Below are 72,089 nucleotides of genomic sequence, written 5' to 3' on the forward strand. Positions count from 1 at the left end.
ACAACTATTCTGGTCACATAGAACAACTATCACAGCACGACAGTTTGGCATAATCTTCTACACGAAGTCAGGATTTGACGATGGTTTCTGGTATTGCCGTTTTCATAAGAACTTTCCGTAAATCCAGGGAAACAGAGCAGTCCACGTAAAGTTGTGTTTGTTTTTGTTGATCCGCAGGCCACAGTTCTCTCTCAAGCGTCGAAGTAGGCACTCCTCGCCTGATAAATGGTTCCTAAAAAATAACTAAATTTGATCGTCCGGTTTGATCGTAACCCAAATTCCCCCGTAGAAGCAATAACTACAAACTCCAGTCGTCGTTTATTTATTTATTTTTTTGTCATAAAAATATATTAACTAAATAAAGTGTCACTACACAGGAAAACATATAGGTACTTGAAACTAATTACCTAATAGCTATGTGTTTGGTTCAACAGGTGTCGTATCGTCTGTATCCGAGAGGGCTTTCACCTGATTAACGGTTATATACAATTCCAGGTGTAATTTTCATATGTAATCGACCTCGTAACAATCACCTGCATCTGATTTTTTTCTCTTTATATATCACAGACAGTCGGCAGAGAGATTATACGTGATACGCCCAAATAGTTTTCTACCCCCCTCCGATTTTTTGCCTTCTAAATAAACTCTTTCTTTTAAAATAGTTTTGTTGCTTTTTTACGTATTCGCTGTTGTCGGTCGTTCAAAATGCAATTTTCCAGTCTATATAAATGTTATCATCTACTTTTGTCACTGATACAAATATATATATACACACTGACAGCGAAGTAAGATCACAACACAGTTGATCTATAAAAATATATTGTTTTTGTGTCACACTGACAAATCAGATTTTATTTATAAATTCTCACCATTATTTTAACGTTTCTAAAAGGTGGTGCAAGGATAAGCGGTTTTCGGGCGAGAAAGAAATAATGAACAGCATGCCACTTTCTCTGACTGACTGCTTTTTTTGTGGCGATTTTATTTATAAAATCATTGTTTTTCCATTAGAATGTTTAATATTTTCTTATATCTATTTCTGGTAAAAATTATACATTCCATTAGAAAATGGCGAAAAATCCCGAATTCTTTGCATTGAATCCATTTGCGCGTGTGTAATCTATCACATGATCTTTTTCGAGGTTGCCTGCCAATATCTTGCATTTATTTTGTGCTTCGTTTTCGACTATTAATTATTTTATTAGGGTTGTTAATAAGCATTCCTCTAAAATGTGATGCTGAGGCGTTCCATCGCTAAATGAATATTAATAACGGATGAATCTTAATATTAGACGCCATATTTTATATTTTTATTACATTTGCAAAAGCTAACTTTCTTCATAACAGTGACCTTAGTTTTCTAACTATAAATCATTCCAGGAATTGAAATAAAGCACGTTCCTGAATTTTGCTTGTAAAAAAAAAGTAAAGATTAGTTCACGTGAAGAGAGTATTTGTGTCCCCAGGTAGATTATGATATATGATGGGTTTATAACGAAAGAAAAAAAAACGGATAAAGTTAGTTCCATATTCTCGAGCAAATATTTGTGTTCTTCTTTCAAAACGCTGTGGAATTTACAGAGAAAACACATTTTTGATTGATTTCCTGGATCAGGAATGCCACATTTTTTTTAATCAGGAACATAGGGAAAAAGCAAAGGCAAAAATGGAAGCATCGTGCTGATATTTCTCTAGTTTTGATCTCGCTGTTATAAGACATGCTTGGAAAATATATCATACAGAATATTAGTTTGTATGAAAATAATATTGTTTTTTAAAACTTTAACTGAAAAGATTATGAGTCAGCACAGTAAATGCATTAACCTTGTTGAATTAAGCGACATTTAGGTAGATTCCCATAAATGAATTGAAATAAATAAAACAATATTAATTATGTGTAAAAAAAAACTGTATTTTTACCTGATATTATATATATTTATCTGTTACAAAAGAAGCGAACACGCTGTTAGATTTTTCTTTCTCAAATGAAATCAAGAATTGCATGCACACACACACATACACACACACACACACACACATATATATATATATATATATATAATATAAAGCTGAATGTCTGTGTGTGTGTGCGTTTGTGTCTGGTCACGAATAGGCTCCTATAAGGTTTACTATTTAAAAAACTGATTACATATAATGATAGAAGATGTATCGAGATACAGAAAGGAATATGTTTGATTCTGCAGAACGGCGATTCTTAAAATTGTGGGGTCTGCACTCGCGCCTGGTCCACAAAGTAGGGAAATAAAAAATGTAAAAATTAAAAAAAAACGTTTACAAGTGTTTTTGATATAGATGTACATAATAATACTTTGATAAGTATGTTTTAACTTAAATAGGGTTGGTATAATAAAATTGTAGGATCTGCGTTCGTGCCTGGCCTCCATAGAATGGAAATAGGCACAAACTTTAATAAAGACTTTTCATATCTATCTGCGTAAGTATACTTTGATAATTATGTTTCAGTTTGAAGCAATATGGTATAATGAAATTATGGGGTGTTCGTTCGCGCCTGACCTTCATAGAATGAAAATATGTCACAAAGTTTAACAAGTTTTTTTTTAATATAGATCCACAGAATATTGTGATAAGTGTTTCATTGTGAACCGGTATGGTATAATAAATTATGAGGCGTATCTTTTCTATTTTTACTTTCATCATATTTTGCTTTGGTTTTGATACCGCTAAATTCGAAACTATCTGTTTACAACCCTTCGTTTTCATAACCTATCATAATTTCATAAATCAGAGTCCATTTTCTGTAGGCTGTTTTTGAACCCAGTAAACGACGGGTACTTTTGCTAGTATATATATATATATATATATATATATATATATATATATGTGTGTGTGTGTGTGTGTGTGTGTGTGTGTGTGTGTGTGTGTGTGTGTGTGTACAGGGTGACCCCAGAAAACGGGCCTCGACCCTAATTACGCTCTGTTTCTTTGTGTTTTGTCCAAATAAAATGAAACTTTGGTCATAACTAGTTTATTATATTCAAAACATCACATCAACACACTAGGGTATTTGGCCTTTTTCCCCCCGTTCTACAGAATATGTTCTAGACGGCCTTTATTTAGCTTTTGTTTTTTTTGGGGGGGATGGGTCACCTTGTATATATGGTTTCCGCAAAGCAGAGCTGACAGGAAACCTTAGGTTTTACATCGGAATGTTTCTTTCCCATGGATGCATGTTTTGTCAAACAGGGAGGGTCATCTCTCCCTTTATATATTTCTGCGTGAAAATGCTTTAAAACCCTAAGCGAAGTCAAGGAAGTTGTGTGTGTGTGTGTGTGTGTGTGTGTGTGTGTGTGTGTGTATGTGTGTGTGTGTGTGTAGATAGATAGATATATATATTAGTTGACTGTTTACGAAAAGTCCTACCATTGAATGATACAAACATTAATCTCTGGGGTGGAATAACCTAAAATTGATTACTTACTAAGCGAGACTAAGCACCATACATACATACATATATATATATATATATATATATATATATATATATATATATATATATATATATATATATATATATATATATACAGTGATGATCATATTTATTGGCACGGTAAAATAAAAGTTAAATTTTGTCTAATAAATTCTAAAAAAGGGATTAAATTAAAGAAAATAACAAAGTATATTATGTATTTTTAACTGGCCTTTCCGATGCAGCAATCGGATTTTAGAAAAAATAAATAACAAAGGAACAACAAACATAATTGCAAAAAAACCCTTGTTCAAAATTATTGGCACGATTTATTTAATAATCAATTGTATAGCCTTTGGCCTTGATTACCTTCCTCAGTCGCTTTTCATAGTTTACAACCAAGTTGTTGCACTCTTCAGTAGTAATTTTAGCCCACTCTTCCTGACAATAATCCTCCAATTGAATAAGATTCTTAGGTTTCCTTTGCATTACCCTCAATTTTAATGTTCTCCATAAATTTTCAATTGGATTAAGGTCTGGGCTTTGTGATGGCCACTCCAAAACATTAATATGATTGTCCTCAAGCCATTTCTTAGTCAGTTTAGCCGAATGCTTTGGGTCATTATCTTGCATGAACCACCAACGACGACCAAGTGAGAGCTCTTTAGCAGAGTCTTTCAGGTTTTCATCCAATATTTTAACATAATCTTCCTTTTTTATGCTACCTGTGACCTTAACAAGTCGCCCTGGTCCAGAGGCAGCAAAGGATCCCCAAAACATCAAACTGCCTCCACCGTGCTTCACTGTGGGTATGGTGTTCTTAGGCAGGAAAGCTTCGCCAGATTTTCTGTAAATATAAGACAATTTATTATGGCCAAATAACTCTATTTTCGTTTCGTCAGTCCATAGAACACGTTTCCAGAATGCAACATCTTTATCAATATGGCGTTTTTCAAAGGCTAACCTTGCTTTCAGGTGCATAGGCTTCAATACGGGAGTCTTTCTCGGACGACATGCTTTTAAACCAGCTCTCTTCAAAACTCTACCAACTGTATGTCGAGATACATTCACTCCAGAGGTGCTCTGTTCATCAACAATCTCCCCAACAGAGATCCTTGGGTTTTGTTTTACTTGTCGAACAATTTTCCGTTCATCTCTTGGGGAAAGAATCCTTTTTCTCCCTCTACCCTCTAAACTCATAACGTGGCCTTGCGATTTGAACTTATTTATTATGGCTCTAACAGTGGATTTGGGAAGGTTTAGCTTCTTTGAAATCTTATCATAGCCCTCCCTATTGGTATGGCATGCTACAACAAGCTTCCTGACGTCGTCGCTGTGTTCCTTAGTTTTAACCATGGCGATTGAAAATTATAATTTAGTCACTTATAATAGTTTAAATAAATCGCTATCTAAAAATTATCTGAAAAAAATTATTCACTGAATTAGCGTTAAACAAGCATAATATGGCTATAAAAAAGTTCAGAAAGCACGTAAACCGGAAATTGATTGATATTATACTGATACTAAAAGAAAAACAAAGCCGTGCCAATAATTTTGAACAAGGGTTTTTTGCAATTATGTTTGTTGTTTCTTTGTTATTTATTTTTTTCTAAAATCCGATTGCTGCACCGGAAAGGCCAGTTAAAAATACATAATATACTTTGTTATTTTCTTTAATTTAATCCCTTTTTTAGAATTTATTAGACAAAATTTAACTTTTATTTTACCGTGCCAATAAATATGATCATCACTGTATATATATATATATATATATATATATATATATATATATATATACATATATATATATATATATATACATATATATATATATATACATATATATATATATATATATATATATATATATATATAATTACTTTTTTAAAATAATAATTGAATACCTACAGACACTAGTATTTCATCCTTTCGGGAATGTTCAGTGCAGGGTATCACGATTAACACGAGTCGACAGACGCGAACTCGGCAACACGAGCCGTCTCTGGCTCGATTAGCGAAGACCGTATCCATTCGGCTACCATTAACCGTGTGAAATAATGTTAAATTTAAACATTTCAATTTTTAATCTTCTTTATGTCAGTCAGACAGTGATCTAATCGTTATACGATGATCTATGCATAAGAGCTTAATTGACCGACTTTGATTCAACTGAAATGCTCAACGATAAGAAACGATTATCTTAAAGGGGGTGTCATAATATAATTAAATATATATATATATATATATATATATATATATATATATATATATATATATATATACTAGCAGTTCGGCCCAGCTTTGGTCGGGGGCCTAAGTACTGTTCATACCTTGCCTTACGTGTGAATACACTACATAAGTTTTCAAATGTTTAGATCAAAAATTGGCTGAGTAATTTCCTAGACGTAAAATTTTCTATAACTTTTACCCCGATTTTAACCCCTTAAACATCTATTTTTTGGCTCAAATCAAATAAAAATTTGATCCATGTCCAAGTAACCTACATTTAAAATTTCAAGTGTTTAGACCCAAAATTTGGCGGAGGAGTCTGGTAGAGTTTGTTAAAGGTCGAATGCGTCAACATTGACCCCTTAGAAGGCTTTCCCAAATCTGAATACTTCTTATGTACAATCTTGAGTCTGTAGACTGAAAATTGACAGAGTTATTTGGTGCACAGACACACACGCAGACGTTTTTAATTTTATATATACTAGCAGTTCCACCCGGCTTTGATCGAGCCATACGTACTGCTTATAACTTTATGTGCATATGTAAATATTAAAAGGTGTGAATATGTACGGTAATGCCTTTCTATATATTAGGCTTCTTTAACTTCAATAGAGCAAAGTTGGTAGAGACCGCTGACGTCAAATTTGTTAAACTCAATTTTTACTCCTTAACATTTATTGTTTTGGGCTCAAATAAAATGAAAATGTTGGGCCCATGTCCAAGTAATCTATACCTAAATTCTTAAGCTTTTAGACCCAAAATTCGCGGAGGAGTTTGGTAGAGTTTTCAAAAGTCAGCTATTTCAACTTTGAACTCTTGAAACCGAAATTTTCGACTATTAACTAATGAAAAGGCTTGCTACATGTCTGAATACCCTTTATATAAAATGTCAAATGTTTACACCCAAAATTAAATGAGTAGGTTGATAGACACCGCAAAGATAACATCTTTTGAACTACGACCCCATGGAAGCCAAATTTTCAGATAAAAAAAACGATTAAAAAGCTTGTCATATGTCTGAATATACTTTATGTATAGTTTCAAATTTGTAGACAGAAATTAGCTGAGTAAAAAAAGTAAATTCATCTGAGACCGCAGAGTTCAATTTTTTTTTAAATTTGCCTCTAATTATGACCCCTTAACATTTATTGTTTGGGCTCAAATCAAATTAAAAAGTTGTAGCAATGGCCACGTAACCCATATCTAAAATTTCAAGTGTTTAGACCGAAAATTGGCGGAGGAGTTTTGTAGAGTTCTTAAAGGTAAAATCGTTAAACTTTGACCCGTTAACAGCCTTATTTCTGGCCGAAATCCGATCCCAAATTTCAATACTCCTTATGACAAACCTCGAATCTGTAGACTGAAAATTGACAAAGTTATTTGGTAGGGCAGCGTACACAGACAGACAGACATACAGGCAGACAGTGACATTTTCACTTATATATATATATATATATATATATATATATATATATATATATATATATATATATATACGCGCTGTAATACGAATTTCATACAATTTAACCTGACGATTTGCAATAAAAAGAATTAGAAGCTCATGAGCACTTAGTTTCCCGTTTCGGTTGACTATTATGCATTCTGTAAGAGTAATTTAACGACGAGTGTGCAGTTACACAATGCATGTGCACTCTTTAATTCATTTAATCACAATAATATTTCAAGAAAGACTCGAAACAGAGCTGGAATATTAGAGGAACACGAGCATTATTCCATGAATTGTTCCCATTGTGTATATGGAGTTCCATGGTATGGAGCGATGATCAAGATGTTAACGACCCGGACTGACAAACTGGGTTCTCACAGTTGGAATCCATTTCATTACACAGCATAATTAAAGATGTTGCCAACCTCCGCGTTGTTCCGTCTGTAAATGCTTTATGTTATAATTTAAAAAAAAAAATCCTGACAAGAAAAATATCGTGATAAACAATGGCAACAATAGAATCTTTTGATTTATGCTATATGAAGGTGAGGGAGTTTGATTAATGAAATGTTCTGTAAAGGGAAACACAACAATGGATACATGTTATAAAGGGAATATCTTTTATGTAGAACTCATCACAATATTCATCATCGTATTTTAACTCTATTTAGGCTTCAACGTTGATTTGCGGTATAATTTTCTGTTACGTTTACTTAATCTTTTCTTCAAATAGTATATATAATTACATTATATAAGCACTTCTCTTTAATGGTAAATGCTGTGACGAACTGCACGTACTTTTAACCCTTCGACATGAAAAACCCCAACAAACCCAACAAGCAGCTAAATTCCACCCCTTCACAGTAGAGAGCCATTGGTGTAGGAGAGCTTTCTACTCCAATAGTTTCTTCCCCAGAACTGCTAGACTTTGGAACTCTATTCCGTGATTCTGCTTTCTCAACTGCACTGACATGCATAAGTTCAAATGTAATGTGAACAAGCATCTGGCTACTCACCCCCTTCATAATACTCTTTCAACATGTCCCCGATAGTAGCCCCCTACTTCAAAGTGGTATTTTGCCTTATTTGGGATCAAAACTGCATTTCAAAACAGTAGAATATATTTTCTTCTTTGAAATACATGATTTGCTGTAAATTATTTGGCTTTATTTTACTTAAGGTGTTAAAGTTTCTATTCGATTTCGAATCCCGGTATGAGACTTGCTTTAAATATATTTTTGTACACATTAAGAATATATCTTACCAAGAAATGGGGTTTAATAGTCTCTCTATTAATTTTTAGACCATTTGATTTATATGCACACACACACAAATACACACACACACACACACACACACATATATATATATATATATAGATAGATAGATATATACATACATATACACACATCTACATATATATATGCATATATAGTTGAACAATATCATAGTCGCACTAGAAAAGACGACATGATTCCATTTCCCTTTGATGAAAACCCGTTTTCTTTTTTTTTTTTTTTGAAGACCATATGCTAGTTAGCCAGTTGTGTTCAAATACTGAGCTCCAATCTATGGTTCCCCCTCACCAAACTTTCACAAGCAAGACTCGTCTAGCTGAAAACATATCAATAATTACCCCCACTCTTTATCTGTGCCTAACCTTAAACGTAGATTCCATGAACAATACTTCGTTCTTAGAACTGCACGGCTGTGGAACTGTCTTCCGTTTTCCTGCTTTCCAGCTGACTACAATATGGGTGTCTTTAAGCCCAACGTAAACAAGTTCTTGATGAGCCGTTCCACTTATGTTAACAAATTTACCGAATTTGCATTACTAACTATTACTATATTGTAAAATTTTACTACTGTACACTCTTTAACCCTTATCCTCGAGTGGCTTCTGGGGCTTGATAAGTGGTGATGCCTTTGTAAAAAAGAACGACATAAGCTTTCTATCATGTCTGAAGTTACACAATTTTAGCGCGCGAAATCCAAGATGCACCGCTGTACAACGCATGCTTTCTTCCGATTCAAGTTATGACAGCAGGCCCATTGTCAGCACTATCCAAATGAGAAACTGATTAAAATAGACGGGCCCAGGGTGATGAAAACAAAGTTTCCAGTCAAGGTTATGATCTTTGGTGGGGTTTCTAGTGAAGGCTACATGATACCGAATCGAAGTTGATACTTTTAGATTGAAGGACTTTTTACGCTCTTATATTTATTTTTCTACATAGACAACACCATTCTCAATGAACTTTTCCACCGATCAATGATAAGTGTCATGGGCGTCCAGAACGTGGATTTTCATACGAAAGTAAATTCTCCTGTTTTATTAATTCAAAAGTGCAAGAGCTATGAAGACTGGAGTACTGTAATAAATACAGGCGACCATTTCTGCTCCAGAATTGTTTTTTTTTTTTTTTACATATTAACCAGCATTCACAATGCACATTTTCAGGAAACCAATGACACATCTCTGATTTTTCACACACTTCCATGACCATGGCTGCTTTATTAGAGTCTCACACCGTCAATATCTGCAACAGGGAGATGTAACTCCTAGGTTAAGCATGGTTACTTTTGGAACGTTTTTTGTATATATCCTTACTTATTCAATTATAATTCAGAAATGTTTATGCGTGCTACGTCAGATGACGAGAGATGATAAGAAGGGCAGATGTGAGAAATTTAATCATTGGAATGGAGCAAGTTAAAATCTTTTTCATAATTTTAGTAAACAGCACATGAGATTGTAATCTAACCGAGAAACTTTCGCTTTGCAGAAAATTAAGGCAAAATCTTTGACAAAGAAAATATTGTTAAACTATAGATTAAATGAAAGTATATACTCTGTGTCGGACAAAGAAGCAGTGATATCAAGAACAAATAGTGCATTTGAAAAAAATAATCTTGTATTTTATTTTATTTTTCTACATAGTCATCAACTTCTCAATGGGCAATGTTCAGAAACCGATGACGCCTGCCTGCTTCGATACGCGTCTTGATTAAAGTTTCTCGACTTTTTATTTAAAACTTTCTACATTTTACACTATAAAAATTTATGAAAGTTCTTAACAAATTTATTTTAATAAATCATACGATAAATTAAGTTGGAAAAAAAATCTGCGGAATTTAAATTTCAAATGATGTATTTTTTATTATGCTTTTGTCATAATACTTTTAATTTTATATATATATATATATATATATATATATATATAATTATTTTTTTACTATAATAATTAAATACCTACAGACACTAGTGGTTCATCCTTTCGGGATTCTTCAGTGAAGGGTGTCACGATTACTCCCAGTCGAACGATTCGAACCCCGCGACACGAGACATCTCTGGCTCGATTATCGGAGGCCGTATCCATTCGGCTACCATTAACCGTGTGAAATAGCGTTGAATTTTAAACATTTTAATTTAAATGTTCATTACGTCATATATATATATATATATATATATATATATATATTTATATATATATTTAAGAGCGTTTTAACCTAATCGCTTAAATTACAATCGTTTTAAAAACAATCATTTTATCAAGATGAAAAGAAAATTCGCACACTTTTTCTTATTTCAATTCCAACTAGGTCGAAAAACTGCTGAAACAGATCGAGATAGCAAAGAAGCGTTTAGTCCCTGATCCACTACTGAACGCACTACACAATAGTGGTTTAAGAAATTGCGTGGCGGCAATGAGAGGCTTGCGGATTGATAGCGAAGTGGTCAACTATCTGATATTGACAACAATCAGTTAAGAGCCTTAGTCAGAGCCAATCTTTGACTAAGTAGAAAGATACACTCCCGAACACAAAAGGTCCTCTCCTCATGGCTGTTTTGCTTTTTGAGTAATAATTATATGTTTTAAAGAAAGTCTTGTATACCCCTCTCCCTCTTTCTCTCTCTCCCTCTCACTCCCCCCTCTCTCTATATATATGCATATATATATATATATATATGTATATATATATATATATATATACATGTGAATAATATGAATATAATTATTAATAATAGATTATATCATTACACTGACATTATGGATAGATAATTAATGTAGGAAATGTGTAAATGCTACAATGACGATGCAATTAAACATATCATTCACTATCAGAAATTTAGAACATAACACTTCATAGTAAAATCGATTGCTTCTCAACACTAAAGGGGACAAATGCTATACATAAGTGTTAATGCGATTTGGGAGAGTGTAACTCCCATGGTTATGTTGAAACATATATAATTTTGGTGACAACACCACTACCCTATCCAGACGACTCACGGTGCATAATGTAAAATCCTCTACACTTTAATAACATCTAAAAAATCATAATTACCTTCAACTTGAAATAAATATTTGTTAATGAAACAAAAATCATGGACTTTTGGCCAAGATCAAAGTGTAGTATCTGTTCTTCAGATGCAGCACTTCCATTTCTCGTTCTCTTTAAGTGGAGGAGAAATCCTTCACGACTGAGGCAATTTTTATTTTTGTACCTTTTCTCCACATTAATAAAAAACGACCCTGGTGTCTAACTCTGTCCCGTGGGGAGGTATTGTAAATAGGAACAGAAATCATACATTCTCAAACCCATTTTTTAGTTTAAAACACTCATAAAAAAAACGAAACCTATAATTTACAACATTATCTATCAAACAATTAACAATATTTTAAAATTTCTCTCGTAATATTTCCCTGTTTCCATGTGAAATGTATTTTTATCCTGGAAGTATGCTTGCTAATAGCTTCAAAAACATTCTGGAACCGCACTGTCTGCGAATACTGAGACCGTAAATTCATTTTCTCTTCTAGTTTTTCCAGTGTACCCGTTTTTTTGTTGTTGTTTTTTTTGCGACCCAGTTGAGGATGATTCGATGGCAGATGAAGAACATATATAATTTTTTTGGAGGGAATTAGACCTGGATTCTAAAGAGCAGAGTTTATTTGAATGTATTAGGTAAATGTATTAATACTATTAAAAGAAAACAGTGCCCAATGCACTGTATGTATATAATAAGCTCAATAAGTACAGATATTTTAGAGCTATATTAATATTGAGTAAAACGATTCATAATTTTAAATTGAAAAGCAGTTTCAAAGAGAACAAAAATCAAATAGATTGTGCGATCGTTTCAGAAACGATGTTTATTTTATTTAAATTGACAATAATTATTGACAATAATTTGACAAAGTTTTCTCTTTTAGAATAGAAACAGTCTCCTCATCATCAAAATAGTTTATATATATATATATATATATATATATATATATATATATATATATATATATATATATATATACAAAAACCAAAATCATAAAAACAAACATTAGTAAAAATGTTCACAATTGCTTTTGATCGATTTACGACATGATAGGAGATGTTAATTATATTTATTTTTTCTAGTTCTGCTAAAGATATCTTCCTATGATAAAAACGTTTAACTATCTCTTTCTTGAAACTGTATACATATATATATATATATATATATATATATATATATATATATATATATATATATATAAATAGTACTTTTATTTGAAACACCCCCCAGACAAGGCATGAATGTACTTAGTGTAAGGATATAAAAAATAGTAATTTAATGTTAAAAACGTATCAATAATACGTGTTAGATAGAATAGATTCTTGTGTCTTTGTCAGAAACATCGCTCATAGAATGTGAGGACTAAAGGATAAAATAAAAGATGCAGGAGTTACGTCGCAGTCGAAAGTACAGTAAACCGAAGATTCATTTTTCATTTATAAAAACCCTACAATAAGGTTGTTTACTGTTTATTGCTTTTTAGAGTACGTATGGTGATTTTTAACCGTATATTTTTACTACTATAAAATATAATAAGAAGAAAATTTAATGAAACCATCATAAAAATATGTTACTTTTTTCAAACTTTAAAAAATTCTTCTTTGCAGTTTATTCAAATTTGGAATGAAGCGTAGTACCACATGGCAAACATTAACTCTTATTCTCAAATGGCCTCTGGGACTTAATAAATGGTGACTCCTATGTAAAAAAAAATAACATTCACCTGCTTACTAAAATATGCCAAACCGAGAGATATTTTAAGATAATGATCGTTCCTTTAACTACAATTGTTTGAAACGTTTTTAACCTGGTTCACCGGGTATATTTACCAGGCAGTTTTTAACAATTATTTTTCACGAGTCGAGTTGCTTTCATAACAACTGGAATCCATGAACAAAGCTTCTTTCTTAGAACTGCACGCCTGTGGAACTCTGTTCCGTCTGCCTGCTTCACACCTGATTACAAACTGGATGACTTCAAGTCCAACGTAAACAAATTCCTGATGAACCGCCCCTTAAGTCGACATTTTTATTAAATCCCCACACTAACGTACTGTACATGCAATAAGCCTGACCCCTGAGTGGCTTCCTGGCTTTAATAAGTGGTGATCACCTTGTAAAAAGAAATTACAGAGATCTTCCTAAGATTCCAGTTTCTTTTCACGTCATACAACAGACTTTAGTATTTCCTTTCATTTATCCTCTCAACTCTATTTAATCCAGTCATTTGATGGCACTATCTTCTAAGGTTGCTTCATTCTCCTCATTATCCCATATCACTGTGTCAGGTTTTATGACGTCGTTTTCTAGGTGCGTAGCTGTCAAAATTACGTAATCATAGTCAATGATGTATAACTTATTTTCGACTGTTTCTTTATTAAGCCTTGATTTTGGGTAGTTTTTTTAATATGTTAACATAATTTAGCAGTCTTTATTTTTCAGTGAATCTCCTTTATTGTTAATCTCAATAATATTACTCCACATATACAGACATATAGGACAATGATACTATAAATAAATAACAAGAAACATCAGTTTATTAAATACTGTTTAAAAATATTATGCGAACTAGCTTACGCATGTTTATATGTGCTCTCTTGTGTGTATACAGTCTCTCAAAAAACTACACTGTATTTTTTATTTATTTTTTTAAACTTAGTGTTATATATTAAAACAACGTTCGCGTTCATTCTTGGTATGTATGCCCCATGCAATTGCAACTACCGTGAATTAGAATGTAACCGAGCGAAAATATCAGTTCTTGCTTATATAAATTTCATGTAGATTCAGACGACGACGACGACGACGACAATAATAATAATAATAATAATAATAATAATAATTAATTAATTAATTAATTAAAAGGTATCTTGATAGTATTCTGTCAGTTCGGGTAGATTTTATCAGTTGAAAAGATTATTGAAAAGGGTCAAGCGTACTGGAAATCTGGAGAGACTTGTTGCCACGCAGACTCTATAGAACATCACAAGAAGTTCTCGAATAGAAATCTTTGATGACGGTCTGTGTTACTACTCACAGTGAGTAAATATTAAAAAAAAAATAAGTAAAAAGATACATTGACAGTTTAGTGTAGACTTGGATGAGAACGAAATTCTAGCGTCATTTTAATTTTGAAATGTCTTTGACTTGACTTCAAATAGTGGCGTCATCTTTTCGTTTTTACAGTGTACGCATATATCCCCAATATCTTGTTAAATACGCCAATGCGCGCGCGTGTGCAGGTAGCTGCATCGATAAGCGAACAGCACAGAAAGGATGGCATTAAAATCAACAGGTATTTGTTGATAAAGAAGTATTGTTCATGAATCCGATCAATATGGCAAAGAATTATAACCATGGCTACCAGGTTATCTAATTATTTCACAAATTCTATGTAGTTTTATTTCTTCTTTCTTTCTCTATTTTTTCCTTCTTTCTTTCTTTTCTCTTACATATTTTTTATACTCTCTTTTTCGTTCTCTAACTAATCCTCCCTTTATCTGTTACCGTTTCCCCCCTTTTTCTGTCTATTATCGCTTTCATCTTTTTCTTACGCTTAAATTACTTATAATATTTGTTTTACTTGCTCTTTATTATATGGAAGTGTTGTTATTTCTTTCTCTCATCTTATTATTAGTAAGAGTTATTATTTTTTTCTCTCATCTTATTATTAGTAAGAGTTATTATTTCTTTCTCTCATCTTATTATTAGTAAGAGTTATTATTTTTTTCTCTCATCTTATTATTAGTAAGAGTTATTATTTTTTTCTCTCATCTTATTATTAGTAAGAGTTATTATTTCTTTCTCTCATCTTATTATTAGTAAGAGTTATTATTTTTTTCTCTCATCTTATTATTAGTAAGAGTTATTATTTTTTTCTCTCATCTTATTATTAGTAAGAGTTATTATTTCTTTCTCTCATCTTATTATTAGTAAGAGTTATTATTTTTTTCTCTCATCTTATTATTAGTAAGAGTTATTATTTTTTTCTCTCATCTTATTATTAGTAAGAGTTATTATTTCTTTCTCTCATCTTATTATTAGTAAGAGTTATTATTTTTTTCTCTCATCTTATTATTAGTAAGAGTTATTATTTCTTTCTCTCATCTTATTATTAGTAAGAGTTATTATTTTTTTCTCTCATCTTATTATTAGTAAGAGTTATTATTTCTTTCTCTCATCTTATTATTAGTAAGAGTTATTATTTTTTTCTCTCATCTTATTATTAGTAAGAGTTATTATTTTTTTCTCTCATCTTATTATTAGTAAGAGTTATTATTTTTTTCTCTCATCTTATTATTAGTAAGAGTTATTATTTTTTTCTCTCATCTTATTATTAGTAAGAGTTATTATTTTTTTCTTTCATCTTATTATTAGTAAGAGTTATTATTTTTTTCTCTCATCTTATTATTAGTAAGAGTTATTATTTTTTTCTCTCATCTTATTATTAGTAAGAGTTATTATTTTTTTCTTTCATCTTATTATTAGTAAGAGTTATTATTTTTTTCTCTCATCTTATTATTAGTAAGAGTTATTTTTTTTTCTCTCATCTTATTATTAGTAAGAGTTATTATTTTTTTCTTTCATCTTATTATTAGTAAGAGTTATTATTTTTTTCTCTCATCTTATTATTAGTAATAGTTATTATTTTTTTCTCTCATCTTATTATTAGTAAGAGTTATTATTTTTTTCTCTCATCTTATTATTAGTAAGAGTTATTATTTTTTTCTTTCATCTTATTATTAGTAAGAGTTTTTATTTTTTTCTCTCATCTTATTATTAGTAAGAGTTATTATTTTTTTCTCTCATCTTATTATTAGTAAGAGTTATTATTTTTTTCTCTCATCTTATTATTAGTAAGAGTTATTATTTTTTTCTTTCATCTTATTATTAGTAAGAGTTATTATTTTTTTCTCTCATCTTATTATTAGTAAGAGTTATTATTTTTTTCTCTCATCTTATTATTAGTAAGAGTTATTATTTTTTTCTCTCATCTTATTATTAGTAAGAGTTATTATTTTTTTCTCTCATCTTATTATTAGTAAGAGTTATTATTTTTTTCTCTCATCTCCCATTGTTTTCTTTCCTTTTTTTTTCAAGGAAGTCGCAACTTATCAAGGCCCGGATGCCATTCGGGGATAACGGTTATTGCGTGTACAGTAATCAATGGGATAATAATAATTTCCTCTTTTATTATCTTAAACTACCCCCCTTTCTCTTCAACTAATCTCAATCCACTACTATCATTAGCTTTATTATCAGCAGTATCTCAATCCGCCACTATTATTAGCATTATTATCAGCAGTATCTCGATCCGCCACTATTATTAGCATTATTATCAGTAGTATCTCGATCCGCCACTATTATTAGCATTATTATCAGTAGTATCTCGATCCGCCACTATTATTAGCATTATTATCAGCAGTATCTCAATCCGCCACTATTATTAGCATTATTATCAGCAGTATCTCAGTCCGCCACTATTATTAGCATTATTATCAGCAGTATCTCAGTCCGCCACTAGTATTAGCATTATTATCAGCAGTAGCTCAATCCGCCACTAGTATTAGCATTATTATCAGCAGTAGCTCAATCCGCCACTATTATTAGCATTATTATCAGCAGTATCTCAATCCGCCACTAGTATTAGCATTATTATCAGCAGTAGCTCAATCCGCCACTATTATTAGCATTATTATCAGCAGTATCTCAGTCCGCCACTATTATTAGCATTATTATCAGCAGTAGTTGTTCCTTTGTGTCCTCTCGAATTTTAATTTTCTTTCCACTCCTTCCTTCTCTATGAACCCTCGTTTTTCTCACATACTTGTCTCCTTCTTCCTATTTTTATTATTATCATTACTATCATTTCTTTATGATATATACGGCATAAACACGTTGACACATCAGTTCCCCTTCAATCACCGAAGTGAAGCAACGTTGAACCCGGTCAATACTCAAATGAGTGACCATTTGGGAATTCCATTTGATGTACGTGCTTTCCGCGTATCTCAGCATTATTTCTAGTCGTCCTGAACTTCTTGCCACTGGACTCAAACAGCGCTGAATCCAGGAGAGGAGTGGTAAGGATTGCGCAACCCTTGCCTCATACTTTCACGCCCAGTTACCCTTACATGGGTTATCGAGTTTCTTTCGAGACTGAACAGAGGTTTCCATTATTTCTTTATGACCCTATTTTCGTTTTCTTTATCGAATCCGCTCTTTTCATCTACTTATCTTTATCTCCGGGAAGTGGACACTCGGATTTTCCCGGTCGTAAAATACGCTTAAATATGATATTTTACTTTATCAAGACTTAATACGTATTATTACAAAGTCGTGATTTCAAAAGTGAAAAAAAAAGTGTTTGCTTGCTGTCAGCTCGAATCGAAACTAAAAGCAAAATCATAGCATTCAAAGCTGGTGACGTTATCACTGTACAAACGTAACGCACATATAAACTGATAAAAAATAAACTAAGGTTATTGTACAAAATGTATAACGATTTTTTCAATTTTGATCTCTTTTGAATTCCTTAAAAACTAGTTTAACCAGCTTATGACCCGTAAAAGGGCGGTCCGTGAAAAATCCAATCATTTGAAAATATAGAGACAGACAGACAGACAGACATATAGCATTTCATATATTAGATAATGTTTTCTTTTTTTACCGCATCTTCTTTTCTGTTTGTCCTCTACTTATTTTTCGCCTTCATTTTGATATATTTTCCCCTTTTTTTCTGTGACGACTTCTCCTTCCACTATGTTTTTTTTGTCTTTTCTCTCCTTTGCACACATTCCTTTTCTTTTTTATTTATTCCTCTATTTATATATTTCCCTACTCCCGCTATGTATCCACGTTTATTATTATTATTATTATTATTATTATTATTATTATTATTATTATTATTATTATAATCATCATTATTATCGTCATCATCATCACCATGATAACCATCACGATCATCATCATCATTATTATTATGATTATCATCATCATCGTCATAATAATAATAATAATAATAATAATAATAATAATAATGATAATAATAATGATAATAATATTCATAATAATAATAATAATGATAAAAATATATAATAATAATGATAATAATAATAATCATATATATAATAATGATAAAAATATATAATAATAATGATAATAATAATAATAATAATAATAGTAGTAATAATAATAATAATAATAATAATAATAATAATAATAATATTCAATTTTCAACCCAAACAAGGTTCAGTGCCACTTTGAAGTAGGGGGATACTATCGGGCACATAAGTTGCAGGGGTATTATGAAGAGATATGAGTAGTAAGATGCCTGTTCACATTGCATTTGAACTTCTGCATGTCAGTATAATTTGGAAAGCAGAACCCCGGCTTTTTTCTTTCTATTGCGTCTTCTTACCTTCTCTCATTCTTATTTCGTGCATCTTCTTTCTTTTTCTCCTCATTCGTTTTCCTTCCCTTTTTTCTTCTTCCGTTTTCTTATTTCATACATTCCATGTTGTTTCCATGTTGTTTCAATGTTGTTCTTCCTCGTTCATTCTTTATTTTACTTTTACTTCTGTTTTTCTTTGGGGGGGGATTATTTCCCTCATTTCTTTTTCTTCATTTTGTTTGTCTATTCTTATTACTTAGTCGACTTTCCATGTTACTTTCTTCGTTTTTTCACTTTCTTCTTACGTTTTTATTACTCGTTTTACTTCTTATTCATCTCTTTTTCTCTTTTTATTCTCGTCTGCTTTATCTTTTTCTTCTCTAGTTTTCTTCGTCTTTCTTTTTCCACTTCTTCTTTTCCTTCCCTTTTTTCAGCCTCTTTTTATTTCTTTCCTCATCATTTCCCATGACTGATATAATCGGCATCGTTCGTTGCATATCACATTTTTATTGCTTCCATCGAAGTAAAACCTATTAAAATGACCAAAAAAAATCGATCTACTATAAAAAAAGAAACGAATCTCGTAACATCATTCCACGTTTCTTTGAAATAAGCAATGCAAAAAAAAAAATCGTACCATTCTTTATTGCGACGATGCTATGCACCAACACACAAAGAATCAAATATCTTAAACCAGTTTAATTTTTTAAGGTAAGCCGAGGATCATTACAGTTTTACGATATGTAAAATTTCACTCGTCGTCTCTAGGGAGAATTTATTAAATGAGATACTAAAAAGTAATTTATTTTTACATCTTTGACACGCAGCCAAAAAGATTTATCGCTGTATTTTTTTCGCAAATGATGAGAGAGCTTTTTTTTTTTTTTTTTGTAAATATTTTTCAGGTTTTATCATTTTCTGAGAAATTCTTTTTCTAAGATAGCTGATCTCTACTGCATTACTTTGGAATTCAGTATTTCACGTAGCAGCAACCTGCAAGAGATACATTTCTGAACCTGTATGTCAGCACATGTTTGCCACAGCGAAGGAGTACATCCAAGGTGTGTGCGACACGAAGTTACGGCTTATGTATGACCAAAAATACTTTGTAGCTGAGGCTGGTTCCATCCTAATGAGAAAAATGTATCCTTAATCCGAGTTGTGTCAACGAAGACGAATTCAGACGTGTTCACCTCCCTTATTCCAAAGCTAGTGATGCTGTACTACCATCTGCGAACAACAGCCAGGCAAACTGTAAAAACCTTATATGCATAGAAAACTTCTTAAATAATATTCTTACCTTTTCCCAGAACTGAACTCTAAACCTCAAGATATGTTGCACACCTTAAGCACAGTTATAGTCTGCTCTAAAAAGGCATTCCTAAGACAAAGTAGTATAAATCAGTGGTAGATATTTTTCTATGCTATTTACTATATGTCACGCACGAATATATATATATATATATATATATATATATATATATATATATAAACACACACACACACACACACATATATATATATATATATATATATATATATATATACTAAATTACTACGGATGAAATATTTATATACAGACACGTGTTTCATCTACAGTTTATGTCTATTTTTTTATTGTTAATTCAGTTTTATTATTATTTAATTTCGACGATATAACATTCGATAGGATTTACATTTTCTATTAAATTCTTTGAAAGATTGTTTATATTAAACTCGCCCAACATTCTAGGGACTAATATAAGTATGTCTCTCTCTCACTCTGTACCGTGGCCGTTACTTTTAAAACTGTTCGTTACATATCGAGCCTCTCAGTCCCAAACGTTGTCTGGTACCTTCGCAAAAGGAACAAAAAAAATAAAAATTAAAGAAATAAAAATCCGACTTGCCATTTTCGTTTAAAATACAAATGAAAAGAATTTATTCGTGCTTCTTCCAAAACAACGCATTTCATTATTTTTGAAAAATCTTTTTGCGCACACATGTGCTTTACAACGCAGTGCCATATAACATGTGCATTTTCAAAAATGTCTCTGTCCCCGCAACCTGACGATAGCCTTAGTTTGCGCTTAATCGCCAGCGTTTAATCTTTCCCCTCTCTCTATCTTTCTCTCTCTACCTATATATCTATCTATCTATCTATCTCTCTCAATATATATATATATATATATATATATATATATATATATATATAAATAAGAGCAAACAGTTAATAAAACATGTTCAAAACACTTTGAAAAACAGTTCAAAACATATTTAATCTGAAAAGGAACCACTTGATAAGTGGATAGTCCTTAATCCGCGGAGTTTCAAAAAATACTTTAAAAAATATTAAAAATTAAAGATGAAATCTATACTTACTTGTCTACATTTAAATAATTTTCTATTATCACGCGTAACAGCTGATTAAAATAACATGTATATAAAAATAATTAAGGAATATGTTGTGAGTCAAACATATGTATAGAAAGAGAATTGTAAATTTAATACGAGGATTGTAAAGCGGTGCAATAAATAAAGTAGTAGGTTGTTAACTTAACATATAAACACTAAACTAAATATAGCCTTAATAATGGAAATGGAATGAAATTTCAATTTGATAATTCGTATAAGTAATAGACATTGATTCAACCTAGTTCTCCGATTCTTTAACCCGCCTAGAAACTACTACTACGTCAACCATCTTGTATTTTGCATACGCCAAGGATGAAAAAAGAAAATAATATAATTACATTACACTTGGGAAAACCTACGACACCATATAATACGAGAGGCGTGCAATAAGTAATGCCCCTGTAGAGCAGCGAAACTTGGCACAGTTATTAGTCTTTCTCCACATAGGAACCACCCAGAGTTGTGCATTTCTCCCATCGTTTGATACAGCTCTGGAGACCGTTTCTGTAGAAAACCCCAGGTTAGTCCTGCAACCACGACGTGACTTCAGAAATCAAGGCTGCATCATCTGGGAAACACTTTCCTTTAAAAAAAAAACTTCATGGTTGGGAAGAGGTGACAGTCTGAGGGTGCTAGGTAAGGAGAGTAGGGAGGGTGGGGAAGGATTTCATAACCACACGCCCGTGCTTCTTATCTGGCGGCATGCGAGTTATGGACTTAAGCGTCGTCCTGCTGAGCTTGCCCCCCCCCTCTTGATTTTGATAGCTTCTCTTTATTTCCGCAAAAGTGAAGCATAATAGGTTCCTGTAATTGTGGTACCCTTTGCCAGAAAATAAATCATCACTAATCCGTCCTGGTCCCAGAAGACTGTGAGCATGACTTTGCCAGCGGTGGGCTGCATCCTTGCCTTCTTTGGAGGCAGTGAGTCCAAGTGCTTCCACTGCATTGACTGGGCTTTGGTCTCTGGATCATAGTGATGGACCCAGGTTTCATCCTGTGTAATCAGTCTTTTAAAAACTTTGACTCATCTTCTTGGCACATCTCCAAATTCATCCTTGAGCACTCGACGCGTTCTCGATTCTGGAATGGTGTGAGCAACCTGGTAATCCATCTGGCAGACACCTTATGCATATGCAAATGATCATGAATGATAGTTTCCACAGACCCTGTACATATCTTGACATCTTGGGCTATTTGGCGAATAGTAATGCGCCGATCATCAAAAATGGAAGCCTCACATTGACGGACAGATGCCTCATCACTGGCAGAAGGGGGCACAAGGTCTCGGAGCTGTTTCCACAGTCTTCCGGCCATGTTTGAATTCACGATGCCAGCGTTTTACAAGGTCATATGATGGGGCATTATCACCATACCTTTCTTTCATTTCATCAAAAGTCTACTGTGGTGTGCGTCCCTTTTAAATACAAAAATCGGATCACTGCTCGACATTCAACAGGCTCAATTTCACACCTGACTCAGTTCAAACACCTAGAATTAGTTCAGAGCTGTAATTCGGCTCATAACCCGTAGATATATAAATCATTGCACATGTAAAATTTCAGCTAGATCAGACATTTGGAAGTGGGTCAGGGGAATTACTTATTGCACGCCACTCCTAAAGACAACATACGACAAACGCGGAAATGTTTAAACCTACCCTGGAACTAACGAACCCCCCAGTTCTTTGATCATCCTTATTAAGAATAGACTTAACGTTCTCATCCTTCAAATATGAACCTACACGTAATTTGTTCTTTATATATTGTTTGTTCATAAATAACTTTCGTCACTCTCTCTTACATCCAAGGAACATTTTAATGAGCCACTGTTCTTTCAGATCCAACATACCCATTGCTGTGTCTCGATACATCTTCCATCATTATATGTAATCAGTTTTTTTTAAAAATAGTCAATCATACAGGAGCCTATTTGTGACCAGACACACCCACACACATACACACACAGACATTCAGCTTTATATTATAGATATGTTTACTGTCTTGGGGGAAAGAATTCAAACAAAGTGCTCGATTACAAAGAAAAACCTTTTTCGATATAATAGCTTAATATTTATTTATTTAAAATTGTACAGAAAGTCAGAATAACATTGGTTGCGTCGGTTACAAATCGTAAAAAATGTTAGGCTCTCCCATGTTGTATTCATAAAATGGCTGCGAGAGTCTAACGTTATGTACAGTTTATCATTAACTGGTCCCCCTTATGTTAGGCTTGTAACCGACGCTACTAATGTTTTTCTGACTTTCTGTACAATTTATATATGTATGTAGATGACTATATATATATATATATATATATATATATATATATATATATATATATATATATATAGTCATAAAGTAGATGACTATATATATATATATATATATATATATATATAGTCATCTAAATACAGTACTGTTTCGCTGCTTCACAGCTTATCAGTACGGCTAGACACATATATATATATATATACATATATATATATATATATATATATATAGTTTTATTATCACTATTACATATGTTTTTTATGACAATCGATAGAGAATCGTCAATAATAAGAAATACGAAATCTGCATTTAATTAAAATATCATTATGTGTTTCTTACGACTGGGCTAAGCCGGGCGATCTGGTAGTATATATATATATATATATATATATATATATATATATATATATATATATATATATTTAAATAAGGGGGTAGTCACTAACAACGTGTATTTTTAACATTATTTTATTATTCCGTGTCTTGGTTTTTCATTGAGAATTATGTTTGGATCATTGTAATAATGTTTTTAAATCATTGCAATCGTTTTTACGCGTTTCAGATGTTTTGTGAAGCGTCCTCGTCAGAAATTATTTTCAAATGTGTTGGAGATATAAAAATGGCAGTTTCGTAGTTAATTTGAAGTGTTTCCAAGGGTTGGAGGCGTAAAATTGTCTATTATTCATTGGCATGTTCAATTTTGTATTACTCTTTTATTGGGCTTGTCGGGGTGGGGGGCGCTGACCTCGGCTGTAGTCACTCTCGTGTGGTGTTTCTCTCTCTCTCACTGTCTCTTTCTGCTTGTGTTTTTTTTCCTTTTCCTTTAGGGTAGGTGTGTGTGTGTGTGTGTGTTTTCTTTTATTGGTTTGAGAATGTGTGTACAGTTTTATAGTATTATGAGATTATTTTCTTCCCTAGGAAGGTGACTGTGATACAAGGTCGTTACTAATGTGTATTTGTGAGGAGGGGGGACCAGCTCTTCTGAAATAAGGGTAGGGGTGCTTTCATTCTATTTTGATATTTATTTTTTAGATTCTTGGATTTTAGCATTGTGATTTTTCGTTTCAGTCTTTTTGGGGTATTCTTTATATTATGTTTGTTTAGATAGAGGGGTGTATTTAAAAATATGTATAGGGGATTTGTTAATGTTTCTATTTATTTGTCTCCCCATGTGTGTATGGCCAGACCCAGGATCGGTTCCTAGTGTGGGGAAGATTTTGCTCCCAAGAGGGGGGGCAATTGGAGGGGGTATAGGTATGGGAGGGGGATGATAGAAGGGATGATAGTTGTCTCAGTCATGAGGGGGTTCTCTTCCACTGACTAAGGAGGGAGCGAGGTGTTGGAACAGATATTATACTATGGTTCTAGGTGCTTCCTAGTGTTGTTGGTTTCGAGGTTAAGTAGGGTTGGTATTGTTCAGTGTGTTGCATTAGAGATAGGGGTGTTATGTCTGTGTGTGGTTGTATGCGCGCGCGTGTGTGTGTTTTAATGTTTCGGTTGTGATTTATGTATATATATAGAGAGAGAGAGAAAAAGAGAGAAAGAGAGAGAGAGAGAGAGAAAGAGAGAATGTGTATGTGCATATGCATTCATGCCTATCTATGTATCTATTTTCTATTATTCATGTAAAACTTATGAGACTGGTTTAATGTAAGTGAATTTCCTGTGGCGCACTAAGATGACGTTGCGTTTAAATCAATAAACCGTATGCTTTGAATGCGTTTGCAAACTGCACTCGCTTCCACTCTTTTCTTTTACAATGTCGTCCTTCTTGCATTCTCATTTGTAATTGTTTCTCATTTCAACTTTTATTTTGTTTACAGTTTGCAATTCTTAATCTGATGCGCGGATTTAAACCTAATAATCTTTTCATTTGATCACAACCTCGGGAAACCTTCTCATAACGCAAGTTGTCTTTCCTATCCCTGCTTTTTTTTTTTTTTTTTTTTTTTGGCGGGGGGATCCTCCGGTTGCTCAGTGACTCATCTATCTAGCTTTACTTGCCATTTATTCCTAATAAAAAAAATATGAATATTTTATTTATTTTTGTCATGCTGCTTTGGAATCAGAGTCGGGTAGTGGCTCATATGAGCTTATATTACCAGATATTTTCAGGGGTAAAGGCGCTTTTCTGTCAGGCGAAATTCTGTCAATTCGTGTGCTATATCTATATTTGAAAGGCGATAGTGTCTAAACCAATGCAACCGAAGACAACACGAACCCAGTAAAGCTTGAATGTTAACAAATAGCCGATGTAGTTAATAGTGATGGGCCGATTCCGTACTAAATTTCCGATTCCAATGCAATTACTGATTCCCATTCTTTACAATCTCTAAATATTTAGCTATATATTTGTTATTTTTGCGAGAAAATAGAAAACGCAGGTTACATGTGCAGGTATTTTCTGAAATGTAAAAACACACTTGTGGGGGGTGGGAAGGGGAGGATCTCTAGATTTTAGTTTAACCGGAGGTTAAGAATCAATACATATTTATTATTACCAACAGTGAAAGTATTTGCTTGAAAACAAACAATCACATTAAAAAGGCAGTTAAAAGAATCATTTTTGGCATCGGAAAAAATGTACGCATTATTCCGATTCCAATACCACGAACGTAATATATCGTCCCAACACTAGTAGTTTAGTAATCTTAGCTGTTGTGTATGCCGATATTTCATGTTGTCAGCTAAGCAGACGCTGAGTTTCGTCAGTCAGTCACTGACGGTATTGCCGTAATCTAAGCCAGTTCTCGAATTCTGTCTGCTGCGTATATCGTGTTAACCTGCTGGCAATTCTTTCAAGTAATCTCAGATTCGTGATTCCGGTGATTTTGTTAATTTTGTTATAAGCATCCGTTGTGCCTATGGACTAGTATTTTCCGCAATTCTTTGTTTATACCTCTGGGGAATCTGTCATTTTTGTCCGAATTATGTTGTCTCTATTTGTCGTTTCAGCCCATTATTAAAGATCTTATAGTTATTGTTTCGTACCTGTTTCGTCGTGTGACACAGCTCCTATCCAAGTGTCTGCAACACTCTTGATCAGAAGCTGATGAAGCACACACTTTATAAAATGCCATACTATACCCTATATTTTTCTTGTGTTCTTCATATTAAACACGCCTTTTTTCTCTTTATTTTAAAAGAAAATACATCTTACAGTAAGCACCAAATTGTTTCCATATATATTTATGTATACGTATATATTTTTGTTTAATCTATATATATATATATATATACTTCTATAAATTCGTTTTTATTTTGTGTGCATTGATATTCATATTAAAACCCCTCCTTTCTATTTAGTTAAAAAGAAAATACAACTTTCTTATATGTGAGTCGTAGAATTGCATTCAACTACAAAATAGCTAGCTAATTTACATTTTTATTTAAACATTCATTTTATTTAATTCTCTATTATTTTGTTTTCGGTTTTCTTATGAGATGCTTATCTTTAAATATTACCTGTGATTATATTCATGCAGATATTCTACGTAATCTGTGTAATATTTGCGTAAAAAGGGTACAGTAAATACACACCTTTTTCTCTATATATTTATGTATTTGTTTAAAAAAGTTGCTTACCAAAATCCTATGTTAGTTTTTGGTCTACGGGCATGAAAATAAATATATAGGGTATTCGAATCCATTCGTAACTGTATATATGGGCCTTATCCGGGGAAATTTAGTGCAAAAGTGTGAGCATTTAACTGAATACCCCATACATCAACTTCAATACCTGAAGACTAACGACTGAATAAGTAGTTTGATAGAGACCGTTTCACATACATGAAGATAAGTTCAATTTTATATATAGAAAGATCAGTGTACATTCCTCGCCAAAATAACGGGGAAAATGTATCTTCGAGAGCGAGTGCGTTAATATTTGGTTACAATTCCAGAATGTCTTAGTACTTATATTTTTCATACATATATTATTATTATTATTATTATTATTATTATTATTATTATTATTATTATTATTATTATTATTATTTACTCGCTAGTAGTAGTCACACAGGCCATCATCAAATATTTCTGTTCGATAAAGACTTGTGGTGTTCTCTGAAATCTGAGAGACAACAAGTCTCCCAGATTTCCAGTACTCTACTTTCTTCGATAACCTTTGTGTATGAACTTGCGTTATCGCAACAGTTGCTTACCATTGATTTTTCGTTTGCGGCAACTTTGTATCTTCATTTGAAATTTGGGTGGCGATAAGGCTCCTCAAGGTCCCAGTCCTCTTTGCACTCATCCAGAAGAGTTCTGGTAGTGCTTTTCCTCCTAGGCTTTTCCATCTTTATTGGTTTTTCTTGACTATTTAGAATGGAGTCAGTTAATAGCGACACAAAAAAACAGTGGAGGAAAGCAAGGTCACAGGGACGTTAAATTATTATTATACATTTTCAGTTGTCATGGTTTCATGCTATGTTCCTTTGTAGTTTAAATATGTAGCAATTTCTGAATATGCGTCTTGCGTCTTTGCATTCAAGGGTTTTCCTTAATACTTCACTTGTTTTCATTATTCTTATACGTTGTATTTTAATGGAAATCTCTCCAATTCTAATCTATCAGCTTCTTTTTACACGCTTTTCGGTATTGCACCTAGCGCTCCTACCATTTGTGGTGTTTACTTTTTTTCATCTTCCATATCTCTTTGAGCTCTCTGGCCAGTTTAGTGCATTTGCTCCGCTTGACCGTCGCCTTCATCTTCACTCTCTGATCTGCTAGAACAGCAAAATTTAATATCTGACATCTAAGTAAGCAATAAGGTACTTATACAGTCATCGACCCGGCAAAAAACGTACTTGTACCGTGTAATACCCATATGATGAAAAGCATAAAAAACTGTGACGGCCATATTTTTTTTAAAACCGAAAAGCACGTAAAATCATCGAGTAGTATGACTTTTCATTGTTTTCTCATATATGTAGAATATTTTACAAGTGTTTTCTCATATATGTAGAATATTTTACAAGTGTTTTCTCATATATGTAGAATATTTTACAAGTGTTTTCTCATATATGTAGAATATTTTACAAGTGTTTTCTCATATATGTAGAATATTTTACAAGTGTTTTCTCATATATGTAGAATATTTTACAAGTGTTTTCTCATATATGTAGAATATTTTACAAGTGTTTTCTCATATATGTAGAATATTTTACAAGTGTTTTCTCATATATGTAGAATATTTTACAAGTGTTTTCTCATATATGTAGAATACTTTACAAGTGTTTTCTCATATATGTAGAATATTTTACAAGTATTTTCTCATATATGTAGAATATTTTACAAGTGTTTTCTCATATATGTAGAATATTTTACAAGTGTTTTCTCATATATGTAGAATATTTTACAAGTGTTTTCTCATATATGTAGAATATTTTACAACTGTTTTCTCATATATGTAGAATATTTTACAAGTGTTTTCTCATATATGTAGAATATTTTACAAGTGTTTTCTCATATATGTAGAATATTTTACAAGTGTTTTCTCATATATGTAGAATATTTTACAAGTGTTTTCTCATATATGTAGAATATATTACAAGTATTTTCTCATATATGTAGATTATTTTACAAGTGTTTTCTCATATATGAAGAATATTTTACAAGTATTTTCTCATATATGTAGAATATTTTACAAGTATATTCTCATATATGTATAATACTTTACAAGTATTTTCTCATATATGTAGAATATTTTACAAGTATTTTCTCATATATGTAGAATATTTTACAAGTGTTTTCTCATATATGTAGAATATTTTACAAGTGTTTTCTCATATATGTAGAATATTTTACAAGTGTTTTCTCATATATGTAGAATATTTTACAAGTATTTTCTCATATATGTAGAATATTTTACAAGTGTTTTCTCATATATGTGGAATATTTTACAAGTGTTTTCTCATATATGTAGAATATTTTACAAGTGTTTTCTCATATATGTAGAATATTTTACAAGTGTTTTCTCATATATGTAGAATATTTTACAAGTATTTTCTCATATATGTAGAATATTTTCCAAGTGTTTTCTCATATATGTAGAATATTTTACAACTGTTTTCTCATATATGTAGAATATTTTACAAGTGTTTTCTCATATATGTAGAATATTTTACAAGTATTTTCTCATATATGTAGAATATTTTACAAGTGTTTTCTCATATATGTAGAATATTTTACAAGTGTTTTAGCATATATGTAGAATATTTTACAAGTATTTTCTCATATATGTATAATACTTTACAAGTATTTTCTCATATATGTAGAATATTTTACAAGTATTTTCTCATATATGTAGAATATTTTACAAGTGTTTTCTCATATATGTAGAATATTTTACAAGTGTTTTCTCATATATGTAGAATATTTTACAAGTGTTTTCTCATATATGTAGAATATTTTACAAGTATTTTCTCATATATGTAGAATATTTTACAAGTGTTTTCTCATATATGTAGAATATTTTACAAGTGTTTTCTCATATATGTAGAATATTTTACAAGTGTTTTCTCATATATGTAGAATATTTTACAAGTGTTTTCTCATATATGTAGAATATTTTACAAGTGTTTTCTCATATATGTAGAATATTTTACAAGTGTTTTCTCATATATGTAGAATATTTTACCAGTGTTTCCTCATATATGTAGAATATTTTACAAGTTTTTTCTCATATATGTAGAATCTTTTACAAGTATTTTCTCATATATGTAGAATATTTTACAAGTGTTTTCTCATATATGTAGAATATTTTACAAGTGTTTTCTCATATATGTAGAATATTTTACAAGTGTTTTCTCATATATGTAGAATATTTTACAAGTGTTTTCTAATATATGTAGAATATTTTACAAGTGTTTCCTCATATATGTAGAATATTTTACAAGTGTTTTCTCATATATGTAGAATATTTTACAAGTATTTTCTCATATATGTAGAATATTTTACAAGTGTTTTCTCATATATGTAGAATATTTTACAAGTGTTTTCTCATATATGTAGAATATGTTACAAGTGTTTTCTCATATATGTAGAATATTTTACAAGTATTTTCTCATATATGTAGAATATTTTACAAGTGTTTTCTCATATATGTAGAATATTTTACAAGTGTTTTCTCATATATGTAGAATATTTTACAAGTGTTTTCTCATATATGTAGAATATTTTACAAGTGTTTTCTCATATATGTAGAATATTTTACAAGTATTTTCTCATATATGTAGAATATTTTCCAAGTGTTTTCTCATATATGTAGAATATTTTACAACTGTTTTCTCATATATGTAGAATATTTTACAAGTGTTTTCTCATATATGTAGAATATTTTACAAGTATTTTCTCATATATGTAGAATATTTTACAAGTGTTTTCTCATATATGTAGAATATTTTACAACTGTTTTCTCATATATGTAGAATATTTTACAAGTGTTTTCTCATATATGTAGAATATTTTACAAGTATTTTCTCATATATGTAGAATATTTTACAAGTGTTTTCTCATATATGTAGAATATTTTACAAGTGTTTTAGCATATATGTAGAATATTTTACAAGTATTTTCTCATATATGTATAATACTTTACAAGTATTTTCTCATATATGTAGAATATTTTACAAGTATTTTCTCATATATGTAGAATATTTTACAAGTGTTTTCTCATATATGTAGAATATTTTACAAGTGTTTTCTCATATATGTAGAATATTTTACAAGTGTTTTCTCATATATGTAGAATATTTTACAAGTATTTTCTCATATATGTAGAATATTTTACAAGTGTTTTCTCATATATGTAGAATATTTTACAAGTGTTTTCTCATATATGTAGAATATTTTACAAGTGTTTTCTCATATATGTAGAATATTTTACAAGTGTTTTCTCATATATGTAGAATATTTTACAAGTGTTTTCTCATATATGTAGAATATTTTACAAGTGTTTTCTCATATATGTAGAATATTTTACCAGTGTTTCCTCATATATGTAGAATATTTTACAAGTTTTTTCTCATATATGTAGAATCTTTTACAAGTATTTTCTCATATATGTAGAATATTTTACAAGTGTTTTCTCATATATGTAGAATATTTTACAAGTGTTTTCTCATATATGTAGAATATTTTACAAGTGTTTTCTCATATATGTAGAATATTTTACAAGTGTTTTCTAATATATGTAGAATATTTTACAAGTGTTTCCTCATATATGTAGAATATTTTACAAGTGTTTTCTCATATATGTAGAATATTTTACAAGTATTTTCTCATATATGTAGAATATTTTACAAGTGTTTTCTCATATATGTAGAATCTTTTACAAGTGTTTTCTCATATATGTAGAATATTTTACAAGTGTTTTCTCATATATGTAGAATATTTTACAAGTATTTTCTCATATATGTAGAATATTTTACAAGTGTTTTCTCATATATGTAGAATATTTTACAAGTGTTTTCTCATATATGTAGAATATTTTACAAGTGTTTTCTCATATATGTAGAATATTTTACAAGTGTTTTCTCATATATGTAGAATATTTTACAAGTATTTTCTCATATATGTAGAATATTTTCCAAGTGTTTTCTCATATATGTAGAATATTTTACAACTGTTTTCTCATATATGTAGAATATTTTACAAGTGTTTTCTCATATATGTAGAATATTTTACAAGTATTTTCTCATATATGTAGAATATTTTACAAGTGTTTTCTCATATATGTAGAATATTTTACAAGTGTTTTCTCATATATGTAGAATATTTTACCAGTGTTTCCTCATATATGTAGAATATTTTACAAGTTTTTTCTCATATATGTAGAATCTTTTACAAGTATTTTCTCATATATGTAGAATATTTTACAAGTGTTTTCTCATATATGTAGAATATTTTACAAGTGTTTTCTCATATATGTAGAATATTTTACAAGTGTTTTCTCATATATGTAGAATATTTTACAAGTGTTTTCTCATATATGTAGAATATTTTACAAGTGTTTCCTCATATATGTAGAATATTTTACAAGTGTTTTCTCATATATGTAGAATATTTTACAAGTATTTTCTCATATATGTAGAATATTTTACAAGTGTTTTCTCATATATGTAGAATATTTTACAAGTTTTTTCTCATATATGTAGAATATTTTACAAGTGTTTTCTCATATATGTAGAATATTTTACAAGTATTTTCTCATATATGTAGAATATTTTACAAGTGTTTTCTCATATATGTAGAATATTTTACAAGTGTTTTCTCATATATGTAGAATATTTTACAAGTGTTTTCTCATATATGTAGAATATTTTACAAGTGTTTTCTCATATATGTAGAATATTTTACAAGTATTTTCTCATATATGTAGAATATTTTCCAAGTGTTTTCTCATATATGTAGAATATTTTACAAGTGTTTTCTCATATATGTAGAATATTTTACAAGTGTTTTCTCATATATGTAGAATATTTTACAAGTATTTTCTCATATATGTAGAATATTTTACAAGTGTTTTCTCATATATGTAGAATATTTTACAAGTGTTTTAGCATATATGTAGAATATTTTACAAGTATTTTCTCATATATGTATAATACTTTACAAGTATTTTCTCATATATGTAGAATATTTTACAAGTATTTTCTCATATATGTAGAATATTTTACAAGTGTTTTCTCATATATGTAGAATATTTTACAAGTGTTTTCTCATATATGTAGAATATTTTACAAGTGTTTTCTCATATATGTAGAATATTTTACAAGTATTTTCTCATATATGTAGAATATTTTACAAGTGTTTTCTCATATATGTAGAATATTTTACAAGTGTTTTCTCATATATGTAGAATATTTTACAAGTGTTTTCTCATATATGTAGAATATTTTACAAGTGTTTTCTCATATATGTAGAATATATTACAAGTATTTTCTCATATATGTAGATTATTTTACAAGTGTTTTCTCATATATGAAGAATATTTTACAAGTATTTTCTCATATATGTAGAATATTTTACAAGGATTTTCTCATATATGTATAATACTTTACAAGTATTTTCTCATATATGTAGAATATTTTACAAGTATTTTCTCATATATGTAGAATATTTTCCAAGTGTTTTCTCATATATGTAGAATATTTTACAAGTGTTTTCTCATATATGTAGAATATTTTACAAGTGTTTTCTCATATATGTAGAATATTTTACAAGTATTTTCTCATATATGTAGAATATTTTACAAGTGTTTTCTCATATATGTAGAATATTTTACAAGTGTTTTCTCATATATGTAGAATATTTTACAAGTGTTTTCTCATATATGTAGAATATTTTACAAGTGTTTTCTCATATATGTAGAATATTTTACAAGTATTTTCTCATATATGTAGAATATTTTCCAAGTGTTTTCTCATATATGTAGAATATTTTACAACTGTTTTCTCATATATGTAGAATATTTTACAAGTGTTTTCTCATATATGTAGAATATTTTACAAGTATTTTCTCATATATGTAGAATATTTTACAAGTCTTTTCTCATATATGTAGAATATTTTACAAGTGTTTTAGCATATATGTAGAATATTTTACAAGTATTTTCTCATATATGTATAATACTTTACAAGTATTTTCTCATATATGTAGAATATTTTACAAGTATTTTCTCATATATGTAGAATATTTTACAAGTGTTTTCTCATATATGTAGAATATTTTACAAGTGTTTTCTCATATATGTAGAATATTTTACAAGTGTTTTCTCATATATGTAGAATATTTTACAAGTATTTTCTCATATATGTAGAATATTTTACAAGTGTTTTCTCATATATGTAGAATATTTTACAAGTGTTTTCTCATATATGTAGAATATTTTACAAGTGTTTTCTCATATATGTAGAATATTTTACAAGTGTTTTCTCATATATGTAGAATATTTTACAAGTGTTTTCTCATATATGTAGAATATTTTCCAAGTGTTTTCTCATATATGTAGAATATTTTACAACTGTTTTCTCATATATGTAGAATATTTTACAAGTGTTTTCTCATATATGTAGAATATTTTACAAGTATTTTCTCATATATGTAGAATATTTTACAAGTGTTTTCTCATATATGTAGAATATTTTACAAGTGTTTTAGCATATATGTAGAATATTTTACAAGTATTTTCTCATATATGTATAATACTTTACAAGTATTTTCTCATATATGTAGAGTATTTTACAAGTATTTTCTCATATATGTAGAATATTTTACAAGTGTTTTCTCATATATGTAGAATATTTTACAAGTGTTTTCTCATATATGTAGAATATTTTACAAGTGTTTTCTCATATATATAGAATATTTTACAAGTATTTTCTCATATATGTAGAATATTTTACAAGTGTTTTCTCATATATGTAGAATATTTTACAAGTGTTTTCTCATATATGTAGAATATTTTACAAGTGTTTTCTCATATATGTAGAATATTTTACAAGTGTTTTCTCATATATGTAGAATATTTTACAAGTGTTTTCTCATATATGTAGAATATTTTACAAGTGTTTTCTCATATATGTAGAATATTTTACCAGTGTTTCCTCATATATGTAGAATATTTTACAAGTTTTTTCTCATATATGTAGAATCTTTTACAAGTATTTTCTCATATATGTAGAATATTTTACAAGTGTTTTCTCATATATGTAGAATATTTTACAAGTGTTTTCTCATATATGTAGAATATTTTACAAGTGTTTTCTCATATATGTAGAATATTTTACAAGTGTTTTCTCATATATGTAGAATATTTTACAAGTGTTTCCTCATATATGTAGAATACTTTACAAGTGTTTTCTCATATATGTAGAATATTTTACAAGTATTTTCTCATATATGTAGAATATTTTACAAGTGTTTTCTCATATATGTAGAATATTTTACAAGTGTTTTCTCATATATGTAGAATATTTTACAAGTTTTTTCTCATATATGTAGAATATTTTACAAGTATTTTCTCAAATATGTAGAATATTTTACAAGTGTTTTCTCATATATGTAGAATATTTTACAAGTGTTTTCTCATATATGTAGAATATTTTACAAGTATTTTCTCATATATGTAGAATATTTTACAAGTGTTTTCTCATATATGTAGAATATTTTACAAGTGTTTTCTCATATATGAAGAATATTTTACAAGTGTTTTCTCATATATGTAGAATATTTTACAAGTGTTTTCTCATATATGTAGAATATTTTACAAGTATTTTCTCATATATGTAGAATATTTTACAAGTGTTTTCTCATATATGTAGAATATTTTACAAGTGTTTTCTCATATATGTAGAATATATTACAAGTGTTTTCTCATATATGTAGAATATTTTACAAGTGTTTTCTCATATATGTAGAATATTTTACAAGTATTTTCTCATATATGTATAATACTTTACAAGTATTTTCTCATATATGTAGAATATTTTACAAGTGTTTTCTCATATATGTAGAATATTTTACAAGTGTTTTCTCATATATGTAGAATATTTTACCAGTATTTTCTCATATATGTATAATACTTTACAAGTATTTTCTCATATATGTAGAATATTTTACAAGTATTTTCTCATATATGTAGAATATTTTACAAGTATTTTCTCATATATGTAGAATATTTTACAAGTGTTTTCTCATATATGTAGAATATTTTACAAGTGTTTTCTCATATATGTAGAATATTTTACAAGTGTTTTCTCATATATGTAGAATATTTTACAAGTGTTTTCTCATATATGTTGTATATTTTACAAGTGTTTTCTCATATATGTAGAATATTTTACAAGTGTTTTCTCATATATGTAGAATATTTTACAAGTGTTTTCTCATATATGTAGAATATTTTACAAGTGTTTTCTCATATATGTAGAATATTTTACAAGTTTTTTCTCATATATGTAGAATATTTTACAAGTGTTTTCTCATATATGTAGAATATTTTACAAGTGTTTTCTCATATATGTAGAATATTTTACAAGTATTTTCTCATATATGTAGAATATTTTACAAGTGTTTTCTCATATATGTAGAATATTTTACAAGTATTTTCTCATATATGTAGAATATTTTACAAGTGTTTTCTCATATATGTAGAATATTTTACAAGTGTTTTCTCATATATGTAGAATATTTTACAAGTGTTTTCTCATATATGTAGAATATTTTACAAGTGTGTTCTCATATATGTAGAATATTTTACAAGTGTTTTCTCATATATGTAGAATATTTTACAAGTATTTTCTCATATATGTATAACACTTTACAAGTATTTTCTAATATATGTAGAATATTTTACAAGTATTTTCTCATATATGTAGAATATTTTACAAGTATTTTCTCATATATGTAGAATATTTTACAAGTGTTTTCTCATATATGTAGAATATTTTACAAGTGTTTTCTCATATATGTAGAATATTTTACAAGTGTTTTCTCATATATGTAGAATATTTTACAAGTGTATTCTCATATATGTAGAATATTTTACAAGTGTTTTCTCATATATGTAGAATATTTTACAAGTGTTTTCTCATATATGTAGAATATTTTACAAGGTTTTTCTCATATATGTAGAATATTTTACAAGTATTTTCTCATATATGTAGAATATTTTAAAAGTGTTTTCTCATATATGTAGAATATTTTACAAGTGTTTTCTCATATATGTAGAATATTTTACAAGTGTTTTCTCATATATGTAGAATATTTTACAAGTATTTTCTCATATATGTGGAATATTTTACAAGTGTTTTCTCATATATGTAGAATATTTTACAAGTGTTTACTCATATATGTAGAATATTTTACAAGTGTTTTCTCATATATGTAGAATATTTTACAAGTGTTTTCTCATATATGTAGAATATTTTACAAGTGTTTTCTCATATATGTAGAATATTTTACAAGTGTTTTCTCATATATGTAGAATATTTTACCAGTGTTTCCTCATATATGTAGAATATTTTATAAGTTTTTTCTCATATATGTAGAATCTTTTACAAGTATTTTCTCATATATGTAGAATATTTTACAAGTGTTTTCTCATATATGTAGAATATTTTACAAGTGTTTTCTCATATATGTAGAATATTTTACAAGTGTTTTACTCATATATGTAGAATATTTTACAAGTGTTTTCTCATATATGTAGAATATTTTACAAGTGTTTCCTCATATATGTAGAATACTTTACAAGTGTTTTCTCATATATGTAGAATATTTTACAAGTATTTTCTCATATATGTAGAATATTTTACAAGTGTTTTCTCATATATGTAGAATATTTTACAAGTGTTTTCTCATATATGTAGAATATTTTACAAGTTTTTTCTCATATATGTAGAATATTTTACAAGTATTTTCTCAAATATGTAGAATATTTTACAAGTGTTTTCTCATATATGTAGAATATTTTACAAGTGTTTTCTCATATATGTTGTATATTTTACAAGTGTTTTCTCATATATGTAGAATATTTTACAAGTGTTTTCTCATATATGTAGAATATTTTACAAGTGTTTTCTCATATATGTAGAATATTTTACAAGTGTTTTCTCATATATGTAGAATATTTTACAAGTTTTTTCTCATATATGTAGAATATTTTACAAGTGTTTTCTCATATATGTAGAATATTTTACAAGTGTTTTCTCATATATGTAGAATATTTTACAAGTATTTTCTCATATATGTAGAATATTTTACAAGTGTTTTCTCATATATGTAGAATATTTTACAAGTATTTTCTCATATATGTAGAATATTTTACAAGTGTTTTCTCATATATGTAGAATATTTTACAAGTGTTTTCTCATATATGTAGAATATTTTACAAGTGTTTTCTCATATATGTAGAATATTTTACAAGTGTGTTCTCATATATGTAGAATATTTTACAAGTGTTTTCTCATATATGTAGAATATTTTACAAGTATTTTCTCATATATGTATAACACTTTACAAGTATTTTCTAATATATGTAGAATATTTTACAAGTATTTTCTCATATATGTAGAATATTTTACAAGTATTTTCTCATATATGTAGAATATTTTACAAGTGTTTTCTCATATATGTAGAATATTTTACAAGTGTTTTCTCATATATGTAGAATATTTTACAAGTGTTTTCTCATATATGTAGAATATTTTACAAGTGTATTCTCATATATGTAGAATATTTTACAAGTGTTTTCTCATATATGTAGAATATTTTACAAGTGTTTTCTCATATATGTAGAATATTTTACAAGGTTTTTCTCATATATGTAGAATATTTTACAAGTATTTTCTCATATATGTAGAATATTTTAAAAGTGTTTTCTCATATATGTAGAATATTTTACAAGTGTTTTCTCATATATGTAGAATATTTTACAAGTGTTTTCTCATATATGTAGAATATTTTACAAGTATTTTCTCATATATGTGGAATATTTTACAAGTGTTTTCTCATATATGTAGAATATTTTACAAGTGTTTACTCATATATGTAGAATATTTTACAAGTGTTTTCTCATATATGTAGAATATTTTACAAGTGTTTTCTCATATATGTAGAATATTTTACAAGTGTTTTCTCATATATGTAGAATATTTTACAAGTGTTTTCTCATATATGTAGAATATTTTACCAGTGTTTCCTCATATATGTAGAATATTTTATAAGTTTTTTCTCATATATGTAGAATCTTTTACAAGTATTTTCTCATATATGTAGAATATTTTACAAGTGTTTTCTCATATATGTAGAATATTTTACAAGTGTTTTCTCATATATGTAGAATATTTTACAAGTGTTTTACTCATATATGTAGAATATTTTACAAGTGTTTTCTCATATATGTAGAATATTTTACAAGTGTTTCCTCATATATGTAGAATACTTTACAAGTGTTTTCTCATATATGTAGAATATTTTACAAGTATTTTCTCATATATGTAGAATATTTTACAAGTGTTTTCTCATATATGTAGAATATTTTACAAGTGTTTTCTCATATATGTAGAATATTTTACAAGTTTTTTCTCATATATGTAGAATATTTTACAAGTATTTTCTCAAATATGTAGAATATTTTACAAGTGTTTTCTCATATATGTAGAATATTTTACAAGTGTTTTCTCATATATGTTGTATATTTTACAAGTGTTTTCTCATATATGTAGAATATTTTACAAGTGTTTTCTCATATATGTAGAATATTTTACAAGTGTTTTCTCATATATGTAGAATATTTTACAAGTGTTTTCTCATATATGTAGAATATTTTACAAGTTTTTTCTCATATATGTAGAATATTTTACAAGTGTTTTCTCATATATGTAGAATATTTTACAAGTGTTTTCTCATATATGTAGAATATTTTACAAGTATTTTCTCATATATGTAGAATATTTTACAAGTGTTTTCTCATATATGTAGAATATTTTACAAGTATTTTCTCATATATGTAGAATATTTTACAAGTGTTTTCTCATATATGTAGAATATTTTACAAGTGTTTTCTCATATATGTAGAATATTTTACAAGTGTTTTCTCATATATGTAGAATATTTTACAAGTGTTTTCTCATATATGTAGAATATTTTACAAGTGTTTTCTCATATATGTAGAATATTTTACAAGTGTTTTCTCATATATGTAGAATATTTTACCAGTGTTTCCTCATATATGTAGAATATTTTATAAGTTTTTTCTCATATATGTAGAATCTTTTACAAGTATTTTCTCATATATGTAGAATATTTTACAAGTGTTTTCTCATATATGTAGAATATTTTACAAGTGTTTTCTCATATATGTAGAATATTTTACAAGTGTTTTACTCATATATGTAGAATATTTTACAAGTGTTTTCTCATATATGTAGAATATTTTACAAGTGTTTCCTCATATATGTAGAATACTTTACAAGTGTTTTCTCATATATGTAGAATATTTTACAAGTATAGTCTCATATATGTAGAATATTTTACAAGTGTTTTCTCATATATGTAGAATATTTTACAAGTGTTTTCTCATATATGTAGAATATTTTACAAGTTTTTTCTCATATATGTAGAATATTTTACAAGTATTTTCTCAAATATGTAGAATATTTTACAAGTGTTTTCTCATATATGTAGAATATTTTACAAGTGTTTTCTCATATATGTTGTATATTTTACAAGTGTTTTCTCATATATGTAGAATATTTTACAAGTGTTTTCTCATATATGTAGAATATTTTACAAGTGTTTTCTCATATATGTAGAATATTTTACAAGTGTTTTCTCATATATGTAGAATATTTTACAAGTTTTTTCTCATATATGTAGAATATTTTACAAGTGTTTTCTCATATATGTAGAATATTTTACAAGTGTTTTCTCATATATGTAGAATATTTTACAAGTATTTTCTCATATATGTAGAATATTTTACAAGTGTTTTCTCATATATGTAGAATATTTTACAAGTATTTTCTCATATATGTAGAATATTTTACAAGTGTTTTCTCATATATGTAGAATATTTTACAAGTGTTTTCTCATATATGTAGAATATTTTACAAGTGTTTTCTCATATATGTAGAATATTTTACAAGTGTGTTCTCATATATGTAGAATATTTTACAAGTGTTTTCTCATATATGTAGAATATTTTACAAGTATTTTCTCATATATGTATAACACTTTACAAGTATTTTCTAATATATGTAGAATATTTTACAAGTATTTTCTCATATATGTAGAATATTTTACAAGTATTTTCTCATATATGTAGAATATTTTACAAGTGTTTTCTCATATATGTAGAATATTTTACAAGTGTTTTCTCATATATGTAGAATATTTTACAAGTGTTTTCTCATATATGTAGAATATTTTACAAGTGTATTCTCATATATGTAGAATATTTTACAAGTGTTTTCTCATATATGTAGAATATTTTACAAGTGTTTTCTCATATATGTAGAATATTTTACAAGGTTTTTCTCATATATGTAGAATATTTTACAAGTATTTTCTCATATATGTAGAATATTTTAAAAGTGTTTTCTCATATATGTAGAATATTTTACAAGTGTTTTCTCATATATGTAGAATATTTTACAAGTGTTTTCTCATATATGTAGAATATTTTACAAGTATTTTCTCATATATGTGGAATATTTTACAAGTGTTTTCTCATATATGTAGAATATTTTACAAGTGTTTACTCATATATGTAGAATATTTTACAAGTGTTTTCTCATATATGTAGAATATTTTACAAGTGTTTTCTCATATATGTAGAATATTTTACAAGTGTTTTCTCATATATGTAGAATATTTTACAAGTGTTTTCTCATATATGTAGAATATTTTACCAGTGTTTCCTCATATATGTAGAATATTTTATAAGTTTTTTCTCATATATGTAGAATCTTTTACAAGTATTTTCTCATATATGTAGAATATTTTACAAGTGTTTTCTCATATATGTAGAATATTTTACAAGTGTTTTCTCATATATGTAGAATATTTTACAAGTGTTTTACTCATATATGTAGAATATTTTACAAGTGTTTTCTCATATATGTAGAATATTTTACAAGTGTTTCCTCATATATGTAGAATACTTTACAAGTGTTTTCTCATATATGTAGAATATTTTACAAGTATTTTCTCATATATGTAGAATATTTTACAAGTGTTTTCTCATATATGTAGAATATTTTACAAGTGTTTTCTCATATATGTAGAATATTTTACAAGTTTTTTCTCATATATGTAGAATATTTTACAAGTATTTTCTCAAAAATGTAGAATATTTTACAAGTGTCTTCTCATATATGTAGAATATTTTACAAGTGTTTTCTCATATATGTTTTTATATTTTACAAGTGTTTTCTCATATATGTAGAATATTTTACAAGTGTTTTCTCATATATGTAGAATATTTTACAAGTGTTTTCTCATATATGTAGAATATTTTACAAGTGTTTTCTCATATATGTAGAATATTTTACAAGTTTTTTCTCATATATGTAGAATATTTTACAAGTGTTTTCTCATATATGTAGAATATTTTACAAGTGTTTTCTCATATATGTAGAATATTTTACAAGTATTTTCTCATATATGTAGAATATTTTACAAGTGTTTTCTCATATATGTAGAATATTTTACAAGTATTTTCTCATATATGTAGAATATTTTACAAGTGTTTTCTCATATATGTAGAATATTTTACAAGTGTTTTCTCATATATGTAGAATATTTTACAAGTGTTTTCTCATATATGTAGAATATTTTACAAGTGTGTTCTCATATATGTAGAATATTTTACAAGTGTTTTCTCATATATGTAGAATATTTTACAAGTATTTTCTCATATATGTATAACACTTTACAAGTATTTTCTAATATATGTAGAATATTTTACAAGTATTTTCTCATATATGTAGAATATTTTACAAGTATTTTCTCATATATGTAGAATATTTATCAAGTGTTTTCTCATATATGTAGAATATTTTACAAGTGTTTTCTCATATATGTAGAATATTTTACAAGTGTTTTCTCATATATGTAGAATATTTTACAAGTGTATTCTCATATATGTAGAATATTTTACAAGTGTTTTCTCATATATGTAGAATATTTTACAAGTGTTTTCTCATATATGTAGAATATTTTACAAGGTTTTTCTCATATATGTAGAATATTTTACAAGTATTTTCTCATATATGTAGAATATTTTAAAAGTGTTTTCTCATATATGTAGAATATTTTACAAGTGTTTTCTCATATATGTAGAATATTTTACAAGTGTTTTCTCATATATGTAGAATATTTTACAAGTATTTTCTCATATATGTGGAATATTTTACAAGTGTTTTCTCATATATGTAGAATATTTTACAAGTGTTTACTCATATATGTAGAATATTTTACAAGTGTTTTCTCATATATGTAGAATATTTTACAAGTGTTTTCTCATATATGTAGAATATTTTACAAGTGTTTTCTCATATATGTAGAATATTTTACAAGTGTTTTCTCATATATGTAGAATATTTTACCAGTGTTTCCTCATATATGTAGAATATTTTATAAGTTTTTTCTCATATATGTAGAATCTTTTACAAGTATTTTCTCATATATGTAGAATATTTTACAAGTGTTTTCTCATATATGTAGAATATTTTACAAGTGTTTTCTCATATATGTAGAATATTTTACAAGTGTTTTACTCATATATGTAGAATATTTTACAAGTGTTTTCTCATATATGTAGAATATTTTACAAGTGTTTCCTCATATATGTAGAATACTTTACAAGTGTTTTCTCATATATGTAGAATATTTTACAAGTATTTTCTCATATATGTAGAATATTTTACAAGTGTTTTCTCATATATGTAGAATATTTTACAAGTGTTTTCTCATATATGTAGAATATTTTACAAGTTTTTTCTCATATATGTAGAATATTTTACAAGTATTTTCTCAAATATGTAGAATATTTTACAAGTGTTTTCTCATATATGTAGAATATTTTACAAGTGTTTTCTCATATATGTAGAATATTTTACAAGTATTTTCTCATATATGTAGAATATTTTACAAGTGTTTTCTCATATATGTAGAATATTTTACAAGTGTTTTCTCATATATGAAGAATATTTTACAAGTGTTTTCTCATATATGTAGAATATTTTACAAGTGTTTTCTCATATATGTAGAATATTTTACAAGTATTTTCTCATATATGTAGAATATTTTACAAGTGTTTTCTCATATATGTAGAATATTTTACAAGTGTTTTCTCATATATGTAGAATATATTACAAGTGTTTTCTCATATATGTAGAATATTTTACAAGTGTTTTCTCATATATGTAGAATATTTTACAAGTATTTTCTCATATATGTATAATACTTTACAAGTATTTTCTCATATATGTAGAATATTTTACAAGTGTTTTCTCATATATGTAGAATATTTTACAAGTGTTTTCTCATATATGTAGAATATTTTACCAGTATTTTCTCATATATGTATAATACTTTACAAGTATTTTCTCATATATGTAGAATATTTTACAAGTATTTTCTCATATATGTAGAATATTTTACAAGTATTTTCTCATATATGTAGAATATTTTACAAGTGTTTTCTCATATATGTAGAATATTTTACAAGTGTTTTCTCATATATGTAGAATATTTTACAAGTGTTTTCTCATATATGTAGAATATTTTACAAGTGTTTTCTCATATATGTTGTATATTTTACAAGTGTTTTCTCATATATGTAGAATATTTTACAAGTGTTTTCTCATATATGTAGAATATTTTACAAGTGTTTTCTCATATATGTAGAATATTTTACAAGTGTTTTCTCATATATGTAGAATATTTTACAAGTTTTTTCTCATATATGTAGAATATTTTACAAGTGTTTTCTCATATATGTAGAATATTTTACAAGTGTTTTCTCATATATGTAGAATATTTTACAAGTATTTTCTCATATATGTAGAATATTTTACAAGTGTTTTCTCATATATGTAGAATATTTTACAAGTATTTTCTCATATATGTAGAATATTTTACAAGTGTTTTCTCATATATGTAGAATATTTTACAAGTGTTTTCTCATATATGTAGAATATTTTACAAGTGTTTTCTCATATATGTAGAATATTTTACAAGTGTGTTCTCATATATGTAGAATATTTTACAAGTGTTTTCTCATATATGTAGAATATTTTACAAGTATTTTCTCATATATGTATAACACTTTACAAGTATTTTCTAATATATGTAGAATATTTTACAAGTATTTTCTCATATATGTAGAATATTTTACAAGTATTTTCTCATATATGTAGAATATTTTACAAGTGTTTTCTCATATATGTAGAATATTTTACAAGTGTTTTCTCATATATGTAGAATATTTTACAAGTGTTTTCTCATATATGTATAACACTTTACAAGTATTTTCTAATATATGTAGAATATTTTACAAGTATTTTCTCATATATGTAGAATATTTTACAAGTATTTTCTCATATATGTAGAATATTTTACAAGTGTTTTCTCATATATGTAGAATATTTTACAAGTGTTTTCTCATATATGTAGAATATTTTACAAGTATTTTCTCATATATGTAGAATATTTTACAAGTGTTTTCTCATATATGTAGAATATTTTACAAGTATTTTCTCATATATGTAGAATATTTTACAAGTGTTTTCTCATATATGTAGAATATTTTACAAGTGTTTTCTCATATATGTAGAATATTTTACAAGTGTTTTCTCATATATGTAGACTATTTTACAAGTGTGTTCTCATATATGTAGAATATTTTACAAGTGTTTTCTCATATATGTAGAATATTTTACAAGTATTTTCTCATATATGTATAACACTTTACAAGTAGTTTCTAATATATGTAGAATATTTTACAAGTATTTTCTCATATATGTAGAATATTTTACAAGTATTTTCTCATATATGTAGAATATTTTACAAGTGTATTCTCATATATGTAGAATATTTTACAAGTGTTTTCTCATATATGTAGAATATTTTACAAGTGTTTTCTCATATATGTAGAATATTTTACAAGGTTTTTCTCATATATGTAGAATATTTTACAAGTATTTTCTCATATATGTAGAATATTTTAAAAGTGTTTTCTCATATATGTAGAATATTTTACAAGTGTTTTCTCATATATGTAGAATATTTTCCAAGTGTTTTCTCATATATGTAGAATATTTTACAAGTATTTTCTCATATATGTGGAATATTTTACAAGTGTTTTCCTATATATGTAGAATATTTTACAAGTGTTTACTCATATATGTAGAATATTTTACAAGTGTTTTCTCATATATGTAGAATATTTTACAAGTGTTTTCTCATATATGTACTATACTTTACAAGTATTTTCTCATATATGTAGAATATTTTACAAGTATTTTCTCATATATGTAGAATATTTTACAAGTATTTTCTCATATATGTAGAATATTTTACAAGTGTTTTCTCATATATGTAGAATATTTTACAAGTATTTTCTCATATATGTTGAATATTTTACAAGTGTTTTCTCATATATGTAGAATATTTTACAAGTGTTTTCTCATATATGTAGAATATTTTACAAGTGTTTTCTCATATATGTAGAATATTATACAAGTGTTTTCTCATATATGTAGAATATTTTACAAGTATTTTCTCATATATGTAGAATATTTTACAAGTGTTTTCTCATATATGTAGAATATTTTACAAGTGTTTTCTCATATATGTAGAATATATTACAAGTGTTTTCTCATATATGTAGAATATTTTACAAGTGTTTTCTGATATATGTAGAATATTTTACAAGTATTTTCTCATATATGTATAATACTTTACAAGTATTTTCTCATATATGTAGAATATTTTACAAGTGTTTTCTCATATATGTAGAATATTTAACAAGTGTTTTCTCATATATGTAGAATATTTTACAAGTGTTTTCTCATATATGTAGAATATTTTACAAGTGTTTTCTCATATATGTAGAATATTTTACAAGTGTTTCCTCATATATGTAGAATACTTTACAAGTGTTTTCTCATATATGTAGAATATTTTACAAGTATTTTCTCATATATGTAGAATATTTTACAAGTGTTTTCTCATATATGTAGAATATTTTACAAGTGTTTTCTCATATATGTAGAATATTTTACAAGTTTTTTCTCATATATGTAGAATATTTTACAAGTATTTTCTCAAATATGTAGAATATTTTACAAGTGTTTTCTCATATATGTAGAATATTTTACAAGTGTTTTCTCATATATGTAGAATATTTTACAAGTATTTTCTCATATATGTAGAATATTTTACAAGTGTTTTCTCATATATGTAGAATATTTTACAAGTGTTTTCTCATATATGAAGAATATTTTACAAGTGTTTTCTCATATATGTAGAATATTTTACAAGTGTTTTCTCATATATGTAGAATATTTTACAAGTATTTTCTCATATATGTAGAATATTTTACAAGTGTTTTCTCATATATGTAGAATATTTTACAAGTGTTTTCTCATATATGTAGAATATATTACAAGTGTTTTCTCATATATGTAGAATATTTTACAAGTGTTTTCTCATATATGTAGAATATTTTACAAGTATTTTCTCATATATGTATAATACTTTACAAGTATTTTCTCATATATGTAGAATATTTTACAAGTGTTTTCTCATATATGTAGAATATTTTACAAGTGTTTTCTCATATATGTAGAATATTTTACCAGTATTTTCTCATATATGTATAATACTTTACAAGTATTTTCTCATATATGTAGAATATTTTACAAGTATTTTCTCATATATGTAGAATATTTTACAAGTATTTTCTCATATATGTAGAATATTTTACAAGTGTTTTCTCATATATGTAGAATATTTTACAAGTGTTTTCTCATATATGTAGAATTTTTTACAAGTGTTTTCTCATATATGTAGAATATTTTACAAGTGTTTTCTCATATATGTTGTATATTTTACAAGTGTTTTCTCATATATGTAGAATATTTTACAAGTGTTTTCTCATATATGTAGAATATTTTACAAGTGTTTTCTCATATATGTAGAATATTTTACAAGTGTTTTCTCATATATGTAGAATATTTTACAAGTTTTTTCTCATATATGTAGAATATTTTACAAGTGTTTTCTCATATATGTAGAATATTTTACAAGTGTTTTCTCATATATGTAGAATATTTTACAAGTATTTTCTCATATATGTAGAATATTTTACAAGTGTTTTCTCATATATGTAGAATATTTTACAAGTATTTTCTCATATATGTAGAATATTTTACAAGTGTTTTCTCATATATGTAGAATATTTTACAAGTGTTTTCTCATATATGTAGAATATTTTACAAGTGTTTTCTCATATATGTAGAATATTTTACAAGTGTGTTCTCATATATGTAGAATATTTTACAAGTGTTTTCTCATATATGTAGAATATTTTACAAGTATTTTCTCATATATGTATAACACTTTACAAGTATTTTCTAATATATGTAGAATATTTTACAAGTATTTTCTCATATATGTAGAATATTTTACAAGTATTTTCTCATATATGTAGAATATTTTACAAGTGTTTTCTCATATATGTAGAATATTTTACAAGTGTTTTCTCATATATGTAGAATATTTTACAAGTGTTTTCTCATATATGTAGAATATTTTACAAGTGTATTCTCATATATGTAGAATATTTTACAAGTGTTTTCTCATATATGTAGAATATTTTACAAGTGTTTTCTCATATATGTAGAATATTTTACAAGGTTTTTCTCATATATGTAGAATATTTTACAAGTATTTTCTCATATATGTAGAATATTTTAAAAGTGTTTTCTCATATATGTAGAATATTTTACAAGTGTTTTCTCATATATGTAGAATATTTTACAAGTGTTTTCTCATATATGTAGAATATTTTACAAGTATTTTCTCATATATGTGGAATATTTTACAAGTGTTTTCTCATATATGTAGAATATTTTACAAGTGTTTACTCATATATGTAGAATATTTTACAAGTGTTTTCTCATATATGTAGAATATTTTACAAGTGTTTTCTCATATATGTAGAATATTTTACAAGTGTTTTCTCATATATGTAGAATATTTTACAAGTGTTTTCTCATATATGTAGAATATTTTACCAGTGTTTCCTCATATATGTAGAATATTTTATAAGTTTTTTCTCATATATGTAGAATCTTTTACAAGTATTTTCTCATATATGTAGAATATTTTACAAGTGTTTTCTCATATATGTAGAATATTTTACAAGTGTTTTCTCATATATGTAGAATATTTTACAAGTGTTTTCTCATATATGTAGAATATTTTACAAGTGTTTTCTCATATATGTAGAATATTTTACAAGTGTTTCCTCATATATGTAGAATACTTTACAAGTGTTTTCTCATATATGTAGAATATTTTACAAGTATTTTCTCATATATGTAGAATATTTTACAAGTGTTTTCTCATATATGTAGAATATTTTACAAGTGTTTTCTCATATATGTAGAATATTTTACAAGTTTTTTCTCATATATGTAGAATATTTTACAAGTATTTTCTCAAATATGTAGAATATTTTACAAGTGTTTTCTCATATATGTAGAATATTTTACAAGTGTTTTCTCATATATGTAGAATATTTTACAAGTATTTTCTCATATATGTAGAATATTTTACAAGTGTTTTCTCATATATGTAGAATATTTTACAAGTGTTTTCTCATATATGAAGAATATTTTACAAGTGTTTTCTCATATATGTAGAATATTTTACAAGTGTTTTCTCATATATGTAGAATATTTTACAAGTATTTTCTCATATATGTAGAATATTTTACAAGTGTTTTCTCATATATGTAGAATATTTTACAAGTGTTTTCTCATATATGTAGAATATATTACAAGTGTTTTCTCATATATGTAGAATATTTTACAAGTGTTTTCTCATATATGTAGAATATTTTACAAGTTTTTTCTCATATATGTATAATACTTTACAAGTATTTTCTCATATATGTAGAATATTTTACAAGTGTTTTCTCATATATGTAGAATATTTTACAAGTGTTTTCTCATATATGTAGAATATTTTACCAGTATTTTCTCATATATGTATAATACTTTACAAGTATTTTCTCATATATGTAGAATATTTTACAAGTATTTTCTCATATATGTAGAATATTTTACAAGTATTTTCTCATATATGTAGAATATTTTACAAGTGTTTTCTCATATATGTAGAATATTTTACAAGTGTTTTCTCATATATGTAGAATATTTTACAAGTGTTTTCTCATATATGTAGAATATTTTACAAGTGTTTTCTCATATATGTTGTATATTTTACAAGTGTTTTCTCATATATGTAGAATATTTTACAAGTGTTTTCTCATATATGTAGAATATTTTACAAGTGTTTTCTCATATATGTAGAATATTTTACAAGTGTTTTCTCATATATGTAGAATATTTTACAAGTTTTTTCTCATATATGTAGAATATTTTACAAGTGTTTTCTCATATATGTAGAATATTTTACAAGTGTTTTCTCATATATGTAGAATATTTTACAAGTATTTTCTCATATATGTAGAATATTTTACAAGTGTTTTCTCATATATGTAGAATATTTTACAAGTATTTTCTCATATATGTAGAATATTTTACAAGTGTTTTCTCATATATGTAGAATATTTTACAAGTGTTTTCTCATATATGTAGAATATTTTACAAGTGTTTTCTCATATATGTAGAATATTTTACAAGTGTGTTCTCATATATGTAGAATATTTTACAAGTGTTTTCTCATATATGTAGAATATTTTACAAGTATTTTCTCATATATGTATAACACTTTACAAGTATTTTCTAATATATGTAGAATATTTTACAAGTATTTTCTCATATATGTAGAATATTTTACAAGTATTTTCTCATATATGTAGAATATTTTACAAGTGTTTTCTCATATATGTAGAATATTTTACAAGTGTTTTCTCATATATGTAGAATATTTTACAAGTGTTTTCTCATATATGTAGAATATTTTACAAGTGTATTCTCATATATGTAGAATATTTTACAAGTGTTTTCTCATATATGTAGAATATTTTACAAGTGTTTTCTCATATATGTAGAATATTTTACAAGGTTTTTCTCATATATGTAGAATATTTTACAAGTATTTTCTCATATATGTAGAATATTTTAAAAGTGTTTTCTCATATATGTAGAATATTTTACAAGTGTTTTCTCATATATGTAGAATATTTTCCAAGTGTTTTCTCATATATGTAGAATATTTTACAAGTATTTTCTCATATATGTGGAATATTTTACAAGTGTTTTCTCATATATGTAGAATATTTTACAAGTGTTTACTCATATATGTAGAATATTTTACAAGTGTTTTCTCATATATGTAGAATATTTTACAAGTGTTTTCTCATATATGTACTATACTTTACAAGTATTTTCTCATATATGTAGAATATTTTACAAGTATTTTCTCATATATGTAGAATATTTTACAAGTATTTTCTCATATATGTAGAATATTTTACAAGTGTTTTCTCATATATGTAGAATATTTTACAAGTATTTTCTCATATATGTTGAATATTTTACAAGTGTTTTCTCATATATGTAGAATATTTTACAAGTGTTTTCTCATATATGTAGAATATTATACAAGTGTTTTCTCATATATGTAGAATATTTTACCAGTGTTTCCTCATATATGTAGAATATTTTACAAGTTTTTTCTCATATATGTAGAATATTTTACAAGTATTTTCTCATATATGTAGAATATTTTACAAGTGTTTTCTCATATATGTAGAATATTTTACAAGTGTTTTCTCATATATGTAGAATATTTTACAAGTATTTTCTCATATATGTTGAATATTTTACAAGTGTTTTCTCATATATGTAGAATATTTTACAAGTGTTTTCTCATATATGTAGAATATTTTACAAGTGTTTTCTCATATATGTAGAATATTTTACAAGTGTTTTCTCATATATGTAGAATATTTTACAAGTATTTTCTCATATATGTAGAATATTTTACAAGTGTTTTCTCATATATGTAGAATATTTTACAAGTGTTTTCTCATATATGTAGAATATTTTACAAGTGTTTTCTCATATATGTAGAATATTTTACAAGTGTTTTCTCAAATATGTAGAATATTTTACAAGTATTTTCTCATATATGTAGAAGATTTTACAAGTGTTTTCTCATATATGTAGAATATATTACAAGTATTTTCTCATATATGTAGAATATTTTACAAGTGTTTTCTCATATATGTAGAATATTTTACAAGTATTTTCTCATATATGTAGAATATTTTACAAGTGTTTTCTCATATATGTAGAATATTTTACAAGTGTTTTCTCATATATGTAGAATATTCTACAAGTGTTTTCTCATATATGTAGAATATTTTACAAGTGTTTTCTCATATATGTAGAATATTTTACAAGTATTTTCTCATATATGTAGAATATTTTACAAGTGTTTTCTCATATATGTAGAATATTTTACAAGTGTTTTCTCATATATGTAGAATATTTTACAAGTGTTTTCTCATATATGTAGAATATTTTACAAGTGTTTTCTCATATATGTAGAATATTTTACAAGTGTTTTCTCATATATGTGGAATATTTTACAAGTGTTTTCTCATATATGTAGAATATTTTACAAGTATTTTCTCATATATGTAGAATATTTTACAAGTGTTTTCTCAAATATGTAGAATATTTTACAAGTATTTTCTCATATATGAAGAATATTTTACAAGTGTTTTCTCATATATGTAGAATATATTACAAGTGTTTTCTCATATATGTAGAATATTTTACAAGTGTTTTCTCATATATGTAGAATATTTTACAAGTATTTTCTCATATATGTAGAATATTTTACAAGTGTTTTCTCATATATGTAGAATATTTTACAAGTATTTTCTCATATATGTAGAATATTTTACAAGTGTTTTCTCATATATGTAGAATATTTTACAAGTGTTTTCTCATATATGTAGAATATTTTACAAGTATTTTCTCATATATGTAGAATATTTTACAAGTGTTTCTCATATATGTAGAATATTTTACAAGTGTTTTCTCATATATGTAGAATATTTTACAAGTGTTTTCTCATATATGTAGAATATTTTACAAGTGTTTTCTCATATATGTAGAATATTTTAAAAGTGTTTTCTCATATATGTAGAATATTTTACAAGTGTTTTCTCATATATGTAGAATATATTACAAGTGTTTTCTCATATATGTAGAATGTTTTACAAGTGTTTTCTCATATATGTAGAATATTTTACAAGTATTTTCTCATATATGTAGAATATTTTACAAGTGTTTTCTCATATATGTAGAATATTTTACAAGTGTTTTAGCATATATGTAGAATATTTTACAAGTATTTTCTCATCTATGTCAAATACTTTACAAGTATTTTCTCATATATGTAGAATATTTTACAAGTATTTTCTCATATATGTAGAATATTTTACAAGTGTTTTCTCATATATGTAGAATATTTTAAAAGTGTTTTCTCATATATGTAGAATATTTTACAAGTGTTTTCTCATATATGTAGAATATTTTACAAGTGTTTTCTCATATATGTAGAATATTTTACAAGTGTTTTCTCATATATGTAGAATATTTTACAAGTATTTTCTCATATATGTAGAATATTTTACAAGTGTTTTCTCATATATGTAGAATATTTTACAAGTGTTTTAGCATATATGTAGAATATTTTACAAGTATTTTCTCATATATGTATAATACTTTACAAGTATTTTCTCATATATGTAGAATATTTTACAAGTATTTTCTCATATATGTAGAATATTTTACAAGTGTTTTCTCATATATGTAGAATATTTTACAAGTGTGTTCTCATATATGTAGAATATTTTACAAGTGTTTTCTCATATATGTAGAATATTTTACAAGTATTTTCTCATATATGTAGAATATTTTACAAGTGTTTTCTCATATATGTAGAATATTTTACAAGTGTTTTCTCATATATGTAGAATATATTACAAGTGTTTTCTCATATATGTAGAATATTTTACAAGTGTTTTCTCATATATGTAGAATATTTTACAAGTGTTTTCTCATATATGTAGAATATTTTACAAGTGTTTTCTCATATATGTAGAATATTTTACCAGTGTTTCCTCATATATGTAGAATATTTGACAAGTTTTTTCTCATATATGTAGAATATTTTACAAGTATTTTCTCATATATGTAGAATATTTTACAAGTGTTTTCTCATATATGTAGAATATTTTACAAGTGTTTTCTCATATATGTAGAATATTTTAAAAGTGTTTTCTCATATATGTAGAATATTTTACAAGTGTTTTCTCATATATGTAGAATATTTTACAAGTGTTTCCTCATATATGTAGAATATTTTACAAGTGTTTTCTCATATATTTAGAATATTTTACAAGTATTTTCTCATATATGTAGAATATTTTACAAGTGTTTTCTCATATATGTAGAATATTTTACAAGTGTTTTCTCATATATGTAGAATATTTTACAAGTGTTTTCTCATATATGTAGAATATTTTACAAGGATTTTCTCAAATATGTAGAATATTTTACAAGTGTTTTCTCATATATGTAGAATATTTTACAAGTGTTTTCTCATATATGTAGAATATTTTACAAGTATTTTCTCATATATGTAGAATATTTTACAAGTGTTTTCTCATATATGTAGAATATTTTACAAGTGTTTTCTCATATATGTAGAATATTTTACAAGTGTTTTCTCATATATGTAAAATATTTTACAAGTGTTTTCTCATATATGTAGAATATTTTACAAGTATTTTCTCATATATGTAGAATATTTTACAAGTGTTTTCTCATATATGTAGAATATTTTACAAGTTTTTTCTCATATATGTAGAATATTTTACAAGTGTTTTCTCATATATGTAGAATATTTTACAAGTGTTTTCTCATATATGTAGAATATTTTACAAGTGTTTTCTCATATATGTAGAATATTTTACAAGTGTTTTCTCATATATGTAGAATATTTTACAAGTATTTTCTCATATATGTAGAATATTTTACAAGTGTTTTCTCATATATGTAGAATATTTTACAAGTATTTTCTCATATATGTAGAATATTTTACAAGTGTTTTCTCATATATGTAGAATATATTACAAGTGTTTTCTAATATATGTAGAATATTTTACAAGTGTTTTCTCATATATGTAGAATATTTTACAAGTGTTTTCTCATATATGTAGAATATTTTACAAGTGTTTTCTCATATATGTAGAATATTTTACAAGTGTTTTCTCATATATGTAGAATATTTTACCAGTGTTTCCTCATATATGTAGAATATTTTACAAGTTTTTTCTCATATATGTAGAATATTTTACAAGTATTTTCTCATATATGTAGAATATTTTACAAGTGTTTTCTCATATATGTAGAATATTTTACAAGTGTTTTCTCATATATGTAGAATATTTTACAAGTATTTTCTCATATATGTTGAATATTTTACAAGTGTTTTCTCATATATGTAGAATATTTTACAAGTGTTTTCTCATATATGTAGAATATTTTACAAGTGTTTTCTCATATATGTAGAATATTTTACAAGTGTTTTCTCATATATGTAGAATATTTTACAAGTATTTTCTCATATATGTAGAATATTTTACAAGTGTTTTCTCATATATGTAGAATATTTTACAAGTGTTTTCTCATATATGTAGAATATTTTACAAGTGTTTTCTCATATATGTAGAATATTTTACAAGTGTTTTCTCCAATATGTAGAATATTATACAAGTATTTTCTCATATATGTAGAATATTTTACAAGTGTTTTCTCATATATGTAGAATATATTACAAGTGTTTTCTCATATATGTAGAATATTTTACAAGTGTTTTCTCATATATGTAGAATATTTTACAAGTATTTTCTCATATATGTAGAATATTTTACAAGTGTTTTCTCATATATGTAGAATATTTTACAAGTGTTTTCTCATATATGTAGAATATTCTACAAGTGTTTTCTCATATATGTAGAATATTTTACAAGTGTTTTCTCATATATGTAGAATATTTTACAAGTATTTTCTCATATATGTAGAATATTTTACAAGTGTTTTCTCATATATGTAGAATATATTACAAGTGTTTTCTCATATATGTAGAATATTTTACAATTGTTTTCTCATATATGTAGAATATTTTACAAGTATTTTCTCATATATGTAGAATATTTTACAAGTGTTTTCTCATATATGAAGAATATTTTACAAGTATTTTCTCATATATGTAGAATATTTTACAAGTGTTTTCTCATATATGTAGAATATATTACAAGTGTTTTCTCATATATGTAGAATATTTTACAAGTGTTTTCTCATATATGTAGAATATTTTACAAGTATTTTCTCATATATGTAGAATATTTTACAAGTGTTTTCTCATATATGTAGAATATTTTACAAGTGTTTTCTCATATATGTAGAATATTTTACAAGTGTTTTCTCATATATGTAAAATATTTTACAAGTGTTTTCTCATATATCAAGAATATTTTACAAGTGTTTTCTCATATATGTAGAATATTTTACAAGTGTTTTCTCATATATGTAGAATATTTTACAAGTTTTTTCTCATATATGTAGAATATTTTACAAGTGTTTTCTCATATATGTAGAATATTTTACAAGTGTTTTCTCATATATGTAGAATATTTTACAAGTGTTTTCTCATATATGTAGAATATTTTACAAGTGTTTTCTCATATATGTAGAATATTTTACAAGTGTTTTCTCATATATGTAGAATATTTTACAAGTATTTTCTCATATATGTAGAATATTTTACAAGTGTTTTCTCATATATGTAGAATATTTTACAAGTGTTTTCTCATATATGTAGAATATTTTACAAGTGTTTTCTCATATATGTAGAATATTTTACAAGTGTTTTCTCAAATATGTAGAATATTATACAAGTATTTTCTCATATATGTAGAATATTTTACAAGTGTTTTCTCATATATGTAGAATATATTACAAGTGTTTTCTCATATATGTAGAATATTTTACAAGTGTTTTCTCATATATGTAGAATATTTTACAAGTATTTTCTCATATATGTAGAATATTTTACAAGTGTTTTCTCATATATGTAGAATATTTTACAAGTGTTTTCTCATATATGTAGAATATTCTACAAGTGTTTTCTCATATATGTAGAATATTTTACAAGTGTTTTCTCATATATGTAGAATATTTTACAAGTATTTTCTCATATATGTAGAATATTTTACAAGTGTTTTCTCATATATGTAGAATATATTACAAGTGTTTTCTCATATATGTAGAATATTTTACAATTGTTTTCTCATATATGTAGAATATTTTACAAGTATTTTCTCATATATGTAGAATATTTTACAAGTGTTTTCTCATATATGAAGAATATTTTACAAGTATTTTCTCATATATGTAGAATATTTTACAAGTGTTTTCTCATATATGTAGAATATATTACAAGTGTTTTCTCATATATGTAGAATATTTTACAAGTGTTTTCTCATATATGTAGAATATTTTACAAGTATTTTCTCATATATGTAGAATATTTTACAAGTGTTTTCTCATATATGTAGAATATTTTACAAGTGTTTTCTCATATATGTAGAATATTTTACAAGTGTTTTCTCATATATGTAAAATATTTTACAAGTGTTTTCTCATATATCAAGAATATTTTACAAGTGTTTTCTCATATATGTAGAATATTTTACAAGTGTTTTCTCATATATGTAGAATATTTTACAAGTTTTTTCTCATATATGTAGAATATTTTACAAGTGTTTTCTCATATATGTAGAATATTTTACAAGTGTTTTCTCATATATGTAGAATATTTTACAAGTGTTTTCTCATATATGTAGAATATTTTACAAGTGTTTTCTCATATATGTAGAATATTTTACAAGTATTTTCTCATATATGTAGAATATTTTACAAGTGTTTTCTCATATATGTAGAATATTTTACAAGTATTTTCTCATATATGTAGAATATTTTACAAGTGTTTTCTCATATATGTAGAATATATTACAAGTGTTTTCTCATATATGTAGAATATTTTACAAGTGTTTTCTCATATATGTAGAATATTTTACAAGTGTTTTCTCATATATGTAGAATATTTTACAAGTGGTTTCTCATATATGTAGAATATTATACAAGTGTTTTCTCATATATGTAGAATATTTTACCAGTGTTTCCTCATATATGTAGAATATTTTACAAGTTTTTTCTCATATATGTAGAATATTTTACAAGTATTTTCTCATATATGTAGAATATTTTACAAGTGTTTTCTCATATATGTAGAATATTTTACAAGTGTTTTCTCATATATGTAGAATATTTTACAAGTATTTTCTCATATATGTTGAATATTTTACAAGTGTTTTCTCATATATGTAGAATATTTTACAAGTGTTTTCTCATATATGTAGAATATTTTACAAGTGTTTTCTCATATATGTAGAATATTTTACAAGTGTTTTCTCATATATGTAGAATATTTTACAAGTATTTTCTCATATATGTAGAATATTTTACAAGTGTTTTCTCATATATGTAGAATATTTTACAAGTGTTTTCTCATATATGTAGAATATTTTACAAGTGTTTTCTCATATATGTAGTATATTTTACACGTGTTTTCTCAAATATGTAGAATATTTTACAAGTATTTTCTCATATATGTAGAATATTTTACAAGTGTTTTCTCATATATGTAGAATATATTACAAGTGTTTTCTCATATATGTAGAATATTTTACAAGTGTTTTCTCATATATGTAGAATATTTTACAAGTATTTTCTCATATATGTAGAATATTTTACAAGTGTTTTCTCATATATGTAGAATATTTTACAAGTGTTTTCTCATATATGTAGAATATTCTACAAGTGTTTTCTCATATATGTAGAATATTTTACAAGTGTTTTCTCATATATGTAGAATATTTTACAAGTATTTTCTCATATATGTAGAATATTTTACAAGTGTTTTCTCATATATGTAGAATATATTACAAGTGTTTTCTCATATATGTAGAATATTTTACAATTGTTTTCTCATAAATGTAGAATATTTTACAAGTATTTTCTCATATATGTAGAATATTTTACAAGTGTTTTCTCATATATGTAGAATATATTACAAGTGTTTTCTCATATATGTAGAATATTTTACAAGTGTTTTCTCATATATGTAGAATATATTACAAGTGTTTTCTCATATATGTAGAATATTTTACAAGTGTTTTCTCATATATGTAGAATATTTTACAAGTGTTTTCTCATATATGTAGAATATTTTACAAGTGTTTTCTCATATATGTAGAATATTTTACAAGTGTTTTCTCATATATGTAGAATATTTAACAAGTGTTTTCTCATATATGTAGAATATTTTACAAGTGTTTTCTCATATATGTAGAATATTTTACAAGTATTTTCTCATATATGTAGAATATTTTACAAGTATTTTCTCATATATGTAGAATATTTTACAAGTATTTTCTCATATATGTAGAATATTTTACAAGTGTTTTCTCATATATGTAGAATATTTTACAAGTGTTTTCTCATATATGTAGAATATTTTACAAGTATTTTCTCATATATGTAGAATATTTTACAAGTATTTTCTCATATATGTAGAATATTTTACAAGTGCTTTCTCATATATGTAGAATATTTTACAAGTGTTTTCTCATATATGTAGAATATTTTACAAGTGTTTTCTCATATATGTAGAATATTTTACAAGTGTTTTCTCATATATGTAGAATATTTTACAAGTGTTTTCTCATATATGTAGAATATATTACAAGTGTTTTCTCATATATGTAGAATATTTTACAAGTGTATTCTCATATATGTAGAATATTTTACAAGTGTTTTCTCATATATGTAGAATATTTTACAAGTGTATTCTCATATATGTAGAATATTTTACAAGTGTTTTCTCATATATGTAGAATATTTTACAAGTATTTTCTCATATATGTAGAATATTTTACAAGTGTTTTCTCATATATGTAGAATATTTTACAAGTGTTTTCTCATATATGTAGAATATTTTACAAGTATTTTCTCATATATGTAGAATATATTACAAGTGTTTTCTCATATATGTAGAATATTTTACAAGTGTTTTCTCATATATGTAGAATATTTTACAAGTGTTTTCTCATATATGTAGAATATTTTACAAGTGTTTTATCATATATGTAGAATATTTTACAAGTATTTTCTCATATATGTAGAATATATTACAAGTGTTTCTCATATATGTAGAATATTTTACAAGTGTTTTCTCATATATGTAGAATATTTTACAAGTGTTTTCTCATATATGTAGAATATTTTACAAGTATTTTCTCATATATGTAGAATATTTTACAAGTGTTTTCTCATATATGTAGAATATATTACAAGTATTTTCTCATATATGTAGAATATTTTACAAGTGTTTTCTCATATATGTAGAATATTTTACAAGTGTTTTCTCATATATGTAGAATATTTTACAAGTATTTTCTCATATATGTAGAATATTTTACAAGTATTTTCTCATATATGTAGAATATTTTACAAGTATTTTCTCATATATGTAGAATATTTTACAAGTGTTTTCTCATATATGTAGAATATTTTACAAGTGTTTTCTCACATATGTAGAATATTTTACAAGTGTTTTCTCATATATGTAGAATATATTACAAGTGTTTTCTCATATATGTAGAATATTTTACAAGTGTTTTCTCATATATGTACAATATTTTACAAGTATTTTCTCATATATGTACAATATTTTGCAAGTGTTTTCTCATATATGTACAATATTTTACAAGTGTTTTCTCATATATGTAGAATATTTTACAAGTATTTTCTCATATATGTATAATACTTTACAAGTATTTTCTCATATATGTATAATATTTTACAAGTGCTTTATTTATTGGGTATAATACTATACAAGTATCTTATTTCTTCCCGTATGATTGTGATAGTGGGTTAAGGAAACGGGAAGGGTATAAGGAGTCAATCACGGAAATGGCTGAAGCAGTTTACAATCTAAGCATCACTTTATTTAATATATATTTTTAAAAGAACGGAGGCGGGGCTTAAAGGAGTCAATCCCGGAAATAGCTGAAGCAATTTACGATCTGAAACCCACTTTATTTTATTTAAAAAATTCATTCTATTTCATAATGAATTAAGAATATTTATCTTATAACATATATATATATATATATATATATATATATATATATATTAGAATACTATAACTTACTACCTAGCTCTACCTACGTATTGAGCACTGTTGAAGTAAATACTTAAAGTTTAGCATAAATCTATACTTGTGTATATTATTATGTGGTTAAATGAAGTAGTCATATATATATATATATATATATATATATATATGACTACTTCATTTAACCACATAATAATATACACAAGTATATATATATATATATGGTGATAAGCCTTGACTGTCATGTGGGCGGTCTGTTTTCAATCCTGGCTGGAGGCAGTTGCCTGTCTAGCCGCATTAATGAGCTAGGATACAGCGAACCAGTACTGTATGTGAAAAACTATAATGCTCCCTATCTTGGGTTGACCATATTGGGAAGTGATATACAAACTGCCATTAGCGTATGAAGCGACGCTTTTTGTAACATGTATCTATCAAATCCAGTTATTTATATACATGTGTCAAATTATCAGATTATCAAGAACAGATTGTAGAATACTTGTTACTGATTTCCAAGTAACTTTGATTAAATTTTCATATCTAGAAAAAAAAACTGATGCCTTACTATAATTCTATTCCTGTAAGAATATATCTCAAGCATTTCTCTATGTTTCGATAGAAAAATATTTGTCTCATAATTAATGGTCAGATTAGAACTAATATTATTATTCCATCAAAGGTCATTGTGTTGTCTGCTCATCCAATTATGTTTTCAACCGCCGTGGAATTTCCACGGGCTCTGCTAATTTTATTATTATTATTATTATTATTATTATTATTATTTTTATTATTATTATTATTATTATTGCATAAAAAAGAAAACCCACACTGATGCGGAATTTTTTAAAGTGAAATATGTTCCTCGAAGTAATTGCATTCAGAATGTTTGTCCGACTTTCTATTTGCTTTCTCGCTTCCTGTCATGTCTTGGAATGGTTTAGTTTTCAGGCTAGAAAATAGCACCCGTTGTACTAGCGATAGTATACGGTATAACATTAATATATACACAAGTAAATAAACATTTTTCGACTATGAATACTTGTTCCTTTATATCTCTATTATTATAAGGTATTGGTTCAAATTTACATGCGTTCTGAGCATAGCGCGTTAATATTCTATGCACTAAAGATTTCGAAGTGGCACGCTTTTATCACAATGTAATCGCATTGTTTTTTTTTCTCTGGAAGTAAAGGGCAACTTGCTGTATGAAACACAATATAGACTATAACTCAACGCATGTGTGGAGTGCTGCTGTCACGTTTAGACTCGTGCAACTGCTACTAGTCTCTCGCTCCTGGACAGGGTCCAAAAGAGAGTAGCAAATCTGATAGGTCCCAAACAGTCATCTAAACTTTACCCCATGTCCTACCGACGAAATGTTGCATCCCTCTGCCTGTTATTCAAGTATTTCAATGGTGGATGGTCTGACGAACTAGAAGTCCTTGTACGCCCTCGACGAAAATACCCCAGACAAACCCGACAAGCAGGGAAGTCCCACCCCTACACAGTTGAGATCCCTATATGTACTCTAATAGCTTATTTCCCAGAACTGCAGGACTTTAGAATGCTCTTCCGGTTCCCTGCTTCCCCAACTGTACTGACATGCACAACTTCAAGTAAACAGACATCTTGTTACTAAACTCCCTAAATAGTCACCCTGCAACTTAGGTCACTGATAGTAGCCCCCTACATCAAAGTGGCAACGTGTCTTGTTTGGAGTAAAAGTGTAATAAAAAAAATTGCACCGAACTTTGTTCATGATAGAATGATATATGCTACCATAACATAATAACAATGATATGACATATATATATATATATATATATATATATATATATATATATATATATATATATATATATATATATATGCGAGTATGACATGTGAATGAAATTCCGTCCTCTGTTAGAAAAGAATAGAACAAAGAATGAATCTCTTTAAAAATATATATGTGGTATTATTAGTTCTACCATTTCTCTGAACATGATTTAGCTGCAGCAACTCTTGCTGCAGTTCTCTCTAAGCATGCTATGGAAGAATTCCTAATCAACTTGCACTAGAGAATATTTTTTAAAAATCCATTTGTAAGGAGTAAATGTTTATAAAATACTAAATACAAATACTAAAGCAAATTTAGTTGAAAATCAAACTGCGGACGCCTCGAAATATTGCATCAGTGAAAATTTCCAAATTATTCCAACACTCACTGAAATAAATAAATATATATATATATATATATATATATATATATATATATATATATATATATATATATATACAGGGTGGCCGAAAAGTCCCAGGACACTATACACATGGTTTATAAGCTTTGACATCCAAGTCCTTTTTCATATGATCCATCATGGAAGCCCTTGGTATTCCAAGTTCAGCAGAACGTTTTCTCGTGGATTTCTTGGGAGACTGTTGCAGTGATTCTTGAACACCAGCACACGTTTCCTTTCGTGTTTCAGGTCTGCCACTTCTTGCCTGATCCAGAACGCTACCTGTTTCAAAAACTTTCTTCTCCCACAGATACAGATTACTTCTTGAAGGCGCGGGCTTTCCAAATCTTTCTGTGAAAGCACTTCGAACATCTTTTCGGCCAGTGTCCTGGGAGTTTTCGGCCACCCTGTATATATATATATATATATATATATATATATATATATATATATATATATTTGTGTGTGTAGTAAGTTTTAATATATACATATATATATATATATATGTATATATATATATATATATATACATGTATATGTTTATAAGAAATATGGTTATTCAAATATATTTCACCTTTAATTTATACCAGTCTTTAATCTATAAAACTTAGTGTAATTACAGAATAAATACAAATATCTACAAAAGTCTATATTCCAAATTTCAAGATGTTGTCCATCTTACCGTTTATTTCTTTAAGTACGTTGGAATGCACAATTTTTGGATGCACCTGTTTCGTAGCGCAGAATCATTCAGTTATATCCGTTTTTTTAATTTCCTACTTCCGTTAACTCATCAGATAAAAAGAACTTATCAACTTAAAAGGAAACAAAGGAGTGTAAGCAAGATTGCAAAATCCGAAGACTGGAAGAGAAGTTACAGTTATTTTTCATTTTGTTACGCCATTGCCAGAATGGAAGAAAACCAAACAGAAATTACAACGAGCTCATCTTAAAACTTCAACGTAAATTTTATCAAAGTACAAAAAGTCCAAGTTGCAAAAGATGCGTCATCTTCAGCTATCTGCCATTATGGGCTAGTAACATTTCCGAAGGGAATAATAGTTTGTCTTCGATAAAGGCTGGGTAGAATTCCCGTTGATGAAGTAGTGCGCAGGTTTGATATGTTGAGTTGACTTCCAAGTCGGGCTGCTATCTGACCATACATGAAGAGCCCTGGTAGAATCTGTCCAATGGCGGACAGGTCAAACAGTAGACCTTAATTTAATCCTGACAGACATTAAAATTAAACACTAGCGTGCAAATATAAATTCGCCCTACTTAACGGCATTGCTAATTGCAAGGATAAAGTTCCGCTCCACATTTGGGCATTAAAACGTCTCGAAGTAACAAGTAATTTCGCTGCCTCGATTCGAGTGAGAAATGCAGTCTTTCCAACTCTGCATCTGAAAGGGGAATTTGGCGCCAAAGAACATTCTCAGTTAGTTATAACATGCAATTTGATTGCTTAAAATAAATCCGTGGGCGGAGAAACCGTCCAATAAAAAGCTTGCTTGTTTCTGCAAACTTTCTTACAATACACACACACACACACACACACACACAGGCACACACACAGGCACACATACATATATATGTATATATATATGTATGTGTGTGTGTGTGTGCGTGCGCGTTTTGTTTTTGCGATACGTCTTGAATGAATTCAATTATTTACCAAAGTGCATTTTTACCTAAATGCGAGTTGGGAATAAGTATCCGTTTAACCAATTTGGTCCCCCCACATGGGGAGCAATATATATATATATATAGGTTAGGCCATTTTACTGCTCCAGGAGATATCTAACATTATATGCGATCCCTGCCTGTATAAGTGTCGAGTGCCGGTTTTTAGGAAATCGGATAACCATTCATTTTAGAAACTGTGACATTGTGTTTCAGTTTCACGACAAGAAACTAGGTAATTATATAGATAAAATAAGATATGTATTAAAAATATGCTATTGCGATCTTTTTTGTGCTAAGTTTACTTTATGAATGATAGAAATACTCATGTTACGTGGCGTGACCGTTACTTTTTAACTGCGTCACTACAATTGAAACTTTCCTCAGACCCACACGCCGTCTTTTACCGTCGCAAAGGAAAAGATAAACCAAAATAAACAGAAATCACGCGGCATTTTTAAAGTGCAAATGAAGTGCATGTATGCATCGTTCTTCCAAAACAATGCAAAGTCTCCTCGCCAACACATGCGAGTTAAAATAATCTCTTTCCTCGATCGCAAGCTGGCCATAGTAAACCATTTCTTGCCTTCGACTTTCAGACCTCGATCTTACACGGCGCGCACTTCGCTTCTTTTCCGACCACGTTCAGAATATTTCTCTCTTTTTTTTTGCTAGTACCACACGTTGTTGTGGTGTTTCCCTTCCTCCCCAGCATGGCCGAGAGGTGATTTGGTCGTGCGCGGAGCAATATAGAAGAAAAGGCGAACAACAATGTTATTTTGATTCCTTCGACCTCTTTTCATTCTGACAGCCATAGGGGTAAGACGCATATTTTTTGACTCTCTGTAAAACGGATGGAACCTCTGTCCCAGCATTCTAGTTAAGATGTAGTTAAGAAGTTAGTTTACATGTTCACAAGTTTAATTTAATAATTGTCGCTGATTCTTTTCTAAAATATTGTTAAATATTAAGTGAAAGATAAAATACTACGTCATCCCGAGAGCAATACCCAACATCTCTGAGAGACTGGCGTCTAACCGACGGATTCTATTGACTGACCCATTGTCACAGGATAATACCGTTGGCAGGATATTGATATAACACGTGGGTCGGTCACGCCATTGGCCGGCTCATAGTTCTATACCTGTGACGCAAGCTAGCGTACAAATGCTAATTTGCATAGTCCTTTAACAGCTGCTGCTAATATTTTAATAAGCAAACTGTCCTTCAGCCTAAGCTGATCTTTTCACATGCACCCACAGGCGCTCTGTTGCACTCAGAGATCAGAAGTATAGTTGTATGTAGCATGTTCATCGGTAGCAATTCGTGACAGTTATGGCCTTAGAATCATGACGTGTACCTCTGTGACATATTTTTTCTAATACAATTTTGTTATGAACAAATTGTCTTAATAATTACCGACCTTAAAAGCCTGCAGTGCAATCCAGAACAGTTGTGTGGTTTATAATACTAACCGCATCACTAATCTTGGGTTGTTTAATCATGCGTGTCCTCACAATCAGATGTAAAGAGTTGGTGTGTGTGTGCAAGATGGTAGAGATATAATGTATCTGCCCTTCGCCGGCGGTCGTCTTTTCTCTCTTGTTGTTTGCTGTATCTCTTTGTATTGGGACGGATAACGTAAGAATATTCCTCCAAGCCATTTTATGTTTATTGTCTGAAATGTAGATCATTCACGCTGACCCAAATCCCCGGGAATTCTGCGTCTCCCATTTTGAACTACTTTGACGCTCCTTGATCTAAGTTTACTACCATGACCGATCCTCATGGGATTCGGCCTCTATTAACCTTATACTCACAAGGCCAGACGGCCTATCGTCCTTTCCAAACCACCTCTGCCACCTACAACCTAACCATTACTCTGTAAAGTAAGTGCACAAATTTTAGTTTATAATTTGTATATTTCTAATTATCCGAACATTTATATGATTTTATTTTTCCTGGAACTGATGCTCAATTTTCGAAATTTACCGGAAACCAACCAATTTCAAAATGTTGCATTTGAATATAAAGCTCAATAATTGTTACAATATAATTATATTACTCGGTGCAATTTTTAGATTAGGAATTAACATTTATATTATTTTGATTTTTCTGACTTATGTTCTCGTAGAGCAAATGTTGTGCAACGGATAAAGGTGTTAAGTTGCAATCGGTTTCAATATAACTTAGTCCTTTATCTACTTTGTTGGTGTCGGTATATTTTAACACTCGGCAACACACGTTATGTCTGAGACAGTTGCAAATAAACAAAGAAAAAGAAGGAAATCGACTCTGACTATTTCTGTTGGAATAAAACGCATTTATTTACGGTACTTCCAAAATAATGCATTGCATCTAGGTCTCTAGGTTCATATCGTCTGCTATGGAGTTAACATAACCTTGCCGTCTAGACACGTGCTTAAAAATATCTCTCACAAACGGGCCACACGGTCATCGTACACTGGCACCCACTTTTCCCAGCCCTTTTCCGTCTCCGTGTGTTTTTTATCGCTTGCCGTCCCTGTTTGTCTATTTTACTCTTTTCTTTCCTTTTTGTTCTCCTTCTGTAACGTCAGCTTGAATACTGGTCGATCATTTTCATGTGTCGTGCGGCTGTACTTGGAAAAACCTGTGTTTTCCCGTAAAAATCTAATCCATGACAGAAAAAAATTCTTTTATTATTATTTTTTTTAATAATTATTGTTTGGGTCCTTTAAGATGAGGCTTAATAATTTGTGCATTCATTCTAATCTTATCCTAATCTTCATAGTTTTGTTCGTTTTCACACGTTTCGGTCAACTCATCTTTTGACCTTCGGGGCGCGTGGCGGAGTGGATACAGACGTTGAGTTTCTGTAGTTCCAGGTGAGCATTGTCTAAAGATTGCGGTTTTAATCTTACTCAAGAAAACCTGACATGGTTAGCCAACTACTATTGAAAACATTAATTTCTGGGGGTAACTAAAAGGCCCAGGATTCATATCCCGCGGCGGTTATTTACGTTAAGACGGCCAGAGAGTGGATTGGCAGAAACATGATGAAACAATAACAACTACTCGGATTAGGATAACAGTTCGCAAATAGAATGAATATGTTTTGTTTGTTAATTTATGTTTTCTCGATTTAAATCCCAAATTCCTGTTGTTTAGTTAGCACTTACCAACTGGTGACCCATTCATGTTTTGGACTCATCTTTGTCATCGAAGATAAAGATAACAATGCACATAAAAGAATTGATTGCATAAAAATTGCCCCAAGACATAAACGACAAGCCTCCATTGTTTCTGTCGTCTTTGGTTTCTCCTATATTGGAAGCTGATTATAAGAGAAGTGCGGTTTGTAATTCCGAAACTTTGTTACACTATAGACTCTACAGAGGCAAATCACTCAGTTCTCTTTGAAGTAAACACAAAACGAATCACTTCACATCAGAGGCGACAACTCTGTCACACTTGCCACTGTCGATTCTGCGAAAGACCCATGTAAATTACACAAGAATTGAAGACAAAAGTTTGACATTTAAACCGCAGAATTACAGAAATTATCTCTTTATCGAAATTTATTCTGCAATTCATGTGCATATCTTTTCCATTCTCTCATCTTTTAAAGAGCAGGATACGGCTTCTATAAAGAACAAAGAAAAAGGCAGGAATCGCTTCAAATGAATTCTGACAGTAGCCACAAGCGAGAAGGTCGACCGACCTATCAATAAATTGGACTTCCGGGCAAGTGAATCCCTCGTCTTTAAAATGCCGCAGTTTATCGGTTTTTTTCTTCTTCTTCTATAAGAAAGGTCACCGTTTTGTGCTGTTTTATTTCCGCGTAGGTTGAATGTTTAATATCGCCCACACGTAGATGGGAACTAGATCAAACGCTACTTTTCCTCTTGAAAGCCATACATTCAGATTTCTTGCAACAAATGTGAAGTCAAGAATAAAATAAAGAAGATATTAATTGCTGATTAGATTTTCTCTACTTCATCTATATAGGTATTTACTAGCATGGCGTTGCCCAGTCGTAAATCGGTATTTTAATACATGCATCTCTATGTATTATTATAGAGGGAATTCTCGATTGATTATTATATTGTACCCAATATATAGTAGTGATGTCAAAAGTTTAAAACTTATATATGAATATATATATATATATATATATATATATATATATATATATATATATATATGCTACACTGCTTTTATACTACATTTAATTTTTTGTTCTCGGTTAGTGGAGGATAAATCCTTCACGACTGAGACATTTTTTATTTTTGTTCCTTTTCTCCACATTAAAAAACGGCCCTGATGTCTAATTCTGGCAAAGTACACAGGTATATATATATATATATATATATATATATATATATATATATATATATATATATATATATATATACCAGCAGGCCGACTGACATTGTCCAACCGTAAAATACGGTTAAATATGATAATTTGATTAATGCAGATTTCGTATTTATTATTATATAATTTGGACCCAATATATTGTAATGATTTAAAAAAGTTAAAAAAAAAATTACTCGTGCGCCACCACCGAGAATCGAAACCAAACTGTTTAGCTTATGATTTACTTTTTCCTTTGACGTTAATGCCTGACCTATGAAGACATATTTACGGCAAGGTTAAAAATTTAAACGTGAAATAGTAGCTATTACGTTACGCATGCATATTCGTAATACCGTCGTTCGACCTTCACCTATCAAATTCCATTTTTTATTATCACACTTATGTAACAATTTTCCCCGGCTAAAACCCAAATATAATGTTTAGCATGGGTTCGAATACCCTATATATTAAGTTGCATGTTCGTAGACTAAACACTGAAAAAAGGGTTCTGTCAGACAATATGTTTAAAACAAATATGTATGCGCATACATAAATATATATGGAAAGAAGTTTATGTTTACTATACATTTTTTACGTAAATCTTTCCTAACACGAAAATGTGAGAGAAATGCCCCACTTGGTCGAGAGAGAGGCAAAGTTCCCGCAAAGGATGAGGGAGGTGTAAATACGAAAAAGAGAGGAGGTTCTGGCTGGCGTCAGCGCAAAGTTCCGAGGAGACCGAGATTTTTAAAAGGCAAATGTGGGTATTAATTTGCTTCCCCACGCAAGCAAAATATGACACAAGGTCGAGTTTTATGTAGGGTGAAGGGGATGGATGTGGGGGAAGGGAGTAGGGGAAGGGGGAGAGAATGGTTTATAGAGGGTTGCCCCTACATAGACCAACAACCAATTGCAACAAGGGCAAGGGTCTCACAGTGCAGCATCTGGGAACAGATAATACCCTTTGTTCTCAGCCAAAAGGCCGAGGAAGGGCTGTATGTGTGTACGAACGTAATTTGGAAATAGAATGAAATGCGTTGTTTTTGAAGAACTCCGAATAAATTCACTTCATTTGCTTTTAAAATGTCAAGTCGAATTTTGTTTCTTCTCTTTTTATTGGTGTTAATTTATTCCAACGACGTTACATTGGGTACACTATAAATATCAATAAATGATTGGCTCCCTAATAAAAAAAATATCATATTTAAGCGTATTTTACAATCAGGAAACGCTAGGCTGCATGTTATTAATTATACAGATTTGTTTCTGTGTTATTATTTTAGTAGAGTGAATCTGCTTAACAATCCTTGTTACAGGTCGCTCGACTGTCACCAGTTTTTTTGTTGTTTTTTTTTTCTGAATAAAACTGGACGTCCTCTATCCGTGTTTTTAAATCCCAAACAACTAGTCTTACCAAAGAAAAAGAAAGGTAACGGTTGTTTAGTAGTTAACGATACGGACTGATGTCCTGAGTTTTTCAAGTTAAAATCCAGTTTGTTTCACAAAAATCATTTTCACTTAGGATATTGGCAAACTCCTTGTGGTCACTTTCCGTAAGTACCCGATGTCTTTCTTGAAAAATTCTGGCTATATAAATATCGGGGAACCCAATGCTAACAATACAATCTTTTGATTCCTACGATATAAAAATGCTTTTCAAACATGCACATGCACACAGAAACAGACACACACACAGATATGCAAGAAAAAAAATATTGTATTGTATTTTTTTAAAATCCTGATGAGGGATTTTTTATGAGCCGAAAATTTGAAACTTTAAATAAATAAATAAGTGTTTATTTAAAAAAAAATACAAATTCGCATGTGGGCGCTCTTTCCGACCTCACCTTTTTCTGTGCTTCTAAAAATGTGGATTACTACTATTACTATATATATATATATATATATATATATATATATATATATATATATATATATATATATATATTAGAAATTATTATCAATTAGAATTATTTGGGTAGTCAGTTTTTTTTTAATTTTTATTTTTTAACCTCCTCTCCGCTCTTACTCCATACCACTACCAAATATTCTAAATATATATATATATATATATATATATATATATATATATATATATATATATATATATATATATATATATATATATATACTTCAGAATAGTTTTTATTTTACAATCAGTTGTTATGGAAACGTGAGATTGTAAAGTTTACAAAATATTACTGGCAGTAATATTCTATAAGTTATCCCATCTAAA

Source organism: Euprymna scolopes, chromosome 32 (assembly GCF_053919585.1).
Source record: "Euprymna scolopes isolate OS-2025 chromosome 32, ASM5391958v1, whole genome shotgun sequence".
Taxonomy (NCBI): Eukaryota; Metazoa; Mollusca; class Cephalopoda; order Sepiida; family Sepiolidae; genus Euprymna; species Euprymna scolopes.